Source organism: Carassius gibelio, chromosome A7 (genome assembly GCF_023724105.1).
Source record: "Carassius gibelio isolate Cgi1373 ecotype wild population from Czech Republic chromosome A7, carGib1.2-hapl.c, whole genome shotgun sequence".
In the NCBI taxonomy this organism is placed as follows: domain Eukaryota; kingdom Metazoa; phylum Chordata; class Actinopteri; order Cypriniformes; family Cyprinidae; genus Carassius; species Carassius gibelio.
In genome coordinates this window covers 41,586,763-41,658,851 of record NC_068377.1, presented here as the reverse complement: position 1 = coordinate 41,658,851, position 72,089 = coordinate 41,586,763, and the positions used below count along the sequence as shown (strand labels likewise).

Below are 72,089 nucleotides of genomic sequence, written 5' to 3'. Positions count from 1 at the left end.
TCGAAGAACCATCACTTCTACCACAGAAGACTGCTTTTTAAGTTATCTTCCTGATGTATCCGAATTCCTTAGCATATCCAAAACCTCAGAACAACTTGATGATGTAACAGAAACTGTGGACTCTCTCTTTTCTAGCACTTTAAATACAGTTGCTCCTTTACGCTTAAGGAAGGTTAAGGAAAACAGTTTGACACCATGGTATAATGAGCATACTCGCACCCTAAAGAGAGCAGCCCGAAAAATGGAGCGCAGCTGGAGGAAAACAAAACTAGAGGTATTTCGTATTGCTTGGCGGGAAAGTAGCATATACTATAGAAAAGCATTAAAAACTGCTAGATCTGATTACTTTTCTTCTCTTTTAGAAGAAAACAAACATAACCCCAGGTATTTATTCAATACAGTGGCTAAATTAACGAAAAATAAAGCCTCAACAAGTGTTGACATTTCCCAACACCACAACAGTAATGACTTTATGAACTACTTTACTTCTAAAATCGATACTATTAGAGATAAAATTGCAACCATTCAGCCGTCAGCTACAGTATCACATCAGACAGTGCACTATAGACCCCCTGAGGAACAGTTCCACTCATTCTCTTCTATAGGAGAGGAAGAATTGTATAAACTTGTTAAATCATCTAAACCAACAACATGTATGTTAGACCCTATACCATCTAAGCTCTTAAAAGAGGTGCTTCCAGAAGTCATAGGTCCTCTTCTGACTATTATTATTTCCTCATTGTCATTAGGATATGTCCCCAAAACCTTCAAACTGGCTGTTATTAAGCCTCTCATAAAAAAAACACAACTTGACCCCAAATAACTTTTTAATTATAGACCAATCTCGAATCTCCCTTTTCTGTCCAAGATATTAGAAAAGGTGGTATCCTCACAATTATATTCCTTCTTAGAGAAAAATGGTATATGTGAGGATTTCCAGTCAGGATTTAGACCGTATCATAGTACTGAAACTGCTCTCCTTAGAGTTACAAATGATCTGCTCTTATCATCGTGGGTGTATCTCTCTATTAGTTTTATTGGATCTTAGTGCTGCGTTTGACACAATTGACCACAACATTCTTTTGCATAGACTTGAACACTTTGTTGGCATCAGTGGAAGTGCATTAGCATGGTTTAAATCGTACTTATATGACCGCCATCAGTTCGTAGCAGTGAATGAAGATGTATCATATCGATCACAAGTGCAGTATGGAGTACCTCAAGGCTCAGTACTTAGGGCCGCTACTCTTCACGCTTTATATGTTACCCTTGGGAGATATCATCAGGAAACATGGTGTTAGCTTTCACTGTTATGCTGATGATACGCAGCTCTATATTTCCTCGCAGCCCGGTGAAACACACCAATTTGAAAAACTAATGGAATGCATAGTCGATATAAAAAATTGGATGACGAGTAATTTCTTACTGCTAAATTCAGAAAAAACAGAGGTGTTAATCATAGGGCCTAAAAACTCTGCTTGTAATAACCTAGAACACTGTCTAAGACTTGATGGTTGCTCTGTCAATTCTTCGTCATCAGTTAGGAACCTAGGTGTGCTACTTGATCGCAATCTTTCCTTAGAAAGCCACATTTCTAGCATTTGTAAAACTGCATTTTTCCATCTCAAAAATATATCTAAATTACGGCCTATGCTCTCAATGTCAAATGCAGAAATGTTAATCCATGCATTTATGACTTCAAGGTTAGACTATTGCAATGCTTTATTGGGTGGTTGTTCTGCATGCTTGGTAAACAAACTACAGCTAGTCCAAAATGCAGCAGCAAGAGTTCTTACTAGAACCAGGAAGTATGACCATATTAGCCCGGTCCTGTCCACTCTGCACTGGCTCCCTATCAAACATCGTATAGATTTTAAAATATTGCTTATTACTTATAAAGCCCTGAATGGTTTAGCACCTCAGTATTTGAATGAGCTCCTTTTACATTATACTCCTCTACGTCCGCTACGTTCTCAAAACTCAGGCAATTTGATAATACCTAGAATATCAAAATCAACTGCGGGCAGCAGATCCAATCCTTTTAACATTGTTCGGGAGGCAGACACACTCTTGCAGTTTAAATCTAGATTAAAGACCCATCTCTTTAACCTGGCATACACATAACATACTAATATGCTTTTAATATCCAAATCCGATAAATGATTTTTAGGCTGCATTAATTAGGTAAACCGGAACCGGAAACACTTCACATAACACCGTACTTTCTACATCGTTAGAAGAATGGCATCTACGCTAATATTTGTCTGTTTCTCTCTTGTTCCGAGGTCACCGTGGCCACCAGATCCAGTCTGTGTCCAGATCAGAGGGTCACTGCAGTCACCCAGATCCAGTACGTATCCAGACCAGATGGTGGATCAGCACCTAGAAAGGACCTCTACTGCCCTGAAAGACAGCGGAGACCAGGACAACTAGAGCCCCAGATACAGATCCCCTGTAAAGACCTTGTCTCAGAGGACCACCAGGACAAGACCACAGGAAACAGATGATTCTTCTGCATCTGACTTTGCTGCAGCCTGGAATTGAACTACTGGTTTCGTCTGGTCAGAGGAGAACTGGCCCCCCAACTGAGCCTGGTTTCTCCCAAGGTTTTATTCTCCATTCTGTCACCGATGGAGTTTCAGTTCCTTGCCGCTGTCGCCTCTGGCTTGCTTAGTTGGGGTCACTTCATCTACAGCGATATCATTGACTTGATTGCAAATTAAAACAGACACTATTTAAACTGAACAGAGATGACATAACTGAATTCAATGATGAACTGCCTTTAACTATCATTTTGCATTATTGAGACACTGTTTTCCAAATGAATGTTGTTCAGTGCTTTGACGCAATGTATTTTGTTTAAAGCACTATATAAATAAAGGTGATTGATTGATAACTTTTTGTTTGAATCTTTCAACATTTTACAACAGTAGCCAGGTGGTGAAGACAAGAAAAAAGAAACAAAATTACAATGTCACTTGCAATTGCTACTTGCATTCTCAGACTTGCACTCTCAGACACTTGTGCTTCCACCAGCGACGTCTTCATTATTTTTGTTTATTTTTTTTATAAGTTTTTGTTTGAATTTCTCAACATTTTACATCAGTAGCCAGGTGGTGAAGACAAGAAAAAAGAAACTAAATTACAATGTCACTTGCAATCGCTACTTGCACTCTTCGCTACCTGTGACGTCACTTACAGTCAACACAAATCGTGCATGTTGCCAATGGCGACAAGACGCTGTGGCGGTGATTAAATGATTAAAACTAAATTAGTAGGCCTACTACTATGCACAAAGTCTTTCGTTAACCGTTTTACTCCTGTAGAAAAAAACAAACACTTAATATGGCATAATGTATTAGGATACGTTAAGTTCAATTAAAAGACCAAATTCGATATGTAGTTATTATTTAATGTACAACAAGGCAAGCTATGAACTGGCTATGAACACAATGCGAACGCTTAATGTGGCCTAATAACAGACTAAGATGATAAAGACTCTTCAGCATGCATAGCCTATATGTCTTGTTGTTGACTCAATGTATACACAGACCAGCAAATATGAACGTGCATTATGAAATGCATTAAGTGATTTTAAAAGGATCAACTCCATACAGGCAAGCAGACGAGTACAGAACGCAGTGCGTTAAATTGTACATTAAACGTTTTCCTCCTATAGAAAATCATTATGAATAAAAAACATAATGTAGCTTAATTGACAAAGACAGTGATTTAAACGAGTTGTAGACAGTTTATTCTATATGGAAAAATGCTTAACGCGAAACTTTGCGCGTTGCGTTTATTCACCACCACAGCTTCTTGTCTCCATTGGCAACAAGCACGATTTGTATCGATTGCAAGTGTAGCAGAGAGTGCAAGTAGCGATTGCAAGTGACATTGTAATTTAGTTAATTTTTTTCTTGTCTTCGCCACCTGGTTACTGTTATAAAATGTTGGGAAATTCAAACAAAATGAAAAAAAAAAAAAAAATCAATAAAATAAAAAATAAAGACTGCAAGTGACGTCACTAGCGGAAGTGCAAGTGTCTGAGAGTGCAAGTCTGAGAATGCAAGTCTGGGAGTGCAAGTGCAAGTCTGCAGCCAGACCCTCTTGGACAACATTGCTACTTTCAACTTCCATAGCTAAACAATATGAATTATTAGCTCTAAATTTATCTGTGTCTAATAATGTGCAGCTCACCATAGCTGGTTGTTATAGACCTCTGTCGGCAACTAGTTGTACTTTGCATTTAGTATTGAATTTTATTGGCTTCTTTAAATTATAAAGAACTGGTCTTATTATTTGATTTTAACTTAAATTGGATGCATACATTATCCGATCAATTAAAAGTGCTTTTTGATTATCTAAATATTTTTCAATTAGTAGATTCACCAACTAGGCCTAACTCGAAATCTATGGAAAAATCTACATTAATAGATCTTGTTATTACAAATGTCCCACATAAACACTCATCAGCTTCTGTATTTGCCAATGATATTAGTGACCACTGTGTTGTGGCAGTAGTTAGAAACATGAAGTTAACTCAGCAAAATCCAAAAATTATTACGAGACGTTTCATGAAATATTTCTGTGAACAAGCATTCTTATACGATCTTGTTCAAATTGATTGGAACAAAATTGTTCTAATAGCGGATGTTGATTGCGCATGGGAATATTTTCATGACAATTTTATGCTAATTATTAATAAGCACGCACCCATAAAAAAAACTAGAGTTAAATGTCGTGATAATCCGTGGTTCTCGATTGCATTGCGTGATCTCATTCAAGAGTGGGATGCTGCATGGGCTAAGGCTAGACAAACAAATCTAAGTTCTGATAGGCTGCACTTTAGACAGCTTCAAAATAAATGCACGGTGGCGACCAGAAAGGCTAAATCAGATTATTTCCTTGATAAAACTACAAAAAATTCTACAAACTCTAGGAAGTTTTGGGGGGACATTAAGCTCTTAACTTTAATTTAAAAAAATAGTTATATACATTCAAATTTAGATTTTCTTGAAGCAGAACGTAATCTATGGCAAAATGACCCTTACGAAAATTAACCATGGTTTTACTACAAATAAAACCAAAAAACCATGGTTACTGTAGTTAAACCATGGTAACCACAAATTAACCATGGTTTTGCTATATTAACCATAGTTTAACCATGGTATTTGTAGTAAATCTGTGGTTTTACAAATGGCAGTCAATACGCCAAAAAACCATGGGTTACTACGGTTTTACTATAATAAAACCATGGTTATTTTTCGTAAGGGGAGTTTGCTTTTGAACAAATTACTTGCTCTGACATCTGTTCTGCTTTAAAGGAACTGGATTTGAATAAATCACCAGGTCCTGATGATATTGCTCAATTGTTTTTAACATTAGCGGCTGATCTTATTTCACCCTCACTGACGTATTTGTTTAAAGAGTAACTAAACCCTAAACCAACTTGTTTTAGTTAATGATCTATAAGAATGGGGCTTTATTAGTGATGTTCATTAATTCGAGTAACTTTTTTGACATTTGAGTATAAAGTGTTTTAATTCTACAATATATGGTGTAAAAACATCTGAGTGCTGCCCTCTTCAGGTTGAACGGTGGCTACTGCAGTTGATTTTTCCTATTGGATGTTGCGGTGGCAAGTGACGTAAGCGGTGGCAGGTGACGTAAGCAGTTTCCAGCTCACCACGCTCCTTTGTACGAGCTATCAAGCCCATGGCAGTATAGAACCATCTTGTTCCGTCAAAATCACTGTAGTGAGTCAGGAGTTGGAATTGTGAGTATTGAAAACGATCAGGATAGACTATTATAGCATCTATTTAGCATATCAATTATATAGTTATTTAGATCTTATCTTAGATTTATCTGTATTTAGTACAGTGGTCAGGATGGTACGTAGGTGTGTTGCTGGCTGTGACAGCACTGCTGGACTGCATAGTTTTCCAGCAGACTTTAAAATTAGGCGCCAGTGGTTGCATGCACTTGGCCTGGAAGACAGTGAGTTCCCGCCTAGAGCTGGAGTGTGCAAACTGCATTTTGCACGGGTTTGCTTCTCCAACGCAATGGAGGTGGAGATGGTCTTCTCCACACAGCTCGTGCTGAAAAGCGACGGGATGCGGGAGTTAAGACCGCAGTTTGAGCCAGTTGCTCGAATTGATATGAACAGACACCTAGACATCCTCCACTTCAAGTGAAGGTAGGTGAGAAAAGTCCTCTACTTCAAATGATCACTCTGTTGCAAAGCTACTTGGGTCATTACAGTCACTCTCCATTTTAGCGTCTCTTGACAGCAGCTGTCAATCAATTCACGGCACTCGTTCAGCTCCGCCCTCGGTTCGTCCCCTCTATCTCCGCTGTGATCTGACCACTTTTCAGCATTTTTCAAATATTGTCAGTGGGTGGAGTCAGGCTCTGACCAGGGGTTTAGTAACACTTTAACCTTTCTTTATTAACAAACAAAATTCCAAGGATCTAGAAGTCAGCATTCGTCATTCCTTTGTCCAAAGGGGGTGATCCTTCTTTAATGGAGAATTATAGACCTATATCTAAACTGTGTACTATCTCGAAAATCTTGGAAAAAGTTAGTTAGTGCGCAATTGACAAAGTATTTAAATACTCATAATATTCTGTAAACTAATCAATCCGGTTTCCGTAAAGGATACAGTAAGTCTACAGCCGTTTTAAAAGTTTTGAATTATATAGTGGAGTCCTTAGATGACAAGAAACACTTTGCATGTCTTTTTGTCGACTTATCATAGGCCTTCGACACTGTGGATCATGACATGTTACTAAAAAGGCTTCGATCAGTAGGACTATCAGAAAATGTTATCTTGTGGTTTAGCTCTTATTTAAGGGGAAGATCCCAATGTATCCAGATGGAAGGTATTCGGTCAGATCCATTAGAGGTCGTTAGGGGAGTCCCTCAAGGATCTGTGCTAGGACCACTATTGTTCAGCATATATATATATATATATCATGACTTCCGGTGCGCTGCTCAGCGGCTGCACTGCGTTTCAGTATACTATGTTTTCGGTTTGTTTGTTTGTCTAATGTCAAGTAAGTCCGGGTAGGGACTTGTAGGGGAAAGATGAAGGCTAAGAAAAACGTACTCTTGATTTGGATTTTTTGGATGATCAGTTGCTATGGACTATGTTTGACAATGCAATGTTTGACTGCATGTGAAACCCCAAACACATGCGGTGTCACGATGGGTGCACGCCTCTACACTCGGGAGATGTTGCTGGAGCTAAACTTTAAGACAACTCAAGAATCGATAACAGGCCAATATAAGAATCTTTTTGAAAATGTTCCACGTGAGCTGGTGAGAACAAAACGAAAGAAAAGAGGAAGAAGAGGAGGAATTCGGAGCCGATTGCGAAGGAGATTTAAAAAACCACCGCTGCCGTCAATCGTCTTCAGTAATCTGCGTTCTCTGAATAACAAAATGGACATGATAAGATCACACACAAGGTACTGTAATGAATTTCGTGAAGCATCTTTGCTTTGTTTTACGGAAAGCTGGTTGAAGTCTACAATGCCTGACTCGCTTTTCGAAATTCCTGAATTCACACTAGTTCGAGCGGATAGAGATAAAATGTCAGGTAAAAATAAAGGGGGAGGCATCTGTGTGTATATTAATGAGAAATGGTGTCGATCTTATTCAGTAAAATATAAAATATGTGACTCAAATGTGGAAATTCTCGGCATGACCTTAAGACCTTTTTATCTGCCTAGAGAATTTGGTTGTATTTTGTTGTTCGTGGTATATGTACCGCCCAACGGTAAACCATCTCAGGCAGCAAGCCTGATAGCGGACTATGTTCACGAACTGCAACTCAGCTACTCCGACGCACCTGTGATCGTACTGGGCGATTTAAACCAGTGCAAATTGGAGACTTTGTTGCCGGGATTTGAACAGTATGTAAAGACTCAAACAAGAAACAACAACATTCTGGATAAGTGCTTTGTAAATGTAAGGGATGCCTATGTGTCCAAATGTATGCCACCAATTTTAAATTCTGACCATAATGTTGTGCACATGATTCCCGTGTACAGGACTAAACTTAAAAAAAGTAAACCAGAAACGAAAATGATCAGAATATGGTCGAATGAAAGTGTAGAACAACTGAAAGCCTGTTTTGATTGGACAAACTGGGACATTTTTGATGAAGGCTCACTGGACGAAAGAACTACAGTGTTAAATGACTATATCAATTTCTGTGTGGAGCTGAACATACCTACTAAAGAGATTAAAGTTTTTCCAAATAATAAACCATATGTGACTAAAGATATTAAAGAAATGATAAATGTGAGGAAAGTAGCGTTCAAGGATAAAGATATTAAGGTATTTAAACAAACGGAAAGAGAACTAAAAATTAAACTAAAGGAAACAAAAGAAGCTCATAAGAAGTGTCTGGAAAAAGCCCTCAAAACTAATAATACTAAAAAGGTTTGGGACATTATGAAAACTATGTCTGGATTGTCATCTTCAAAAAAATCCATTGTAACTGATGATGAACTTGGTTTTGGGAATGAATTAAACACCTTTTTTACCCGGTTTGAACTAATAGGCAAACAAGACAAATTCATAGAAACAACAGATGTAGTTCTAGCATCATCAGAGAGAATTGTCATTGAGGTTGAAGATGTTAGGAAAATGTTTCAATCTATCAATACAAAAAAGGCTGTGGGTCCTGATGGTTGTAGTGCAGGCCTTTTAAAAAATTTTGCTCATGAATTAGCACCTGTGTGGCAACCAATATTTCAATCTTCAGTCGACACACATGTTGTTCCTGTGATATGGAAGACTGCATACATAAAACCACTACCAAAAATATCATGTCCAAAAAAATGTAAAGACTACAGACCAATAGCTCTTACCTCTGTAATTGTGAAATGTCTAGAGAGACTGTTACTCCATCATTTGGTTATTGTAGTTAAAGATAAATTAGATCCCTGGCAGTTCGCCTATAAGAAAGGCTGTAGTACGGAAGATGCAGTTGCTTCTTTAGTGCACATTATCTCAAAAAATTTAGACAAACCCAAAACAATTGTAAGAACTTTGTTTTTGGATTTCTCTTCCGCCTTCAACACAATACAGATTGACAGACTGGTGTTAAAACTTGCACAGCTGGGGGTAAATCCTTATCTGATTTGGTGGTATAGATCATTTCTCACTGATAGAGTTCAGAGAGTCATGGTGAATAAAACCGTGTCGTCTGAAATCATTACAAATGTCGGAGTACCGCAAGGTTGCGTTAGCTCTGCTATAATTTTTACTTTATATACTGACGACTGTAGAACGGACATGTTTAATCAGTATATTCTGAAGTACTCTGATGACACTGTCTTAATATCTGTGTTGAATGACTCGGATAGTTCTGAGGTTCATCAACAAGGTGTAACTAAATTGATAGAGTGGTGTGACAATAATGCCCTTATCATTAATACAAGTAAAACTGAGGAGATTGTATTCGGGTCTATGGCGGATATAACTCCTGTTTTTATTCATAACGAGACAATTAGATTTGTTAAGACCTATAAATACTTGGGAGTAATTATAGACGACATGTTGTCATGGAAAGATCACATTGATACTCTATGTAAAAAAACAAAGCAGAGAATCTATTTTCTTCGCCGTCTTAGGTCATTTGGAGTAAGAAGGCAGATTCTTTTGTTGTTCTATAGGTCTGTGATAATGAGCTTACTGCAATACTGCAACTCTATTTGGTATAAAAGTTTATCTGTTGCGCTAAAAAACAAGGTTTTTAATCAATTAAAAATCTGTTCAAAGATAGTAGGTCAGCCGCTTGAGAAGCTTTACGATTCATCCTATTATAAGAAGATGCTTAGGCTTGCTAACAATATAGTCTCTAATCCTACGCATATACTGCATAAAGACTTTGAATTATTACCGTCACAACGGAGGTATAGAGTTCCCAAATTTAAGAAAGTGAAGCTGAAAAATTCTTTTGTGCACCAGGCAATCCTTGCACTGAACAAAAACACCTAATCAGAGATCAAGAGTATTGGGACGGTGTTGCGGATGTATAAATGTTGTATGAAATGTATAATTGTACGTGCTAGAGTGAATGTCAATGTAGAATGTATGTTAAATGTTGTAAACATAAATACTGTTATGCAAGAAAAATTTCAGACACAGTCTGACAATAAAGTATAAAGTAAGTAAGTAAGTAAGTATATATATATAAATTGTTTAGATTTTAATATTGAAAATACAAGGTTCCATTTATACGCTGATGACACTATTATATATTGTTCAGCTTCCTCTAAGCAGAGGAAGCCTTTTTAGTTGTAACGCCATGCCAGCAGAGGGAGCCCTCGCCTGAGTACTGACTGTGTTCCAATCCCTCTGCTTCTCTTGTACTTCCTGTTTGATAGACATTTAAGCATGACCGCAACCTCATTCACGTTGCTAAGTATTGCCAGCCTGTCTGCCTTACCGAGCGTTTTTCCCATTGCCATTGTTTGCCTTATTGTGTATGATCTTTGCCTGGTTTCTCTGTTACTGCCTTTGGATTTGCCCACTGTCTTGTTGTTTGGATTGGACTGCCTCTCTGTGTATGATTCTCTGCCTTCTACGATTACGACTCTCTGCCTACTGTTTGGATTTGTCTGCTGTGGATATTATTAAACTGCACATGGATTCTAATGCCGCCTCCGCGTCATTACATAACACTTCGCCACCGAAGAATCCAGCAGAAGTAACAGATCTACAGGCCACGTTGGCTTATCAGAGCAACGTTCTCACAGAGTACCGTGACCAACTGGCAAAAGCTCAAGTGGCTAACGACTATCTCACACAGTATCTACAATCGCTACCACCACCCAAGCCCGCAAAGGTACATTTTGCTCTTCCTGATAAATTCAACGGTTCTGCAGAACAATGTAAGGGTTTCAATCGGCAAGTTGAAATCTTTTTCATGTATCACGAAGATAGCTTTGACTCTGATGAGAAGAAATGTGCATTCCTCATGTCATTACTAACGGGCAAAGCGATCGAGTGGGCCCCAGCAGTTTGGGAAACTGACCGTACGCTACAAACATCCTATCCATATTTCATAAAACAACTTAGAGATGTGTTTGAATACCCAGCAGGGGGCAAGGATGTTTCCACTCGGTTGATACAACTCACTCAAGGCCGCAAAACGGCCGCCGACCACGCTATTGAGTTCAGAACGATTGCTGCTCGGAGTGGATGGAATGACGTAGCGCTTAAGGCCATGTTTCGTCGAAGTCTAAGTCTGGAGCTACAGGCAGAGCTCGCTTGCAAAGGTGAGGACTATTCCTTTTCTGATTATATCACGTTGGCTATCAGGATCGATAACCTCATCCGCACTCACCGCCCTCAATCCAAGTCTACGAATGTCATGCCTATCTCCCTAACTACACAGATGTCTGAATCATGTCATGTCAATGATCATGCCAATTCTGAGCCCATGCAACTAGGAGTTACCAGACTGTCATCAGAAGAGAGATCTAGAAGATTCACCCAGAAATTATGTTTCTACTGCGATAGTGCAGCTCATCACAACGCAATGTGTCCACTCAAAGCCCGGAGGGACTACACGGATAACGGTCGGGTGAGTGTTGCACAAAATTAAAAATCTCACTACCATGGTCAAGTTAACTACTGGAAACAACTCGTTTGAATTCTCAGCGCTGATTGACTCTGGTTCGGCCCTAAACCTCATTCATCGGGATCTTGTTAATACATACCACATCCCTGTACTACCATGTGACCCACCTATTGAGGTAAAAGCAGTCAACAATAAACCTATTGGAAGTGGAATAATTCAACAAACACAACCAATGAAGATGCAGATATGCCTATTTCACCAAGAGACTATCACATTCTATGTCATCGATTCACCATGCCACGAAATTATACTTGGATATCCCTGGTTATCTGTTCATGACCCAGCCATCTCCTGGCAGAATGGTGAGATCAAACGTTGGTCAGAATTCTGTTATTCCACATGTCTGAATAATGTCCTGTCTAAGCCTTGTCTCACTACCAGTGTCGAAAGTCCAGAGTGTAAGCATGTCACCATACCACCCCATTATCAGGATCTTCAGGAGGTCTTCAGTAAAACCAAGTCCACTCAATTACCGCCTCATCGTCCTTGGGATTGTGCCATTGAACTACTACCCAACGCCATGCCGCCCAAGAGTAAGATCTATCCACTGTCACTTCCGGAAAGTCAGGCTATGGACGCATATGTTGAAGAAGCTCTCAGTTCTGGATTTATCCGTCCATCCACTTCCCCAGCTGCAGCAGGATTCTTCTTCGTGGAGAAAAAGGATGGAGGTCTACGCCCCTGCATCGATTATAGAGGTTTGAACAATATTACTGTCAAGTTCTGATATCCACTGCCACTTGTTCCTGCATCACTTTCTTCTCTTTTAGAAGAAAACAAACATAACCCCAGGTATTTATTCAATACAGTGGCTAAATTAACGAAAAATAAAGCCTCAACAAGTGTTGACATTTCCCAACACCACAGCAGTAATGACTTTATGAACTACTTTACTTCTAAAATCGATACTATTAGAGATAAAATTGCAACCATTCAGCCGTCAGCTACCGTATCACATCAGACAGTGCACTATAGACCCCCTGAGGAACAGTTCCACTCATTCTCTACTATAGGAGAGGAAGAATTGTATTAACTTGTTAAATCATCTAAACCAACAACATGTATGTTAGACCCTATACCATCTAAGCTCTTAAAAGAGGTGCTTCCAGAAGTCATAGGTCCTCTTCTGACTATTATTAATTCCTCATTGTCATTAGGATATGTCCCCAAAACCTTCAAACTGGCTGTTATTAAGCCTCTCATCAAAAAACCACAACTTGACCCCAAAGAACTAGTTAATTATAGACCAATCTCGAATCTCCCTTTTCTGTCCAAGATACTAGAAAAGGTGGTATCCTCACAATTATATTCCTTTTTAGAGAATAATGGTATATGTGAGGATTTCCAGTCAGGATTTAGACCGTATCATAGTACTGAGACTGCTCTCCTTAGAGTTACAAATGATCTGCTCTTATCATCTGATCGTGGGTGTATCTCTCTATTAGTTTTATTGGATCTTAGTGCTGCGTTTGACACAATTGACCACAACATTATTTTGCATAGACTTGAACACTTTGTTGGCATCAGTGGAAGTGCATTAGCATGGTTTAAATCGTACTTATATGACCGCCATCAGTTCGTAGCAGTGAATGAAGATGTATCATATCGATCACAAGTGCAGTATGGAGTACCTCAAGGCTCAGTACTAGGGCCGCTACTCTTCACGCTTTATATGTTACCCTTGGGAGATATCATCAGGAAACATGGTGTTAGCTTTCACTGTTATGCTGATGATACGCAGCTCTATATTTCCTCGCAGCCTGGTGAAACACACCAATTTGAAAAACTAATGGAATGCATAGTCGATATAAAAAATTGGATGACGAGTAATTTCTTACAGCTAAATTCAGAAAAAACAGAGGTGTTAATCATAGGGCCTAAAAACTCTGCTTGTAATAACCTAGAACACTGTCTAAGACTTGATGGTTGCTCTGTCAATTCTTCGTCATCAGTTAGGAACCTAGGTGTGCTACTTGATCGCAATCTTTCCTTAGAAAGCCACGTTTCTAGCATTTGTAAAACTGCATTTTTCCATCTCAAAAATATATCTAAATTACGGCCTATGCTCTCAATGTCAAATGCAGAAATGTTAATCCATGCATTTATGACTTCAAGGTTAGACTATTGTAATGCTTTATTGGGTGGTTGTTCTGCACGCTTGGTAAACAAACTACAGCTAGTCCAAAATGCAGCAGCAAGAGTTCTTACTAGAACCAGGAAGTATGACCATATTAGCCCGGTCCTGTCCACACTGCACTGGCTCCCTATCAAACATCGTATAGATTTTAAAATATTGCTTATTACTTATAAAGCCCTGAATGGTTTAGCACCTCAGTATTTGAATGAGCTCCTTTTACATTATACTCCTCTACGTCCGCTACGTTCTCAAAACTCAGGCAATTTGATAATACCTAGAATATCAAAATCAACTGCGGGCGGCAGATCCTTTTGCTATTTGGCGCCTAAACTCTGGAATAACCTACCTAACATTGTTCGGGAGGCAGACACACTCTTGCAGTTTAAATCTAGATTAAAGACCCATCTCTTTAACCTGGCATACACATAACATACTAATATGCTTTTAATATCCAAATCCGTTAAAGGATTTTTAGGCTGCATTAATTAGGTAAACCGGAACCGGAAACACTTCACATAACACCGTACTTTCTACATCATTAGAAGAATGGCATCTACGCTAATATTTGTCTGTTTCTCTCTTGTTCCGAGGTCACCGTGGCCACGAGATCCAGTCTGTGTCCAGATCAGAGGGTCACTGCAGTCACCCGGATCCAGTACGTATCCAGACCAGATGGTGGATCAGCACCTAGAAAGGACCTCTACTGCCCTGAAAGACAGCGGAGACCAGGACAACTAGAGCCCCAGATACAGATCCCCTGTAAAGACCTTGTCTCAGAGGAGCACCAGGACAAGACCACAGGAAACAGATGATTCTTCTGCACAATCTGACTTTGCTGCAGCCTGGGATTGAACTACTGGTTTCATCTGGTCAGAGGAGAACTGAGACAACTGAGCCTGGTTTCTCCCAAGGTTTTTTTCTCCATTCTGTCACCGATGGAGTTTCGTTTCCTTGCCGCTGTCGCCTCTGGCTTGCTTAGTTGGGGTCACTTCATCTACAGCGATATCGTTGACTTGATTGCAAATAAAAACAGACACTATTTCAACTGAACAGAGATGACATAACTGAATTCAATGATGAACTGCCTTTAACTATCATTTTGCATTATTGAGACACTGTTTTCCAAATGAATGTTGTTCAGTGCTTTGACGCAATGTATTTTTTTAAAGCACTATATAAATAAAGGTGATTGATTGATTGATTGACTTGAACAACTTAGGGAGGCCAAGATTTACACTAAACTAGACTTGAGAAGTGCCTATAACCTCATTAGGATCAGGGCGGGTGACGAATGGAAGACTGCATTTCTGACCACTAGGGGGCACTATGAGTACCAGGTCATGCCGTATGGGCTAGCCGATGCACCTGCAGTATTCCAGTCTTTTATGAATGAGATTTTCAAGGACTTCTTGAACAATTTCGTGATAGTCTACATAGATGACATCCTGATCTATTCCAAGTCCGAAGAGGAACACAAGGGTCATGTTAGAACAGTACTTACCAGGCTATTAGAGAATCAACTCTATGTCAAGGCAGAGAAATTTGAGTTCCATGTATCAAGAACCTCTTTCCTAGGCTACAACGTCAACCATCAAGGTGTGGAAGTGGATCAAACCAAGATAAAGGCAGTCACTGAATGGCCACGACCCACCACCGTGAAGGAGCTTCAACGCTTTCTAGGATTTGCAAATTTCTATCGACGTTTCATAAGGAACTACAGTATCACAGCCGCACCTTTGACATCATTATTAAGAGACAAGCCATCCAAGTTGAAATGGACTGATCAAGCTACGCAGGCATTCGCTAACCTCAAGAACAGTTTTTCCACTGCACCCATCCTGAAACACCCTGACCCCAACTTGCCATTTATACTGGAAGTTGATGCCTCAGATTGTGGGATCGGTGCAGTACTCTCTCAACGCCATGGACAACCAGGCAAGCTCTTCCCCTGTGCTTACTTCTCCAGGAAACTCACAGATGCTGAGCAAACTATGATGTCGGAAACAAGGAGCTACTGGCTATGAAGGCAGCCATTGAGGAATGGAGGCACTGGTTGGAGGGTTCCGTTCACCCATTCCAGGTAATCACTGATCATAAGAACCTTGAATATATAAAAAGTGCTAAAAGATTTAATCCTCGCCAGGCTCGCTGGTCCTTGTTTTTTGCTAGGTTCCAATTTGCAGTGACTTACGGCCCTGGCAGTAAAAATAGTAAGGCAGACGCCCTGTCCAGAAGACATGACCACCCACTGACTGATCATCAACCTGAATCTATCCTGCCCCCGTCCATCATCATAGCACCAGTCACGTGGGACATAATGGAAGAGATTCAAAAGGAGCAACACAATGAACCCACACCTCAAGGTTGTCCTGCTAATAAACACTATGTTCCGTCCAGGATTCGACCACGAGTCTTGCAGTGGGTCCATACTTCTCTGTGTTCAGGACATCCAGGTATCTCTCGCACACTACACCTCACGCAGAACTCTTTCTGGTGGCCTTCTATGGTCAAAGATGTAGCCAATTACGTCAAGTCATGTCCTGTGTGTGCGCAGTCAAAAACCCCCAAAGAGCTCCCATCAGGTCTGCTACAACCATTACCCATACACCAGAGACCTTGGTCACACCTATCCATTGACTTTGTCACCGATCTACACCCATCTGATAATTTCACCACAATCCTTGTAATCATTGACCGCTTCTCTAAGGCATGCAGACTCATACCTCTGAAAGGTCTTCCCACAGCGATGGATACAGCTCAAGCGATGTTCCACAACGTCTTCAGGATGTACGGGATCCCCGAAGACATTGTCTCTGATCGAGGACCACAATTTACGTCTCAGGTATGGAGAGCATTCTGTAAACAATTGGACATTAATGTCAGTTTAACTTCAGGTTACCACCCTCAATCTAATGGACAAGTGGAGAGACTGAATCAGGAAATTGGCAGATACCTCAGATCATACTGTGGACGTGAGCAGCATCGGTGGTCAGAATTCCTTCCATGAGCAGAGTACGCACAAAATTCATTAAGGCATTCATCCACAGGCCTTACACTGTTCCAGTGTGTGCTAGGATACCAACCCCCCATGTTGTCGTGGTCTGGAGAACCATCACTAGTACCTGCAGTCGACGACTGGATTCGTCGTAGAGAGAGGGTATGGGACAGTGCTCATGTACGTCTACAAAGAGCCATCAGGAGTCAGGAAGCCCAAGCTAATCGACGACGTCGTCCACATCCCCCCTACCAACCTGGACAAAGGGTCTGGCTCTCCACTCAGGACCTCAAGTTGCGGCTACCCACCAAGAAACTCAGCCCACGATACGTAGGCCCATTTAAAATCTTACGACAGATTAATGCGGTCACTTATGAACTGGAGCTGCCCGTTAACTACCGTATCTCTTCCTCCTTCCATGTCTCCCTCCTGAAACCATTCCACCCGAATACTGACCCCAACGTCGAGAACCAGGAGCCACCTCCACCGCTGGACATTGATGGAACCCCGGCTTATGCGGTAAAGGAGTTGTTGGACTCCAGACGAAGAGGGGTTCAGCTTCAATACTTGGTGGACTGGGAGGGCTACGGTCCAGAGGAGAGATCATGGGTGGCCGCCCACGACATACTGGATCCTTCGTTAATTCAGGAATTTCATCGAGCCAGACTCGATTGTCCAGCACCGCGACCACGGGGACGTCCTCGGAGAGCCCCAGGAGGCGCTCGTAGGGGGGGGATTCTGTAACGCCACGCCAGCAGAGGGAGCCCTCGCCGAGTACTGACTGTGTTCCACTCCCTCTGCTTCTCTTGTACTTCCTGTTTGATAGACATTTAAGCATGGCCGCAACCTCATTCACGTTGCTAAGTATTGCCAGCCTGTCTGCCTTACCGAGCGTTTTTCCCATTGCCATTGTTTGCCTTATTGTGTATGATCTTTGCCTGGTTTCTGTTACTGCCTTTGGATTTGCCCACTGTCTTGTGGTTTGGATTGGACTGCCTCTCTGTGTATGATTCTCTGCCTTCTACGATTACGACTCTCTGCCTACTGTTTGGATTTGTCTGCTGTGGATATTATTATTAAACTGCACATGGATTCTAACGCCGCCTCCGTGTCATTACATTAGTAGCCTTTTTACAGTTTGCTTTTGATATAATCCAAAAAAGGTTTTGTGCCTTGAAGCTGGTCTTAAATGAGGAAAAAAAACTAAATTTATTATTTTCAAATTAAATTTCTCTTCTGACTTTTCAGGGTAGTCTGATTACATCAGTATCGGAATACAAATACCTTGGTATTATTATCGATAATACATTACGTTTGGGTTCACATATCAAACATCTGAGGCAAAAACATAAGAAATTTGTTTTATTTTATTTTAGAAGCAAGTCATGTTTTTCATTTAATGCGAGGAAGAAACTAGTGTCTGCTACATTTTTAACAGTTCTTGACTACGGGGATGTAGTGTATCAGCATGCACCCTTTTATCTTCTTGTTTCTTTGGATGCTCTGTACCATGGTGTACAGATTAGACTTATAACTGGCTGTAGATTTTCAACACCATTGTGACCTATACAAAATGTTTGGTTGGGCGCCGTTGAATATTAGAAGGCAAAAGCATTGGTATCTCTTGATTTACAAAGCTATATTGGGTTGTTTGCCCTCTTATCTATGCAGTCACATTAAACAGAAACTGCCCGGTCATTATTCACTACGCTCTAAATTGATCCACAACCTGTGTGTGCCTGTGTAGAACCAAGTTGGGAAAAACCTCTTTTAAATATGCTGCGGCCTCAGATTGGAATCTTCTCCAGACTGACATGAAGTTAAAAAATTGAGTATCTTGTGGTCACTTTAAATATTTATTAAACAATAATCAGAGTAAATTAATGGTGTGTAAATGTTTCTAATTAGATTTATGTTTTTATATCTATGACATGATGTTTGTTTATGTTTGTGTGTTGTAACTTCGATGTAAAATTGTCTATGTAAACTCAGCTGCCTATCTTGGCCAGGACATCTTTCCTGGATAAATAAATAAATATATGAGCTGTAGAAAGAACAACACCACATCTTAAGCACACAGAATAATGTGTGTTTATGTGAAGTGATTTTTTTTTTTTTTGGATGGGTAGGCCTATGTGGCTCTCATCTACAACACAACCATATACTTTTATTAGTTTTAATTTTATTGCACAGTTGAACAGAAACGGAGCAGACCTGGCATAAGCCAAGGACCTTGGTAAGTCATCTGTCTGTTATGTGAATTGTACCTATGCACATGTAACTATTGTGATGCCATGTCAAAATGTCTCATTGCTGACAGGGGTGTTAGGCCAGGTTCGGTGGGAGACATGGAGGTCAGCAAACCCCAAAATTCTACTGCTGTTTGTGTGAGGTGAGACTATATTACTTTTAGTTAAAGCTATGTGTTGATGTGGTTAATATGTATGCAGTTAATATGCTGCTGTTTTTTTTTTTTTTTTTTTTTACATCTTTTCACTTCAACTTCAGAAGTTCTTTCTAAAAAAGCACTGGATGGGGAAATGCCAGATCCCATTAGTTCAGTCAGCTTTTGGGGCTGCCCAGGCCAGGAGTGTGCTGTCATTTCAGCAAAAACCACTACCTACTGATGTGTTTGTGTGCTTAAGTCATTTCAGATTTCATATGTTGCTTCATTTAATGACTGTGTGAGTATGGCCTCACTATACAAGATATACAATATAATACATATTCCTATCTATATCTATTATAACAATAAACATGTATATATACATATCTTTATACAGCATTATATTTATTACATATATACACACTATATTTATACAATGTATACCAATCCATTATATTACATTACACATGTATATACTATATCTTTAGATTTGTATTGTTTTTTGTGTTGTGTATTATGGAATTATAATAAAATATGTACTAAATTATTTTAATAGAATGGCTATTCAAAACCCAAGGATCTACCATGTGCGATCACTCACAATCATTTTAGGTGAGATTTATGTAAACAAAGATATCGGATACCAGTTGTGTCTAAACTGAACCTAAACAGACGGGTCAAAAGATCAGATCTGTGTATTAAGACCTGCAGTGTAAATGCAGACAGAAAGCAAATTTTCAAAGTAGAATAACTGGCTTAAATGTTGTTTTCTTCTTCTTCTGGAAAACAAGAATGTGGACTATGTGTAAAGTATGTGTTTCCTAAATATCTGTGATTGTATGGTGTTTTTATGCTTTGGCAGTCAAAAAAGTTGTCACTCGTCACTCTGTCACTAAATGTCATTCTTAGTGTAATTGCATTTTGTTTTCCTTTTTTTTCTCACCACATCGAATGCAATACACGGTCATTGTGCAATGTCACTCTATGTTTGTGCAATCCACCTTTTAATGTTTAGCTTGATTGATGTAAAAGATGTAAAATATCAACGTATTTTATTTAGTGACCGGAAAGTATTAAAAAAATAATAATAAAAAATAATTAACATTCAACGTGAAAACCATAAAGTATGCAAACCAGAACATTTTTTCGGTGCCCTCGTGGTACAGGAGACATGTCTCTATGATTTTTTTGGTCAGGTGTTGTAGTTTTCTGTTTTGATTGTTTGTTTTTCCTGTTATTGTCTTCTAGATGGCAGTAGTACCATGCATACAAGTGGCAAAAAATACGAGTAAAAAGAAGTGCACATCAACAGACATTATATAATGATGTTACACACTTTGTAATTTCTAGTCTTATCTAAATATAGTTGTTAATGAAGGTAGTAAGTAAGGTGAGGTAAACATTTAGTAAGTAAACTTTCACTCAGAAAACAGAACAAAATTTGTAGGTATTCCTCATTGAAACACATAAGGTGTTATTAAATGCTTCCACATTGAAATTTTTTTTATAATGTTTTCTTTTAAAAATGTAGGGTATGTTTTCAAAGACATGCATGGAGCTTGTCTATAAATAACTGAAGATCACACTGCTAGCCAAAAATAACAAGAAGTGTTCTAGAACAATGATGATGAGGTCATTGAATCAACAATGAACTGACTTTACCTGATAAACTGAGTGCTTTCTATTGTCCTGCATGTCAGCACACGCCTTTTCTATTTAACACTGTAAAGCTGCTTTGACGCATTCTGTTTTTGTATGTATATATCAGGGCCCCAAACAAAAACAATCAAGTAAGGAGCCATTAGCTCCTATAAGAAAAAAAAAAACCTTAGGCACGAGAATAAATGTGTTTTATTTATTTTATATATATATGCCCTGTGTATTGCTTGCTTGCTTGCCTGCTTGCTTGCTTGCTGAGCCTTTCTCGTGTTGCTTGCTGCTCTTCTCACCATTGAATGACCAGCACGATGCCATGCAAGTGTTTAAATCCATGTACTTTGCTTTTGTTTAGTCTATTCGCTTTGTAAGTCTGACGTCACGTAGCAGCGCTTCCGTGTCCAAACGCTCTATCAGTTACCACGAGAAAACAACAAAAGGTGCTAATATAAACTCACAATGTGATAGATAGCCAGACACTGAAAATATAAATATAAAAAAATATATAAGAATTATTTGTGTTTGGGATGCTGTGAGCACGGAGACTGTAGTGTATATCGTACGTTTGAAAGCGTTTAACTTAACCCTGACATTTGTGCTTTTTTCAGTTTCTTATAAATATCTAAATGGGTAAAGTCTAATATCACTGTAATCAGCACAAACTGGGCTATAATAATATCTGAAATGCATGCATGTACATGATTGTATTTTTGAGGAAAAAAAAAAGTTATGCGTGGTTAGTGAAAAACAAAAAAAATTTAAATCACTTCAATAAGGCCATAAAACACATACATAACATTGGTTCCCGGGACTGTTGAGAACTGGAGCTTGTAGCCTAGAATTTTTCTTTCTAAATTATGTGAAAATCATCTTGTTAACTCACTCACAGAAAACAATATATTGATTTAAATTTTCTAAGACACTTTTTGTTGGTAAAAGTCATATGCGAGTAGGCGTCAACTATCATGAATATCATTGTGATTTACTCCTGAGAAGACAAAGGGCCGCATAATGAGCTGCATAATGAGCTGCATAATGAGCTGCATAATGAGCCTCTCATTCAGCTGTGCCACTGAGGGAGGAGTTACAAGAAAGAATGTGAGAATAAAATAAAAGAATATAATTTTATGTTTGTAGTTTATTAAGAATATATTTAATTATCCCACAACATAATTTAATATCCACTCGGGGGAGCAGTTAAACAGTTTATTAGGAACAATCAAAGCTTACTTTCAAACAATTTTTTTGGCATCCTTACTCCAGTCACACTGTAACGATGACTGACTCGACATGGGATCCATTTGCAAGCTTTTATTAGAACACTCGTAGTCGTACAGGCGAAGGGTCAGGATCAGCAAACACAGTATAATAGAGATATCAGAATCGTAGTCAATACCAAGCAGTGGGTCGGGGTAACAAGCAAGTATCACAGTCCGTATAACAATCTGGGTTCAAAGGTAGGCAGCAAAGGTTCTAGGGTCGATAAACAACAAGGGTTTGGCAACTGGGATAGCAAGGCAGGGTAGAACGCTCAGAAATGTTAGCCGTGGCAGAAACAAGACTTCGCAATGAGGTGACGCAAAGGTCTGGCTTATATGGCAGTCTCTGATATGGAACACCTGGCCGGTGATCAGTCCAAGGTACGGGGCTGTTGGGTAATGTAGTGAGTATCAGTGTAAGTGAGTGTTTGGATGCCTGTAGGTGTCAGTATTCGGGTGATGGTACCCTCTGCTGGCCTCTGGAGGAACTCACGGGGTTCGTATTCGTGACAGAGCCCCCTCCCTGCGAACGCCTCCTGGCGTGAGGTGGAGGGCGACGTCGGGGTCTTCCTCGAGGTTGAGGGGCCGGTTTCTCTGGATGTTCTCTATGGAAATCAGTGGTTAAGTTGGGGTCAAGAATGTCCTCGGCATTGACCCAGGAATGTTCCTCTGGACCGTACCCCTCCCAGTCAACCAAGTATTGGAGAACTCGTCCCCGACGTCTTGAATCAAGCAGCTCTCGCACCTGATAGGTCTCCTCGCTCTCCACCTGAACCGGTTGGGGACTCTGCTCACGGGACCTCCCCTCACCCTCCTCCTCAGGGGCAGCAGCGGGCTTGAGCAGTGACATGTGGAAAGTAGGAGAAATACGATATGTGTCAGGCAAAGCAAGGCGGAATGACACAGGAGTGATTTGTTGTGTGATTTTGAATGGACCCACGTACCTAGGACTTAACTTTCGGCATGGCAATCTCATCCGAAGGTCTCTGGTGGACAGCCAGACCCATTGACCAGGTTGGTAAGTGTGTCCAGGGCGTCGACGACGGTCGGCCTGTTCCTTCAGGCGCCGTACAGCTTGTTGAAGGTGTACGTGGGCCTGATTCCATGTGTCCTCGCTTCGTTGAAGCCAATCAGTAACAGCGGGAACATTGGTGGGTTCACCTGACCAGGGAAACATGGGTGGTTGGTACCCTAGAACGCATTTGAAGGGGGTGATTCCAGTGGAAGGCTTGATCAGGGAGTTCTGTGCATATTCGGCCCATAGGAGAAAACGAGACTAGTCCTCTTGATGGGAGCTGCAGTAGGAGCGGAGGAACCGAGTGAGCTCCTGGTTGAGGCGTTCCACTTGACCATTGGCCTCGGGGTGATAGCCAGACGTGAGACTTACGTTGACCCCTAGGGCTTGAAAGAAATCCTTCCATAAACGAGAGGTGAACTGAGGGCCTCTATCCGAAACGATGTCGTCAGGTATGCCGTAAAACCTGAACACCCAATTACACAGGAGTTCGGCGGTCTGAAGAGCAGTAGGGAGTTTGGGTAGAGGTATGAGGCGACAAGCCTTGGAGAATCGATCGATGATCGTGAGTATGACCGTGTTACCCTGGGATAGGGGTAAGTCTGTGATGAAGTCTATGGCAAGGTGTGACCAGGGTCGTTGAGGGATAGGAAGAGGTTGAAGGAGTCCAGCTGGCAGTTGACGAGGGGTTTTGTGCATGTTACACGTCTGACAGTTCTGAATGAATTTAATAGTGTCGGGGTTAATGGTCTCCCACCAGAAGCGGTTCTTGAGGAGATGGAGTGTGGCTGTGATGCCGGGGTGACCAGAGGCAGGAAGACAGTGAATATGACTCAGGACCTGATCACGGTGAGGGGCAGGTACGTAGGTTTTATCCGGTGGACAGGCGGCTGGTGGTGCTTCTTGTGAATTGTGTTGTTCTATAAGAGTCATGATATCCCACTGGATGGGAGCAACCACCACATGGAAGGGCAATATGCGTTCGGGGACTGAGATGGAGGGGTCGTCATCATGGATACGTGACAAAGCATCGGCTTTAGTATTCTTGGAACCTGGGCGATAAGTGACATTGAACTGGAACCGGGAGAAGAACAAGGACCATCTGGCTTGGCGTGGGTTGAGTCTCTTGGCGGAGCGTAGGTATTCCAGATTTTTATGATCCGTAAAGACGGTGAAAGGATGAATAGCCCCTTCGAGCCAATGTCTCCACTCTTCAAACGCTGCCTTCATGGCTAACAGTTCTCTATCTCCCACATCATAATTCCTCTCCGCTGGGTTGAGCTTGCGGGAGTAGAAAGCACAGGGATGAAGTCTCTCCTGAGGGCCTGGTCGCTGTGAGAGAACGGCCCCAATGCCAGTATTGGAAGCGTCAACTTCAACTAAGAAGGGAAGAGAGGGGTCAGGGTGATGCAGGATAGGAGCGGTGACAAAGCGTTCCTTTAATTCCTTAAAGGCTTGACGGGAGGCCTCGGCCCAGGTGAGACGATGTGTACCTCTTTTGATCATGGAAGTGAGAGGACTGACGACTGTACTGAAATTTCTGATAAAGCGTCTGTAGAAATTGGCGAATCCCAGGAAACGTTGTAGCTCCTTGAGAGTCTGAGGCTCTGGCCACTTGAGTACAGCAGAGACCTTACTGTCGTCCATGGCAACTCCCCCCGGACTGATGACATAACCCAGGAAGGTAGTGGATGTGGTGTGAAACTCACACTTCTCGGCTTTGGCGTACAGTTGATGTTCGATGAGGCGCTGTAGCACAGTTCTGACGTGTTGAATATGATCCTGTAGGGTATTGGAGTAGATGAGAATATCGTCAATGTAGACCACAACAAACTTGTTCAGCATGTCCCTGAAGACATCATTAATGAACGCCTGGAAGATGGACGGACTATTGACCAGTCCAAACGGCATAACCCGGTATTCATAGTGCCCGTTGGTTGTAGAAAAGGCCGTCTTCCACTCGTCACCCTCTCTGATGCGAATCAGGTTGTAAGCACAGCGTAAGTCAAGCTTGGTGTAGTATTGAACTGTGCAAAGTTGTTCTAATGCAGCTGGAACCAGGGGAAGGGGATAACGGTACTTCACCGTGATCTCATTGAGACCACGGTAATCAATGCAGGGTCTCAAACTGCCGTCCTTCTTTTTGACGAAGAAGAAACCAGCGGATGCAGGGGAAGTGGAAGGACGTATGAAGCCTTTCTCCAACTCCTCCTTGATGTATTTAGTCATGCCTTCGGATTCTGGGAGTGACAGTGGGAACACACGACCCTTGGGTGGATTGTGACCTGGTAGAAGATCAACAGCACAGTCATGGGGTCGATGAGGTGGTAAGGTGTTTGCTTGGGTTTTGCTGAATGCTGCCTTGAGGTCATGATATTCCGCTGGTAGGTTGGGAACCTCGAATGACTCCTTGTTAATCGCCAACGAGCGCACTGGAAGAGGAGAAATGGTAGATAGACACTTTGTTTGACATTTAGTGCTCCACTTTAATATCTGACCTTCCCTCCATGATACTAGCGGATCGTGCAGTCTCAGCCATGGTAGTCCCAGAATTATGGGTGTATTAGACGTGGGCAGAACGTAGAACTGAATGACCTCCTGGTGCAGTAAACCGGCTGTGACGGATAGACTTTGTGTAAGGTGAGTGATGATACCAGTTCCCAGGGGACGACCATCTATGGTAGCTACAGACAGAGAGTTGTCACAGGGTATTAACGATACTTTGTTTGTTCTTGCAAACTCAGCTGACATGAAATTCCCAGCCGCTCCAGAATCCAGTAAAGCAAATGTGGTCACTTGAATGTTGTTAATGGTTAGCTTCAGGGGTACAATCACACAGTTTACTGGATGGAGAGAGTGTAAGGATTCACTCACCAATTTGGACGAGACAGATGAGGGACGTGAAGGACAGTTGGCTCGTTGATGACCTGGGGATCCGCAATACAGACATAGACGATTTGCCAAGCGACGATTCTTCTCCTCAGATGAGAGATGATAGGTATTAACTTGCATGGGTTCAGAGTCCTCGACAGACTGAGCTGCTCTAATGACAGTACTGACATGAGAGCGGGGTTTACGTGAACGTTGCAGATTGTCAATTGCTATCGTCAACTCGATGAAATCGTTCAAACTTCTCCCCTCATCTCGACATGCTAGTTCAGCTTGTAATTCATGACTTAAACCCTTTCGAAACAGAACTTTTAAGGTGTCACTCACCCAGGTCGTTTGTGCTGCCAATGTGCGGAAGTTCATAGCATACTCAGCAGCTGAAGATCTCCCCTGAGAGAGCTCTAGCAAGCGTTCGCCAGCACTCTTTCCCTCCTTGGGATGATCGAAAACCTCACGGAAGCGTGTGAGGAAATCGTTGAAGGAGGAGAAGGATGATCCATCCGTGCGCCATACAGCGGTAATCCAGTCAAGAACCCTTCCGGTTAACAACGAGCAAACAAAGGCAACCTTACTGTTGTCAGTGGAATAGAGCATGGGTTGTTGTTCCACAAACAGCGAACATTGTAGTAAGAAGCCTTTACATTTGTTAGGGTCACCGTCGAATTTCTCAGGAAAAGCCAGTCGTGGGTTAATCTGAGAGGGCGTGGGAACCGCATGTGCAATGGCGGCCGCTGGTGGTGCGGGTGTCGTGACAACAGGACTATGGAGATTCTGAATAGCCTTCACCAATTCCTCCGTGACGGCGGTAAGACGATTTAACTGTTGCTGATTAGCAGCGATCTGACTTGCCTGAGCTGCCAGGTTGGTGCAGAGATGTTCATAGGCTGCTGGATCTTGTCCAGGCGAAGTCTTCTGTAACGATGACTGACTCGACATGGGATCCATTTGCAAGCTTTTATTAGAACACTCAGAGTCGTACAGGCGAAGGGTCAGGATCAGCAAACACAGTATAATAGAGATATCAGAATCGTAGTCAATACCAAGCAGTGGGTCGGGGTAACAAGCAAGTATCACAGTCCGTATAACAATCTGGGTTCAAAGGTAGGCAGCAAAGGTTCTAGGGTCGATAAACAACAAGGGTTTGGCAACTGGGATAGCAAGGCAGGGTAGAACGCTCAGAAATGTTAGCCGTGGCAGAAACAAGACTTCGCAATGAGGTGACGCAAAGGTCTGGCTTATATGGCAGTCTCTGATATGGAACACCTGGCCGGTGATCAGTCCAAGGTACGGGGCTGTTGGGTAATGTAGTGAGTATCAGTGTAAGTGAGTGTTTGGATGCCTGTAGGTGTCAGTATTCGGGTGATGGTACCCTCTGCTGGCCTCTGGAGGAACTCACGGGGTTCGTATTCGTGACACACACAAACCTTCAGAAATCCTTTTAACAATCTTATTTTCTACCAAAAAAAAAACCCCATTTATTATTATCATCATTATTATTTTTTATCATTATTAATGTTGAAAAGAGCTGAGAATATTTTTCAGTTTTTTTTTTTAGGGGAAATAAATTGAAAGAACTGCATTGTTTTTACATTTGTTAGAGTTATCTCTATTTGTTACATTTATATTATTTACATCAAGCTTTTGAATGGTATAGTATTGTATATTGTTATTGAAACTTCATAATGTTTCACTTGATTATACATTTAGTCAGGAATTATAGTTTGGAAAAAGTATTTGGAAAAAGTCTAACTAGTAAAATGTTTACACGTTATGTGAAAACTAGTACAAGTATATAAATAAATAAAAAGAGACTTACTCTGTTTATGATCTCTGCTGAATAACGTGCTTCATTCTTTTTTCTGAGGAAATCCATTTCTCAAATCCTCAACCACATCACATCTTTTTGGGGTGAATTATGTCTTATTCCTCTCATCACGAAGTAAACAGTAAAATAAAATAAAAACTTGAAGAACAGTCTGGCTGCTTTTTCTTCTGTGTGGGTGTATTCAAGCCGCGCGCTTCAGTTTGAATCTGAATAGTGCGGGGGCGTGGTCACATTAAATATAATGAAGGGAGACATGAAAAACAGACATCGCGTTGTTTTCATATGGATTACTTTATCTCAGAATATTTGTTTTCGGCAGCAATTGTTATTTTAAAAGTAGACATGTCAGGCTTTCTATAGATATCTCTCCCATGTCTCTTCGTTGAGTATACACGGAGTTACAGTTCATTTTAATGATGTGTTTGTACATGACGATCAGCGAAGACAAAGGGTGCAGACAGTGCACCTTGTTTGTTATCTTTATTTTATAAGTGCACAAATGTTTTTTGTTATGTCTGTATCCAAAAAAAAAAAACTAGACCCTTTACAGATTCGATTGATGTATTGCTCTTATCTGTACGATTAAAACTGAGAATTTAAGTTCTTTTCGGGGTTATCAGGAGAAAATGACTCGAAACGCATATATGCCTTTATCGACTCGAAAGAGTTAAATTATCAATATGAATAAACAGTGCTCATAAACGGCTGCTGAGGTCATATTCTCAAGTGAAGCGAGCCATTTCACCACCATTAAAAGGCAGCAGGTGCATAAATACACTTTTGTTTACTCCATGTAGTTCTGAGAGCTGAGGTGTACATTTTGATGATCTGAAATACATCAAGGTAAGTGCGCAAAGGTCTCTCTCACACACTCTGTCTCTCTCTTTCTCACACACACACACACACATACACACACACAATATAATATGCTGTTATACTCCATATAGCTTCATATACAAGTCAGAAACTAAGCTTTTTTTGCACAGGCCTATCCAAAGGGTTAATTGTCCCACCTAGAGACCAACTGTAAAAATAACAAATGTTACCTCTTCCCAACAGGGAAAACCACCAACAATCAAGAATCTTACACACACACAAACACTATAATTTGCTGTTATACTCCATATAACTCCATATACAAGCCAGAAACTAAGCCTTTTTTTGCACAGGCCCATCTAAAGGGTTAATGGTCCCACCTAGTGATCAACTGTAAAAATAACAAATTTTACCTCTTCCCAAAAGGGAAAACCACAAACAATCAAGAATGCATGATTACGTGGTGTCATGGCTTTGCAATCAAAAAATGTCGTTATAATGGAAGTCAAACGGGCAAAAACAGCTGGCTTTAATGATAATTACTCATTTTATGATTTATATAATTATTGTGGTTCATATTATTATTATTTATCTTTTACACACAAGCAATCTTAGTTAAACAGTTATTATAAATCATTTATTTTAAAGAAATATAAATGTATACCGATCATGTGATATAAATAAGCTGTAGTATCAAAAGATTGCACTATTTAAAAAAATAAAAAATCTGACCTTACATGTTCTAGTCTCTACCACTATATATTTTCAAATGTATGAACTAAGTTAACAAGTTTCACTTGTGACTTCACTGATAGAGCAGGATTATTTATTTTATTTGTCCTGTTTAAATTTGTCATATTCTTCAGTCTCTTAACCTTTAGCAAAACCTTTAATTTTTAGTTTCGAATCTCGCTGGGTCTCTCGCGAGAAGTAAATCAAACTTGCTTTTTGTTGCAAGGCTCGTGATTGGCTGTTCGCCAGCGATGTCACACATTCATGTGCACGCGCTCCACAAAATCAGGATCAAAGCCTAAGTTGACAAAGAAAGTTGATGAACAGCATCATGGTACCAACAGAGCCGGATTGGAGAGGTTTGGTTTTGTCAACTCAAAACTAATCCTGTAACTCTGAATTTGTTCAGCTACCATCATGGTACAGGCCCCAGGACTGAAGTTGATTAACAGATTTATGCAAAAAAAAAAAAAAAAAAAATAGAAACAAAATATGAATCTGATAAATTTTTACAGCAGTTTAATTGAGTGGATGTTTTCATCCACGAACAACTCGAAAGGGTAGTGAATTTGAACAATCCACAAGGGATACACAGTAAAATATGGAGTGCCACAAGGATCCGTCCTAGGTCCCCTTCTATTTTCAACATACATGTTGCCCCTTGGTAATATTATTAGAAAATACGGAATTAGCTTCCACTGTTATGCTGATGATACTCAGCTATATATCTCAACGAGACCAGATTAAACTTCTCAGTTATCTAAGCTAAGAGAGTGTGTAAAAAATGTAAAAGATTGGATGACAAATAATTTTCTCCAATTAAATTCGGATAAGACAGAGATATTAATTATTGGACCAAAAAACACTACACAGAATCTTGTAGATTAAAATCTGCAACTAGACGGATGTACTGTTACTTCCTCTACAGTCAGAAATCTGGGTGTTATATTAGACAGCAATTTGTCTTTTGAAAATCATATTTCCAATGTTACAAAAACTGCATTCTTCCATCTTAGAAACATTGCCAAGCTACGAAACATGTTATCTGTTTATGTTGCAGAAAAGCTAGTTCATGCATTTATGACCTCTAGATTGGACTATTGTAATGCACTTCTAGGTGGTTGTCCTGCTTCGTCAATAAACAAGCTACAGGTAGTCCAAAATGCAGCAGCTAGAGTCCTTATGAGGTCAAGAACATATTACCCCAATTTTACAGTCTCTGCACTGGCTACCTATCAAGTTCCGTATCAGTTACAAATTATCGTTACTTACCTATAAGGCCCTAAATGGTTTAGCTCCTGCGTACCTAACTAGCCTTCTACCACGCTACAACCCATCACGCACCCTAAGTTCACAAAACGCTGGACTTTTGGTAGTTCCTAGGATAGCAAAGTCCACCAAAGGAGGTAGAGCTTTCTCACATTTGGCTCCCAAACTCTGGAATAGCCTTCCTGATTATGTTCGGGGTTCAGACACACTCTCTCTGTTTAAATCTAGATTAAAAACACATCTCTTTCGCCAAGCATTCGAATAATGTATCTCTTAAATTGTGAGTGTAGTTGCATCTGATCAAATGTGCATTTTTATTCATTAGCTTGGGTTAAACTAATTTTACTTTGCTGGATCAGCAGCTATGCTAATGATGTCTCTATTTTGTTTCTATGTTTTGCCACAGGATTTACATCCCGTGATAACTAGGATTTACAAAAGCTCCAGTCTGGATCCAGAACACCTGAGAAGAGATGATGCTGACCCTCAGAGGACCTCAGATGATGCTAACCTTGAATCAACAAACAGAACTAACAATTATTGCTACATGTGTGACTGCATCATTTAATAACTATTAATTATTATTATTATTATTATTTTGTTATAAAGTTATTTTTCATTCATAATTCTTTTTTTTACATTTTAACATTACAGTCATACTAGCATATGTTCATGTCAGATCTTTTCTTGACTTTATCAGCATTAATCCATCTTGTAGATGACCTGGGAACTAAGGTTCACTTAAAATGGGAACTAAACGTCTTTTCCCACTTGAAATATACAGTGTGATAATGTTCTTTTGTAGGAGAAGGAAGGAGACCAGGGTCGGCGTTTCTGAGGCTCGTGGAAATTTATTAGTCAACAAAAATAAAAACAAAGTCGCACCACCTGCGCATACGTTTAATTCAAACCACTGGGGGGCAATACCACCGCTCGTCTCTTCACTCTCTCTCCTGTCACAGACCTTGCTGAACCACACCTCCCCTGCCACATACAGTAACAAATACCTGTTAATTATATGCACCAATATCATGGATCATAAGCATCACTTGGTCACTGAGAGTAGTTTGGGCTTCTCTTCAATGCATCTGTAAATGTTGTCATACATTTTCCTGTTGGCCTTCTGTAGCAAATCATAGCTCCGTGTAGCGGTTTTTATTTTATTTTTTCTCCAGAATCTTTATCTTACTATCACTCTGTTTTTAAAGTGTTAACTTAATTCTCACCATATTTCTGATATTATTGATCAATCTTATCAGATTAACTTTGATCGTTCACTTTTATTTTATATCCGTGAGTGCAGTACACCTGCAAAGCGTTAGCACTCGTTAGCTTGTCATTAGCGTTTTCATTCGAACCTATTGCTGTTTTTCTTTTCTCCTCTCCTCTCTCTCGCTCCTGTTTTTCACAAGTTCATCAAACAACCGCAGTAAGAATATTTCATCAAGCACGGTGAGTAATGGATTCTCCTGTTATTGTTACTTGCACCTCTTGCCACATGTACAGTTTATCTATCTCTGTCGCTGATGAGGGATTCACATGTGATAAATGCAGGGAAATAGTTAAGCTGACAGAGAAGATTTCAGAATTAGAGACACGCATCCAAACTTTAATTGAGGACAGTAAGAATGTTAGGGCTCTAGTTCCGGCTTTGGATGCGTCTAGCTCAGGGATTCCTGTACATTGTTCGGTTCCGGAAACAGAGCCTCTGCAGCAGGGCAACTGGGTGACGGTGAGGCAGCGTAGTCGTGGGTAAAAACACCGCTCTTCTGTTCCGATCAAAACATTAAACAGGTTCTCCCCACTCAGTGATGCACCCACTGAGAAACCTGATGAAAGTGCTCTAGTTATTGGTGATTCTATTGTATTGAACGTGAATATAGAGACACCAGCCACCATAGTCAAATGTTTACCGGGAGCCAGAGCGCCTGACATCTTGGCAAATTTAAAAGTGCTGGCTAATGCTAAACATAAATACAGTAAGATTGTTATTCATGCCGGCACTAATGATGTTCGACTTCGCCAGTCGGAGATCACTAAAAATAACATTAAAGAGGTGTGTGAACTTGCAAGCACGATGTCAGACACTGTAATATGCTCTGGTCCCCTCCCCTCCCCTGGATGTGTAAGTGGTGCCCACAGAATAACATAGGTTTCATAGACAATTGGACGAGCTTTTGGGGCAGACCTGACCTGTTTAAAAGAGATGGTCTTCATCCCTCCTGGGGTGGCGCCACTCTTCTCTCTGCAAATAGTCTTAGTGTTTATACTTGACTAACTGGGGCCCAGGTCAGGAAGCAGACAGACTGGCTAAACCGACCGTCTGCTAGCTGCCTCCCGTCACAGAGGTCAGTTAATTCTCAGCACATAGAGACTCTTTCACCTAGATATCACACTATAGAGACTGTGTCTGTTCCCAGAACTATAAAAAATACAAAAGACGTCCAAACCAAGTTAAGATTAACAATTTAATTGAGGTTCAACAAATAAAACACAGAAGCAATATGGATAAACAAATGATAAAGCTTGGCTTATTGAATATCAGATCCCTTTCTACGAAAACACTTTTTGTTAATAATATGATCACTAATCATAATATAGATGATTACCTGATGATTACATTATTTTAAATGAGTCCACCCCCCAAGATCACTGTTATAAACATGAGCCGCGTCTAAAAGGCAAAGGTGGAGGTGTTGCTTCAATTTATAACAACGTTTTCAGGATTTCTCGGAGGACAGGCTTCAAGTATAACTCGTTTGAAGTAATGGTGCTTCATATAACATTATCCAGAGAAACCAATGTCAATGATAAATCCCCTGTTATGTTTGTACTGGCTACTGTATACAGGCCACCAGGGCACCATACAGACTTTATTAAAGAGTTTGGTGATTTTACATCCGAGTTAGTTCAGGCTGCAGATAAAGTTTTAATAGTTGATGATGTTAATATCCATGTTGATAATGAAAAATATGCATTGGGATCAGCATTTATAGACATTCTGAACTCTATTGGTGTTAGACAACACGTTTCAGGACCTACTCATTGTCGAAATCATACTCTAGATTTAATACTGTCAGATAGAATTGATTTTGATAGTGTTGAAATTATGGAGCCAAGTGGAGATATCTCAGATCATGATTTAGTTCTGTGCAAACTTCATATAGCCAAAATTGTAAATTCTACTTCTTGTTACAAGTATGGAAGAACCATGACTTTTACCACAAAAGACTGCTTTTTAAGTTATCTTCCTGATGTATCCAAATTCCTTAGCATATCCAAAACCTCAGAACAACTTGATGATGTAACAGAAACTACGGACTCTCTCTTTTCTAGCATTTTAAATACAGTTGCTCCTTTACGTTTAAGGAAGGTTAAGGAAACCAATATGACACCATGGTATAATGAGCATACTCGCACCCTAAAGAGAGCAGCCCGAAAAATGGAGCGCAGCTGGAGGAAAACAAAACTAGAGGTATTTCGTATTGCTTGGCGGGAAAGTAACATATCCTACAGAAAAGCATTAAAAACTGCTAGATCCAATTACTTTTCTTCTCTTTTAGAAGAAAACAAACATAACCCCAGATATTTATTCAATACAGTGGCTTAATTAACGAAAAATAAAGCCTCAACAAGTGTTGACATTTCCCAACACCACAGCAGTAATGACTTTATGAACTACTTTACTTCTAAAATCGATACTATTAGAGATAAAATTGCAACCATTCAGCCATCAGCTACAGTATCACATCAGACAGTGCACTATAGACCCCCTGAGGAACAGTTCCATGCATTCTCTACCATAGGAGAGGAAGAACTGTATAAATTTGTTAAATCATTTAAACCAACAACATGTATGTTAGACCCTATACCATCTAAGCTCCTAAAAGAGGTGCTTCCAGAAGTCATAGGTCTTCTTCTGACTATTATTAATTCCTCATTGTCATTAGGATATGTCCCCAAAACCTTCAAACTGGCTGTTATTAAGCCTCTCATAAAAATACCACAACTTGACCCCAAAGAACTAGTAAATTATAGACCAATCTCGAATCTCCCTTTTCTGTCCAAGATACCAGAAGATGTGGTATACTCACAATTATATTCCTTCTTAGAGAAAAATGGTATATGTGAGGATTTCCAGTCAGGATTTAGACCGTATCATAGTACTGAGACTGCTCTCCTTAGAGTTACAAATGATCTGCTCTTATCATCTGATCGTGGGTGTATCTCTCTATTAGTTTTATTGGATCTTATTGCTGCGTTTAACATAATTGACCACAACATTCTTTTGCATAGACTTGAACACTTTGTTGGCATCAGTGGAAGTGCATTAGCATGGTTTCAATCGTACTTATATGACCGCCATCAGTTTGTAGCAGTGAATGAAAGTGAAAGTGAAAGTGACGTGACATTCAGCCAAGTATGGTAACCCATACTCAGAATTTGTGCTCTGCATTTAACCCATCCGAAGTGCACACACACAGAGCAGTGGACACACACCCATTTATGCTGCGGCGCCCGGGGAGCAGTTGGGGGTTCAGTGCCTTGCTCAAGGGCACCTAAGTCGTGGTATTGAACGTGGATAGAGAACTGTACATGCACTCCCCCCACCTACAATTCCTGCCGGCCCGAGACTCGAACTCACAACCTTTCGATTGCCAGTCCGACTCTCTAACCATTAGGCCACGACTTCCCCTAAGATGTATCCTATCGATCACAAGTGCAGTATGGAGTATCTCAAGGCTCAGTACTAGGGCCGCTACTCTTCACACTTTATATGTTACCTTGGGAGATATCATCAGGAAACATGGTGTTAGCTTTCACTGTTATGCTGATGATACTCAGCTCTATATTTCTTCGCGGCCCGGTGAAACACACCGATTTGAAAAACTAATGGAATGCATAGTCGATATAAAAAACTGGATGACGAGTAATTTCTTACTGCTAAATTCTGAAAAAACAGAGGTGTTAATTATAGGACCTAAAAACTCCACTTGTAATAACCTAGACCACTGTCTAAGACTTGATGGTTGCTCTGTCAATTCTTCGTCATCAGTTAGGAACCTAGGTGTGCTATTTGATCGCAATCTCTCCTTAGAAAGCCACGTTTCTAGCATGTGTAAAACTGCATTTTTCCATCTCAAAAATATATATAAATTACGGCCTATGCTCTCAATGTAAAATGCAGAAATGTTAATCCATGCATTTATGACCTCAAGGTTAGATTATTGTAATGCTTTATTGGGTGGTTGTTCTGCACGCTTATTAAACAAACTACAGCTAGTCCAAAATGCAGCAGCAAGAGTTCTTACTAGAGCCAGGAAGTATGACCATATTAGCCCGGTCCTGTCAACACTGCACTGGCTCCCTATCAAACATCGTATAGATTTTAAAATATTGTTTATTACTTATAAAGACCTGAATGGTTTAGCAGCTCAGTATTTGAATGAGCTCCTCTTACATTATAATCCTCTACGTCCGCTACATTCTCAAAACTCAGGCAATTTGATAATACCTAGAATATCAAAATCAACTGCGGGCGGCAGATCCTTTTCCTATTTGGCGCTTAAACTCTGGAATAACCTACCTAACATTGTTCGGGAGGCAGACACACTCTTGCAGTTCAAATCTAGATTAAAGACCCATCTCTTTAACCTGGCTTACACATAACATACTAATAAGCTTTTTAATATCCAAATCCGTTAAAGGATTTTTAGGCTGCATTAATTAGGTAAACCGGAACCGGAAACACTTCCCATAACACCCTATGTAGTTGCTACATCATTAGAAGAATGGCATCTACGCTAATATTTGTCTGTTTCTCTCTTGTTCCGAGGTCACCGTGGCCACCAGATTCAGTCTGTGTCCAGATCAGAGGGTCACTGCAGTCGCCCGGATCCAGTACGTATCCAGACCAGATGGTGGATCAGCACCTAGACAGGACCTCTACTGTCCTGAAAGACAGCGGAGACCAGGATAACTAGAGCCCCAGATACAGATCCCCTGTAAAGACCTTGTCTCAGAGGACCACCAGGACAAGACTACAGGAAACAGATGATTCTTCTGCACAATCTGACTTGGCTGCAGCCTGGAATTGAACTACTGGTTTCGTCTGGTCAGAGGAGAACTGGCCCCCAACTGAGTCTGGTTTATCCCAAGGTTTTTTTCTCCATTCTGTCACCGATGGAGTTTCGGTTCCTTGCCGCTGTCACATCTGGCTTGCTTAGTTGGGGTCACTTCATCTACAGCGATATCATTCACTTGATTGCAAATAAATGCACAGACACTATTTAAACTGAACAGAGATGACATCACTGAATTCAATGATGAACTGCCTTTATCATTTTGCATTATTGACACTGTTTTCCTAATGAATGTTGTTCAGTTGCTTTGACGCAATGCATTTAGTTTAAAGCGCTATATAAATAAAGGTGACTTTGACTTTGACACTCTTAAAAATAAAGGTGCTTCACGATGCCATAGAAGAACCTTTTTTGTTTAAATGGTTTCATAAAAAACCTTTAGCATCTGAAGAACCTTTATGTTTCAAAAAGGTTCTTTGCGGGAAAGGAAGGTTTTTCAGATTATAAAAAGTTCAGAAAAAGATTGACTGAATGGTTCTTTGTCAACCTGTCCTCCAACCAATACGCTTGTATAGGTCGTTTGTCCAAGTCCCTGAAATACGACCCATCAGAGCGTATACTACAATTGCGCTCCTATAGGCAAAAGGTCGTTTTCATATTAATGTTTTGTACTCTTATATTTGCCCTCTGGTTTGCGTTTCGTGTAGCTCAGTTAGTAGATTATTGCGTTATACCTTGATATGTCATCATGCTATCGTGGGTTCGATCCCAGGAATGGACGTGCACGAAAATGTATATGCTCAATAAATCATAATTTAGCATGATTTCTGTGAGGGTTAGGTTTAGGGGTGGGGTTAGGTGTGGTCATTCGAACGAATAAGCCACCTACAGTAGTAAAATATGAAGGAAATACTGTGAGATCGGTGTAAAACGCCCACACATTGAATTTAAATAAACGTGCGTTTTGATTGGTAATGACGTTATACGTCAATTCATGACGACAGACGCAACGCGATACTGTCATTATTTTTAGGCCCGCTAGAGGGCGCTTAACTTTAAAACGTAAATATAGGTCGTAATAAGGTGCTTGCACAAACGACCTATATGGTCGTTTTTTGTTGGAGGACAGGCTCTTCTTTGTGGAACCAAAAATGGTTCTGTGAAGAACCTTTTAAAGGGGTCATAGAATCCTTTTTAAATATCATTATTTGGTGTATTTGGTGTAACGGAATATGTTGAAATGCTTTAATGTAAAAAAAAAAAAAAACATTACTTTTCAAAAACTGTACATTTTTATAGGAAATGTAACTCCTCTTTCCATAACCACGAGCTTCATCTTCCAAAATAAATGTAAAAAAACTGTTAATAATGTTTTACCATCAGTTCAAGCTGAAAACGGAGTCAGTGACAGACACAGCGATGAAGCTCGTATGGAAACAGGAAACTTTGTCCATTTTTACTTTCTCAAAAAAAACTCATTCTGTATGATTTATAAGCGTTTTGAAAAATGGGGTTATGGGTTATGTCCTCATAAGTCACTCTCTCCTTATAATACCTGTGTCATACCCATGTCATTATACAGAGTTGTGTCCTGATTTGTCACATAAACACTCACACACACACTCACACACACACACACACACACACACACACACACACACACACACACACACACACACACACACACACATATACACACACCAGATTGTCGCAGTAAAGTCAGAATGACCTCCTCTCCTAGGATCATGAAACGGTTGTTTATAAAATGTGTTGCTGTTATGTTGAAAGTAATCTTAAAGATTCCTAAATGCATCTACTTTCGGAAGAACAAATAAAGTGCTTTTTCACACACATCTCCCTGAAATGACTGCTTCAACACTAACTTTGTTAATGAAACCACGCCTTCTTTGCGTGAACATTTGGGCAGTGTTACGCAAATCTTTCCACACAGTGATGTAGAGATGTGGGCAGTGTTTAAACAAGGTGTTTTGGGGGCGTGGCAGAGTCTTATCTTTGATAAAGAATATCTCTTTGGATTTGAGACTTTAGTCTAGTTGCAACTTTGCAGATCTTCTTCATGCACCAAGAGATTGTAACACTCCAAAGAGAAAGGAAAATTTTCAAATCGCTTCATATGACCCCTTTAATGACTTTTATTTTTAAGAGTCTATGTCTTTCACACTTTCAGTCTGTTTTTCTTAATTAGTAAAATGCAATTTTATAGGAGGAACTGTATCATAGCCAACAGGTTAAGTAAAAATATTAAGATGCAATAGCGCATAAATATAGCAAAATACTCCTCTTTATAATTATTTTTCTAGTTGACTGATGAGCTTATGGTTATTCTGAGGTAAATGTATATTATGTTGCTTGCAACGTTTAAACGCTTTACACGTTTTCTGCAGATTGAAACTGCTGTACTGTAGGCTCTCTTATAAAATAGCCTAACTTTTTTATGTTAATTCATGTTCATTATGTAATCTAGTAGTAAAGAGAAAAGTTCTGTAAGTGAACGTCGCTTGATTGTGCCATCCCAAAGAAGCACAAAGTCACTTTTACAGACTTTTAAATTAAATGTTCCCTCCTGGTGGAATGACCTTCCCAACTCAATCCGAGCAGCTGAGTCCTTAGCCATCTTCAAGAATCGGCTTAAAACACATCTCTTCCATCTTTAACTGACCCTATAACTTTAGCACTCACTAATTATATTCTTAAAAAAGCAAAAAACAAAAAACCTCTTAACACTAGCTTGCTCTATTCTTTTTCTATTCTATCTGTTTTCTTTTTATTTATTACATTATTTAAAAGCCCTTGCTACATGTACTGCATTTAAGCTAACTGGGACTTGTTATAGCACTTATACATCATTGCTCTTTTGTTGATTTTGATTGTTTTTATTGTCCTCATTTGTAAGTTGCTTTGGATAAAAACGTCTTCTAAATGACTAAATGTAAAGTAAATATAAAAGTATGATTCACGTGCTACTAACACTAACTCACATCCACGCCTGCAGCGTTAAAGAGCGCAAGAACTGTATGCACTGTTTGAATTTCGTTATGAATTTGGAATAATTATAATAAGATAATAATATCTTGTTAAGAAGAGGCCATATAATTAATGATTATAAATGAGAATTGTTAACGATATTGCCAATATCCACAATGCTGACAATTTTACCTGTTGTAGTTTGTTCAAGTTGTGCATGAAACAAACGCTGTTTCCCTCACTTTCTCTTCAAGTCTCCGTCATCTCTCTCTCTCTCTCTCTCTCTCTCTCTCTCTGCACATCTGAGCTTTGCTGATCAGGTGTGTGTCAGAGATGAGGACTGTTTCAAACTCTTTTTCCACATCGTCGTAATATGCGAACATAAAAAAAGATGTGATCGCAAAACTATCAGGAAATTTTTTTACATGTTATTACATGTAAATGTATAGGTCTAGTCACCAGTGGGGACCTCAGCAATATCTTTTTATATTATATATTATATATATATATATATATATATATATATATATATATATATATATATATATATATATTATATATATATATATATATATATATATATATGCAGAAAATAACTTAAGAAATATTTGTTAAAATAATTTTTCTGTGATATTTCCTTCTCCTCATCTAGTCCTTGATATGTCATAAGAAAACCCTGGTAAGATCTCAGACCAGTTTGGTTGGAAATGGAATGTATTAACAATGGACCCTCTTAACTCCCTTTAAGAATGAATTAGCAGAACTTAAAACTCTGGAATGCTGATTCACAGACATGAATTGAAAAGGTCTTCCTCCTCCTGACAAGAGAACTAATGACATACTTCAGTCACATCACATGACTCAAAGCGAGGTAATAAAACAGTGAATTTTAGTAATGCAAGCCTTCATTTACCTTTGCCATGGGACTTACAGCTTAACCCATGTATTTGACTTTACAATCAACTCCATCATTTCTTGAAGCAATCAGACCAATTCGGTGAGTTTAATGAGCTTTTCTTCCCTTTAAACTTTCATTTAAACATTTTTATGCCTTTAAATACATGATATTTTACTAAAACAGGGATTATTTCCCAAATAATTTAAGATGGATCAAATGTATATATATATATATATATATATATATATATATATATATATATATATATATATATATACACACACACACACACACATATACATATATATATATATATATATATATATATATATATATATATATACAAATATGTTTGAATAGGTGTTCACTTCCACAACTAAATAAATAAAGTAATTGTGACTCTTTTAACTTGCAATTGTGACATTTTCTCACTATTTTTCTCAATTTTGTGAGTTTATATATCCCGACTGTGATTCTTTTCTCAGAGTTGCAATATTTTATATTTCACAACAGTTTTATGTAAATAAAACTGTGAGATAAAAAAAAACAATCACAATTACCTTTGTAATTGTATATTCAGAGGAGGAAATGTACTTCCATAAATACCATTCACTGGCTTAGTTGAGTTAAAGATGTTTATGAATGATAAATAGCTTATGAATCTGCAATATTTGTACATACAGTGTCAGTTAAAACACACACACTCACATAATCTGTAGCATTTCTAAGACAGTGGTTGGGATTTGCATACATAGTCTGAGAAACTATGATTAAAAAGGTTAAAAATACATTTTCAGTAAATGAAATCTCCAGTCACAACATAAAATAGTTGAATTAATTTGTGATAATGGACAAAAGTAGCAGTTATATGTTTCCACACAACTTTAACAGTATACATAACCCCAGTCAAAGTACTGCTGCTTTTTATGATCTACAATCATCACAGAGGTGATTAATGGCTGCCAACTTAACAAGATATATATATATATATATATATATATATATATATATATATATATATATATATATATAGTGCAGGCCTAAAACAATGCCACAAAAAGAGATCAACAGCCAATCAAGAAAAATTACACTCTTAAAAATAAAGGTGCTGCAAAAGGTTCTACACAGCGATGCCATAGTAGAACCATTTTTGGTTCCACAAAGAACCGTTCAGTCAAAAGTTCTTTAAAGAACCATCTCATTCTTACCTTTTTATAATCTGAAGAACCTTATTTTGCCACAAATAATCTTTTGTGAAACACAAAGTTTCTTCGGATGTTAAAGGTTCTTCATGGAACCATTTAGACTAATAGGTTTTTCTATGGCACGGTGAAGCACCTTTATTTTTAAGAGTGTAATATAATAAAATATATAATATAATAATGGTTATATTAATTTGTCTTCCATTGGAAAACTTATATTTAAAATCCCCAAAAAATGAGTTTAATTAGTCATTGGAGAATTAGATTTGATCAGACTTGTTCTTAAGACACAGTCTTTAAATAAAGGCTAAATTTATGCAACTGGCCCCTGAAGGTTCAGAAAGCCAGGTTCAAAATTCGTGTTTCATTGCATTTACATACAGCAGTCAAAGGTGTTTTTTACAGAGGGGATTTTTGTATCTTTTATCACTGCAAAAATACTGTCAAAATTTAAACCATGTTTTTAGAAATAAAATCTTGAATAAATCAACAAATGATATATCAACAAACCCCTCAGTAAAAGCCTTCAGAATATAGAGAGGAATAAAACTGCTAAGTTTGGTGTGTGTAACTGCTGCTGAAGTGTAGAAACAAACTCAAAAAACCTTTAAAGATATTTTCTGTAATTGAAACCTACACACACAAACAGATGAAGTGTAATAAAAACACTGAAATGTGTACTTTGGATGTATTTTCTAGTCTGAAAGAAGACTTTATGGAAGCAAAATGGCTCAAAATCTCTCATCAAAATAAGTTGAAACAAAAACTCATTTTAAAGTTAAACATTAAAATCTGACCCAATCCCAGAATGAAACCCGACAGATTGTGAGGTTTCACTGAACTCTAGACATCTAGCATACCTTTACCGCACAATAACTAAGTCACACTCAAGAACAGCACTTATTTGCGGGATATTTATCTGATCTAACACACCTCATTCAACTCGTCAGCTCATTAATCAAATGCTCCATGACCTAAACAAGGTGTGTCAGACATGGGAGACAGCTGAGGTGTTTCTAAGAGACAATTGTGAAAGGCTGGGCAAGACATTTAAGAAAACCAAGCCATGTGAAATCTGTATTATGATCGTTTATCTCTCATCTTACGTTATGTTCAAATGTGACCAATTCTTACAGCTATCAGGATGTGGAGAACAATATTGATGACGACCGTTTTTATGTTAACTGGTTAGTTCATGTCTTTTCAAATTTATATTGAGAGTGCCATATTGTTGATCCCTCTGTTTTTTACTCATTCACTTCTGTGCACTTGTTCTAATGTTTGAAAATTTTTTAACAGCACATACTACAATCAGAGCTCAGCCAGTGACTGATGTTACAGAAGCTACAGACTCAACAGATGACATCGCAACAGATTCACTTATTCATGTTACGAATGATTCTGCCGCAGACACGACTGATGGATTTGGCACAGAAATGTCCATGGAATCAATTACAAGCAGCACTGTGAAATCTATAACCGGATTAACAGGTGAGTTCACTTTGTCATATTGCACAATAACTTCCCAGAAAAGAATTTACTGAAAAAAAAATAAAAAAATAATTCACATTGTTTACAGATGAATCAACCAATGGTGACCTGACAGAATTTTCAACATCTTTGCTGGATGACTCTACCATTAATACTACAGATCAGTCAACCAACGCACCAAAATTTACAGCAGGAACAACAGCATTTACTGATGAATTACCAATAGATTCAACAGAGGACCCATCCACAAACGTTACAGATGAATCAACAACAGATTTAACAGAGGAAACTGAATCATCAACTACAGGAGTTACAGATCAATCGACTACAACACAACCAACTACAAGAACTGTAGCTGGATCCACCTTAGAAGAAATAACTGTAAATGTCACTGATGATACTACTGATGAGGAACTGACAACCGCATTCACATCAGAAATATCTACAAGTGTCTCAAACGAACCAACACCGTTTACAAATGATTCATCAGAGGAAGATTCCACAGAGGAAACTGAACCATCAGCTTCAGGAGTTACAGATCAACCAACTGCAACACAGTCAACCACAAAAACTATAGCTGGATCCACCTTAGAAGAAATAACTGTAAATGTCACTGATGATACTACTGATGAAGAACTGACAACTGCATTCACATCAGAAATATCAACAAGTGCCTCAAACGAACCAACACCGTTTACAAATGATTCATCAGAGGAAGATTCCACAGAGGAAACTGAACCGTCAACTTCAGGAGTTACTGATCAACCAACTGTGACACAATCAACCACAAAAACTATAGCTGTATCCACCTTAGAAGAAATAACTGTAAATGTCACTGATGATACTACTGATGAAGAACTGACAACTGCATTCACATCAGAAATATCAACAAGTGCCTCAAACGAACCAACACCGTTTACAAATGATTCATCAGAGGAAGATTCCACAGAGGAAACTGAACCGTCAACTTCAGGAGTTACAGATCAACCAACTGCAACACAGTCAACCACAAAAACTATAGCTGGATCCACCTTAGAAGAAATAACTGTAAATGTCACTGATGATACTACTGATGAAGAACTGACATCCACATACACATCAGAAATATCTACAAGTGTCTCAAACGAACCAACACCATTTACAAATGATTCATCAGAGGAAGATTCCACAGAGGAAACTGAACCATCAACTTCAGGAGTTACTGATCAACCAACTGTGACACAATCAACCACAAAAACTATAGCTGTATCCACCTTAGAAGAAATAACTGTAAATGTCACTGATGATACTACTGATGAAGAACTGACAACTGCATTCACATCAGAAATATCTACAAGTGTCTCAAACGAACCAACACCATTTACAAATGATTCATCAGAGGAAGATTCCACAGAGGAAACTGAACCGTCAACTTCAGGAGTTACAGATCAACCAACTGCAACACAGTCAACCACAAAAACTATAGCTGGATCCACCTTAGAAGAAATAACTGTAAATGTCACTGATGATACTACTGATGAAGAACTGACAACCGCATTCACATCAGAAATATCTACTAGTGCCTCAAACGAACCAACACCATTTACAAATGATTCATCAGAGGAAGATTCCACAGAGGAAACTGAACCGTCAACTTCAGTAGTTACAGATCAACCAACTGCAACACAGTCAACCACAAAAACTATAGCTGTATCCACCTTAGAAGAAATAACTGTAAATGTCACTGATGATACTACTGATGAAGAACTGACAACTGCATTCACATCAGAAATATCAACAAGTTTCTCAAACGAACCAACACCGTTTACAAATGATTCATCAGAGGAAGATTCCACAGAGGAAACTGAACCATCAACTTCAGGAGTTACTGATCAACCAACTGTGAAACAATCAACCACAAAAACTATAGCTGGATCCACCTTAGAAGACATAACTGTAAATGTCACTGATGATACTACTGATGAAGAACTGACAACCGCATTCACATCAGAAATATCTACTAGTGCCTCAAACGAACCAACACCATTTACAAATGATTCATCAGAGGAAGATTCCACAGAGGAAACTGAACCATCAACTTCAGGAGTTACTGATCAACCAACTGCAACACAGTCAACGACAAAAACTATAGCTGGATCCACCTTAGAAGACATAACTGTAAATGTCACTGATGATACTACTGATGAAGAACTGACAACTGCATTCACATCAGAAATATCAACAAGTTTCTCAAACGAACCAACACCGTTTACAAATGATTCATCAGAGGAAGATTCCACAGAGGAAACTGAACCATCAACTTCAGGAGTTACTGATCAACCAACTGTGACACAATCAACCACAAAAACTATAGCTGTATCCACCTTAGAAGAAATAACTGTAAATGTCACTGATGATACTACTGATGAAGAACTGACAACTGCATTCACATCAGAAATATCTACAAGTGTCTCAAACGAACCAACACCATTTACAAATGATTCATCAGAGGAAGATTCCACAGAGGAAACTGAACCATCAATATCAGTAGTTACAGATCAACCAACTGCAACACAGTCAACCACAAAAACTATAGCTGGATCCACCTTAGACGAAATAACTGTAAATGTCACTGATGATACTACTGATGAAGAACTGACAACTGCATTCACATCAGAAATATCTACTAGTGTCTCAAACGAACCAACACCATTTACAAATGATTCATCAGAGGAAGATTCAACAGAGGAAACTGAACCATCAACTTCAGGAGTTACAGATCAACCAACTGCAACACAATCAACCACAAAAACTATAGCTGGATCCACCTTAGACGAAATAACTGTAAATGTCACTGATGATACTACTGATGAAGAACTGACAACTGCATTCACATCAGAAATATCTACTAGTGTCTCAAACGAACCAACACCATTTACAAATGATTCATCAGAGGAAGATTCAACAGAGGAAACTGAACCATCAACTTCAGGAGTTACTGATCAACCAACTGCAACACAGTCAACCACAAAAACTATAGCTGTATCCACCTTAGAAGAAATAACTGTAAATGTCACTGATGATACTACTGATGAAGAACTGACAACCGCATTCACATCAGAAATATCTACAAGTGTCTCAAACGAACCAACACCATTTACAAATGATTCATCAGAGGAAGATTCCACAGAGGAAACTGAACCATCAACTCCAGGAGTTACAGATCAACCAACTGTGACACAATCAACCACAAAAACTATAGCTGGATCCACCTTAGAAGAAATAACTGTAAATGTCACTGATGATACTACTGATGAAGAACAAACAACCGCATTCACATCAGAAATATCTACAAGTGTCTCAAACGAACCAACACCGTTTACAAATGATTCATCAGAGGAAGATTCCACAGAGGAAACTGAACCATCAACTTCAGGAGTTACTGATCAAACAACTGCAACACAGTCAACCACAAAAACTATAGCTGGATCCACCTTAGAAGAAATAACTGTAAATGTCACTGATGATACTACTGATGAAGAACTGACAACTGCATTCACATCAGAAATATCAACAAGTGCCTCAAACGAACCAACACCATTTACAAATGATTCATCAGAGGAAGATTCCACAGAGGAAACTGAACCGTCAACTTCAGTAGTTACAGATCAACCAACTGCAACACAGTCAACCACAAAAACTATAGCTGGATCCACCTTAGACGAAATAACTGTAAATGTCACTGATGATACTACTGATGAAGAACTGACAACCGCATTCACATCAGAAATATCTACAAGTGTCTCAAACGAACCAACACCATTTACAAATGATTCATCAGAGGAAGATTCAACAGAGGAAACTGAACCATCAACTTCAGGAGTTACAGATCAACCAACTGCAACACAATCAACCACAAAAACTATAGCTGGATCCACCTTAGAAGAAATAACTGTAAATGTCACTGATGATACTACTGATGAAGAACTGACAACCGCATTCACATCAGAAATATCTACTAGTGTCTCAAACGAACCAACACCATTTACAAATGATTCATCAGAGGAAGATTCAACAGAGGAAACTGAACCATCAACTTCAGGAGTTACAGATCAACCAACTGCAACACAATCAACCACAAAAACTATAGCTGGATCCACCTTAGAAGAAATAACTGTAAATGTCACTGATGATACTACTGATGAAGAACTGACAACCGCATTCACATCAGAAATATCTACAAGTGTCTCAAACGAACCAACACCATTTACAAATGATTCATCAGAGGAAGATTCCACAGAGGAAACTGAACCATCAACTCCAGGAGTTACAGATCAACCAACTGTGACACAATCAACCACAAAAACTATAGCTGGATCCACCTTAGAAGAAATAACTGTAAATGTCACTGATGATACTACTGATGAAGAACAAACAACCGCATTCACATCAGAAATATCTACAAGTGTCTCAAACGAACCAACACCATTTACAAATGATTCATCAGAGGAAGATTCCACAGAGGAAACTGAACCATCAACTTCAGGAGTTACTGATCAAACAACTGCAACACAGTCAATCACAAAAACTATAGCTGGATCCACCTTAGAAGAAATAACTGTAAATGTCACTGATGATACTACTGATGAAGAACAAACAACCGCATTCACATCAGAAATATCTACAAGTGTCTCAAACGAACCAACACCGTTTACAAATGATTCATCAGAGGAAGATTCCACAGAGGAAACTGAACCATCAACTTCAGGAGTTACTGATCAACCAACTGTGACACAATCAACCACAAAAACTATAGCTGGATCCACCTTAGAAGAAATAACTGTAAATGTCACTGATGATACTACTGATGAAGAACTGACAACTGCATTCACATCAGAAATATCTACAAGTGTCTCAAATGAACCAACACCATTTACAAATGATTCATCAGAGGAAGATTCAACAGAGGAAACTGAACCATCAACTTCAGGAGTTACAGATCAACCAACTGCAACACAATCAACAACAAAAACTATAGCTGGATCCACCTTAGAAGAAATAACTGTAAATGTCACTGATGATACTACTGATGAAGAACTGACAACTGCATTCACATCAGAAATATCTACAAGTGTCTCAAATGAACCAACACCATTTACAAATGATTCATCAGAGGAAGATTCAACAGAGGAAACTGAACCATCAACTTCAGGAGTTACAGATCAACCAACTGCAACACAATCAACAACAAAAACTATAGCTGGATCCACCTTAGAAGAAATAACTGAAAATGTCACTGATGATACTACTGATGAAGAACTGACAACCGCATTCACATCAGAAATATCTACAAGTGTCTCAAACGAACCAACACCATTTACAAATGATTCATCAGAGGAAGATTCCACAGAGGAAACTGAACCGTCAACTTCAGGAGTTACTGATCAACCAACTGCAACACAGTCAACCACAAAAACTATAGCTGGATCCACCTTAGAAGAAATAACTGTAAATGTCACTGATGATACCACTGATGAAGAACTGACAACCACATTCGCATCAGAAATATCTACTAGTGTCTCAAACGAACCAACACCATTTACAAATGATTCATCAGAGGAAGATTCAACAGAGGAAACTGAACCATCAACTTCAGGAGTTACAGATCAACCAACTGCAACAAAATCAACCACAAAAACTATAGCTGGATCCACCTTAGAAGAAATAACTGTAAATGTCACTGATGATACTACTGATGAAGAACTGACAACCGCATTCACATCAGAAATATCTACAAGTGTCTCAAACGAACCAACACCATTTACAAATGATTCATCAGAGGAAGATTCCACAGAGAAAACTGAAACATCAACTTCAGGTGTTACTGATCAATCAACTACAAGCACAAAAACACAATCAACCACAAGAACAGCTGGATCCACCTCAGAAGATACAACAATGGACTTTACGGTAGTACCAACTACTGAGAAGGCATTGGGATTCACAACAACATTCACACCTGATGAATCGCCAGGTCTCACAAACAAATCAACACCATTTATAACAGATTCAACAGAAGAAGTTTTAACAGAGGTAACTCAACTTTCAACTGTAGAATTTACTGATCAATCAACTACAATCTCAACACCTCAGTCAACCACAGAAATTACAGCTGGAATCACAATAAAAGAAACTGTGGTCTTGACTGATGTACCAACAACGAAAAAGGCACTGGAATCCACAACAACATTCACATCAGGAATATCTAAAAGTGTCACATCTAAGGATGATTTAACCACAGAGACTGAATTGACAACTATAGGAATTACTAATCAACCAGGTACACTATTTATACCAAAATCAACCACGGGAGCCCAATCGTTTACTAAGATTCCTGATTTATCGACTACTAATTCTACAGGGGAATTCACAGCAGAAATGATATCACAAGAAATTACAACTAAAGGAATTGCTGGTACTTCGCAACACACACAGACTACAATCCAACCTATAACAAATGTCCAATCAACAATGACTACATTGCAGATTGAAACAGGTACAGCCCAACCTACTTTCTCAACAACTTCCCAGACCATATCTTCTGCTAAACCTAATCCATCTGCAATCAAACATACAACTAATGCTCAATCCACAATTACACCACAACCTGTAGCAGCTACAGCACAGCCTACATTTTCAACAACTGCTCAGCCTACACATACAGTCCAAACAGTTACTTCACAATCTACGCAGACTGAAATTCAACCTGCAACTAATGTCCAATCCACAATCACTACATCACAACTTGCAACACCTACAATCCAGCCTATATCTTCAACAACTGCCCAGACTACAAATACAGCCCAAACTCTTACTTCTCAATCTACTCAAACTGAAATTCAACCTGCAACTAATGCCCAATCCACAATTACTACATCACAACTTGCAACAGCAACAAGACAGCCTACATTCTCATTAACTGCCCAGTCTACACATACAGCCCAAACTGTTACTTCTCAATCTACACAGACTGAAATTCAACCTGCAACTAATGTCCAATCCACAATTACTACATCACAACTTGCAACAGCTACAATCCAGCCTATATACTCAACAACAGCACAGTCTACACATATAGCCCAAACGGTTACTTCTCAATCTACTCAAACTGAAATTCAACCTGCAACTAATACCCAATCCACAATTACTACATCACAACTTGCAACAGCAACAACACAGCCTACATTCTCAACAAGTGCCCAGTCTACAAATACAGCCCAGACTGTTACTTCACAATCTACTCAAACTGAAATCCAACCTATAACTAATGCCCAATCCACAATTACTACATCACAACTTGCAACACCTACAATCCAGCCTATATCTTCAACAACTGCTCAGACTACAAATACAGCCCAAACTGTTACTTCTCAATCTACTCAAACTGAAATTCAACCTGCAACTAATGCCCAATCCACAATTACTACATCACAACTTGCAACAGCAACAACACAGCCTACATTCTCATTAACTGCCCAGTCTACACATACAGCCCAAACTGTTACTTCTCAATCTACACAGACTGAAATTCAACCTGCATCTAATGCCCAGTCCACAATTACTACATCACAACTTGCAACAGCTACAATCCAGCCTATATTCTCAACAACTGACCAGCCTACACATACAGCCAAAACAGTTACTTCACAATCTACACAGACTGAAATTCAAACTGCAACTAATGTCCAATCCACAATTACTACATCACAACTTGCAACAGCTACAATCCAGCCTATATTCTCAACAACAGCACAGTCTACACATATAGCCCAAACGGTTACTTCTCAATCTACTCAAACTGAAATTCAACCTGCAACTAATACCCAATCCACAATTACTACATCACAACTTGCAACAGCAACAACACAGCCTACATTCTCAACAAGTGCCCAGTCTACAAATACAGCCCAAACTGTTACTTCTCAATCTACTCAAACTGAAATTCAACCTGCAACTAATGCCCAATCCACAATTACTACATCACAACTTGCAACAGCAACAACACAGCCTACATTCTCAACAAGTGCCCAGTCTACAAATACAGCCCAAACTGTTACTTCACAATCTACTCAAACTGAAATCCAACCTATAACTAATGCCCAATCCACAATTACTACATCACAACTTGCAACAGCTACAATCCAGCCTATATCTTCAACAACTGCCCAGACTACAAATACAGCCCAAACTGTTACTTCTCAATCTACTCAAACTGAAATTCAACCTGCAACTAATGCCCAATCCACAATTACTACATCACAAATTGCAACAGCAACAACACAGCCTACATTCTCAACAACTGCCCAGACTACAAATACAGCCCAAACTGTTACTTCTCAATCTACACAGACTAAAATTCAACCTGCAACTAATGCCCAGTCCACAATTACTACATCACAACTTGCAACAGCTACAATCCAGCCTATATTCTCAACAACTGACCAGCCTACACATACAGCCAAAACAGTTACTTCACAATCTACACAGACTGAAATTCAACCTGCAACTAATGCCCAATTCACAATTACTACATCACAACTTGCAACACCTACAATCCAGCCTATATCTTCAACAACTGCCCAGACTACAAATACAGCCAAAACTGTTACTTCTCAATCTACTCAAACTGAAATTCAACCTGCAACTAATACCCAATCGACAATTACTACATCACAACTTGCAACAGCAACAACACAGCCTACGTTATCATCAACTGCCCAATCTACAAATACAGCCCAGACTGTTACTTCACAATCTACTCAAACTGATATCCAACCTATAACTAATGCTCAATCCACAATTACTACATCACAACTTGCAACCGCTACAATCCAGCCTATATCTTCAACAACTGCCCAGATTACCAATACAGCCCAAACTGTTACTTCTCAATCTACTCAAACTGAAATTCAATCTGCAACTAATGCGCAATCGACAATTACTACATCACAACTTGCAACAGCAACAACACAGCCTACATTCTCAACAAGTGCCCAATATACAAATACAGCCCAGACTGTTACTTCACAATCTACTCAAACTGAAATCCAACCTATAACTAATGCTCAATCCAAAATTACTACATCACAACTTGCAACAGCTACAATCCAGCCTATATCTTCAACAACTGCCCAGTCTACAAATACAGCCCAAACTGTTACTTCTCAATCTACACAGACTGAAATTCAACCTGCAACTAATGCCCAATCCACAATTACTACATCACAACTTGCAACAGCAACAACACAGCCTATATTCTCAACAACTGCCCAGTCTACAAATACAGCCCAAACCATTACTTCACAATCTACACAAACTGAAATTCAACCTGCAACTAGTGCCCAATCCACAATTACTACATCACAACTTGCAACAGCTACAACCCAGCCTATATTCTCAACAACTGCCTATACTGTAACTACTTCACAACCTACACAAACTGCAATCCCACCTATAACTACAGCTACATCTCAACCCAACTCAGAAATAACCCAACTTCAGAGTACAAAAACTGTTGCAATCCAGTCTACAATTATAACTCAGCCAACACATACAACAGGTTCCAATGCTACCAAGAAAGACCAGACCACAACTAAATCCCAACCTATATCATCTACAATCCAGTCAACGACAACAAACCCTGCAACAGCTACAACAGTTAAACAGTCAACAATTATAACCCAGCAGATTACAACAGCTACAACTGAGACTAGAACAACTCAGCTGACAGCAACAATGCCATCGACAACAAATTCACCCCAACCCACCAGTACAATTCAAGCAATCAAATCTACAACCCAAACTATAACTCTTACAATCCCACCCACCACAATTACAACTCAGTCTACAGCAGCAACTACATCCCAACTACATCCCAAACCAACTTTTACAAACCAAATGACAACACAACAACTTTCAACTGGTACAACCCAGTTTATATCTGCTGCAACCCAACCTACAACAAATGCAATCCAGACTTCAATCCCACATGTATCCCCTGCTCTGACTCTAACACAGCCTTCAACCCAGCTTACAACTTCAACTATACCTGCACCTACCACCCAAGCAAAAACAACTGCAACCCACCCTATATCTACTGCTACCCTTACTACAGGAACAAACCATATTGCTATCACAACTACAACCACACCTTTACTTGAAACAACAGCACCACTCACAACTACAGTGGAAGTCAGATTTTCCACCTCAGAAACATTTAATACTTCACTTTTTGACAGAAATTCAGATCTCTATAAAGAACGAGAAAGAAGAGTCAAAAACGAGGTATGTGACAAATGTTTACCTCCTAGAGGAGGATGTAGTTTTGAAAAGCCAAAATTACAAACTAAAGTACACATTTTATTATATACTAGAATTTGGATGTAAAATATTTAAAGTGACAACAAATGTATCATCGCCTTAACTCTTTCCAGTTTGAGTTTTTGCATTTTTCCTAAATGTGTCATATCTTGTAACTTTTCTACAGTTTGTGCCTATCTTTAAAAAAGCATTCCAGTTCTTCTTCAGACTGACAGTGATTAGATTCAGGTGGGTGACAAACATATGTAGTGCCCATAACTTCATCTTAAGCCATATGTTAACTTATGTTGATGAAATCACATCTTTAACAAATACCTTGTTTTTCCCTTTCATTCTTGTAGTCGTGGATCAGTCATCACAGATATGAATTTGGAATTCAAGAAAGACAGTCTTTTGCCAGATGACAATGAGATCATACGTACTATCACCAGTGCCAATACTACATTTAATATCACCAGTGCAGAAGGTAAAGCCTGTCAGTTACAACAAAAAAAAAAAAACGCTCTGGTTGCACTATTTTGTACTTCCCTTTGAGTGCTTACAGTGTAAATTTGTCCCTTATGTTTCATTGTGGTGTTTTACTTTACAAATTAATTTGTTCACATAAAGACCAACATTGATTTTTTTCTTTTTATTTTACACCTATAATACATCTGCAATTCAACCACCACCAACAGTTATACCAAAAGCTGACCTTTCCACTACTACCAAATATACTGCAACCACAACCAAGCCCACTGAAGGAAAGATAACCACACATCAACCAACAACATTGACAACAAAAACAACAACAACAAAAGCCGCAAACACCACGCAAACAACAAAAGCCACAATCACCACGCCAACAACTAATGCCACAATCACCACGCCAACAACTAATGCCACAATCACCACGCCAACAACAAAAGCCACAATCACCACGCCAACAACAGAAGCCACAACCACCACGCCAACAACAAATGCCACAACCACCATGCCAACAACAAATGCTACAACCACCACGCCAACAACAAAAGCCACAATCACCACGCCAACAACAAAAGCCACAATCACCACGCCAACAACAAAAGCCACAACCACCACGCCAACAACAAATGCTACAACCACCACGCCAACAACAAAAGCCACAACCACCACGCCAACAACAAATGCTACAACCACCACGCCAACAACAAAAGCCACAATCACCACGCCAACAACAAAAGCCACAATCACCACGCCAACAACAAAAGCCACAACCACCACGCCAACAACAAATGCCACAATCACCACGCCAACAACAAAAGCCACAACCACCACGCCAACAACAAATGCGACAACCACCACGCCAACAACAAATGCTACAACCACCACGCCAACAACTAATGCGACAACCACCACGCCAACAACAAAAGCCACAACCACCACGCCAACAACAAATGCGACAACCACCACGCCAACAACAAATGCTACAACCACCACGCCAACAACTAATGCCACAATCACCACGCCAACAACAAATGCGACAACCACCACGCCAACAACAAAAGCCACAACCACCACGCCAACAACAAAAGCCACAACCACCACGCCAACAACAAAAGCCACAACCACCACGCCAACAACAAATGCTACAACCACCATGCCAACAACTAATGCCACAATCACCACGCCAACAACAAATGCGACAACCACCACGCCAACAACAAAAGCCACAATCACCACGCCAACAACAAAAACCACAACCACCACGCCAACAACAAAAGCCACAACCACCACACCAACAACAAATGCTACAACCACAACAGCCAAAACCACCACCACAACAGCAGTTCCAACACGCCCTCCACCAGTTGTAACCATAGAGTTTGTCATTTTAGTAATATTTACTCCAGACCTTCAAAACACACTAAGTGAGGCATTTAAGAAACTAGCAGATGAAGTTCAAACTGAGGTGAGTCTTAAACAACAGAAACTATTGGGGGGATTTAGTAGCATGTGGAATTAATTCAGCTTGTTTTGCACTGATGCTTCTTTGGTTTTCATCTTTAAATCAAGTTGAATTCCCACTTAGTTTCCCGCGGTGATCTTTTGAAAACCATTTTGGCAACATGATCAATGCATTTAATCCTTATATTTGACATTTAATGACATTCCCAAAACTCATTCTTCCATAGTGTGACAAAATATATAAACTGAAGTATGGAGTTCTTTTCATCAGGAGTATTGTGAAAGCTTTCAGGTGGGTTTCTAGTTCTTTTCTTAATTCAGTTCTTCTAGATTTATTAAAGGTGCAATACATTATTGTCTTCAGAATTTTTTTTGTTATGCTGGTTGAATGTTTCTTTACATCCCAATATCAATCATTAAGTTAAGTGATCTAAATATATCTATCTTTATTTATATATTCTGTAGAAAGCGTAGGACCAATAAATTGTTGCACAATCAAAACGCTATGTCCAAGCGTTTTAAAAGGCTTTCCTACCTCCCTTTCAACATATGTATTAGCATACCTCTGCGTAGCTGGTTCACGCGGACAGGATACATAATCATAATTATCAATGGCAGACAAACATTAAAAACCCCATCTTCCTTCCTGGTATTGTATTACTTTTAACGTTTTCTCACCGGTGAATGACACGTGCTGTAGCCCAGCGGTTCGCAAATTCCAGTCCTCGCGCCCAGTTAACACACCTGATTCAGATAACCAGATCATTAGAAGTGAGCTACATACATTCCGATCAATATGATCCCTAAACATTGTTCATTGCTCCCTACTTCCTAAGCAGGGGAAATCCATCAAAGTTTACTTCACTTGGGAAGCATCTTCACACATAGGTGAAACTTACTAGAGATGTTTGAAGTGTGACTTAATATGCCTCTGTAAATAAATACTAGTAAAATGTATGTCTTGCACACTTTAATGCCCTTTTTATGGAACATATATTCTTGCTTCGAACTGGATGGCAGAATATTTGGTGATGTCCACTTCACAGGGCACTTACGGTCACATGTGATAATATATATATAAAATGTGTGTGTGTGTGTGTGGGGGGGGGTGCTTATGTAACCTATTGTAGTAATGTTTTCTCTGTATTCTGGTCTGTGAGCATATATGCGTTCAGGGGGTGTGGGTTTAGACAGTGATTGCAGGGAGGGTGGGACGTTCGTTTTCAGTGCTATCAGGCTAAAGGTAGCATTTTCAAAGCTCTCTTACTGCACCTTTAAGAGATTCTTTAAAAACATCTCCTGCATATAGATTTAGTACATTTGTATGAATAATTAATCTCTGTGATATAAAGGGTCCATCCAGATTACTTCAATTTCAACAAATAAGTCCTCTATGATTCTGCTGTTAAAATGTTATTTGAGATCCCAACTTCCAACTTGCAGCTAATCTACTTAACAATTTTGGACCACTTGAGATGCAGTAACCCAGTTTTATGAAAATGTAAAAGACTGAATACTCATGTCTTCCACACTGACAGATGTAATCTGTAAACGTGTAATTCTTTTCAGAGCTGTTGCCAGAACCCGAGCAGATCAAAATGTACAGGCAGAGCTTGATTTAGTGTTTAGTCAAACATCCACTGAACCGATCCCCAACAACACTGACATTGTGGAGACTCTGAAAGAAGCCGCTACAAATCCAACGTCAGGCTTCAACCTCACCCTTGATGCAACCTCTATTATTGTTGTTAGTAAGTTGAAATCACAACTGATTTAGAGTTTTTTGATATACCCAATTTCTAAGATTTTACTTCGTTAACATGACTATAATGTTCATCACAATTTGTGATACTAATGAAAATAATACAATTAATTCCTTTTTGTAGAATCAGTGAAGATAATTCCACTGACAATCCTCACCAATGGAACCTTTGTGGCTGCTCTTTCAAATAAAAATTCTACCGAATTTCAGAACCGGGCTATGATGATGAAAGTAGGGGTGAGTGTGACATGTCTACTTATGAACTTTGGGTAAAATGCTTTTACAAAATAAAGCCAGTTTTGTTGAACAACTCTTGTTTTGTAGCTTGAACCTTTCTTCTTCGCTGATTATCAAACATCATTCAGCATCATATCCGTAACGAACTTCAGGTATGAATATGCTGGTGTGTTCTTGAATATAGCTACTGATTCAACATAACACTCAGTTTTCATTGATGAATCTTGATTCCAAACTCTCTCCAGTGATGCCAATGTAAAAATAAGGAGCGTGCCCACGATCCGAAACTCCATGGATCTTGTATTCGGAACGGAAGCTGTTCTACCCAATAACACCCAGATAGTGAACACTGTGGTACGAGCAGCCAGAGACAACACGCTACCCTTCAAGATCTTCACTTCTTCAATCATAATAAATGGAATCGGTGAGTGATGCACTTTAATCTTGCACTGCACTCTAAATAAGGCTCCCAAAAGAAGCCTTTCTTCCAAAAGAAACCTTTAATGGAGTGTACAGCAAAACAAAAATAAAATGGTTCACTCAGATTGATGTTTATACTTTCATCAATACACTCATGTACTGTAAATGTAGATGTTTTTAGATAATGTTCCACATTGACAATGAATGATATATTTTAAGTTCTGTCTGTTCTGCTGTGTTTTCTTTTGTGATGCAGAATTTTCATCAGGTGAAGTCAGCAGCAGGATCAGTGTGGTGACCGCTTCATTCCTGGTTGCTGTGTCGCTTCTGGTTCCATGGTTTAACTGAACCTAACCTCTCATGCAAATATAACTGATTCAGACGGGTCTGAATATTCCATGCCTCAAATGAAGGACTCGTACATGTAAACAAAACTCTGAATGCATCAGTTTTTTTTAGAACTGAATGTGTCTGTTTTTAGCTCTGGTTCTGTTTTCAGAAAGGGGTAAAAAATCTTTCGTTATACAAGCACTTTTAGTAATTTATTTAAAAAAAAATGTTTGACTCTTAAATCTTATTGTCATTGATTTATTTTCTGATAAATGTAATCTGCAAATCAAGGGGCAGTTCTTTAAATTCTTTAATTTATTGTTTGTTAATTCTGTATATGTGTGGTTATCGGATCAGTAAAACAAGTGGGTTCAACTTTACAATCTACAAAATAATACTATAAGCTACAACAACCACATTTTCAACTGAATGCTATTTTAATATTGTAATATATATTTATATAAATGTGTAATATATAACCAACTCTGTTATATCTAAGATAAACTCTGGCAAAACTACTGAAATTCATTGCACATGTCTAATGGTTCAAATTACTCATGGTTTGGTTTTTTTCTCAATTTTACAGTCATGGTTTTCGGTAGCACGTCCTGATTTTGCCAAGTCCGATGTGTTCCTAGGTCAACATATTTTGTTGACCCTGGAACAACATTTTACTCCAAAAATATATTCTTAACCATATCCCTACAACTAAACCTAACCTTAACCATGAGTAATCCCTAAAATCAGAGGAAATGATAGATGAATGACACTGATGTACAAGCACCAAACACTGATTTTAAGCATAAACTTCACAAAATCTATAAACTGGTTCTTCAAATCTGATTGGTTAATCACAATGTTGTTCCAGGGTCAACTACGATGTTGTCCCAGGAACATGTCTCACTTGGTAAAATCAGGTTAGGCTTTTCGGTACGGTTCATTATGTGCTATTTTTTGAGGGAAAGTACTATACTGTCAAATAAAGACAATTAGAACATATAATTGAACCGCTAGCTAGCAACAGTAAAAATAAATACAATAGAGCAAAGACAAATAAAATTAAGAGAGCTTATTTATTTTTTATTTTTTAGGTAGGTCCAACATTAGTTTTATGTGTTGTTATTTTTAACAGGCCATATTACAGAAGCCTTGTGAGGTTTAAGTTGGACCACAGTGCAAGTGCGTTCCGGACCTAGGGTGGAGAACAGTAAGGTTCAGATTTTTACCAAAACCGTTACAGCCATGGCTACAAAATATCTGTAACACATGCCACATTCTCGGGTTTCTTTTCATTTCTCAGTTTACATGTTGTTTTCTCAGCTGTCATATCTAAAATCAGATTCTGAATCTCCACCCACAACCCTGTCTGTCCAGTTTCTGCTTAGTTTCATTTCTGCATTGATTCATAAGACTTTTTTTGAGAAAACTAAAACTTCCGTATAATCATGCCATCATCACAGATATCCACCTCATTTTTAACATAAGGGCATTTGTGACCATTTGGAACTTGAATGTGTGAGACCTCTGTATAATTCACTTCCAGATTCACTTCCAGTCTGTCATGCTGTTTGATATAATATAAATAGGCTGATGAACTGGAAGTCTGGAACATTTAAAGAAAATGGCTTCCTTCCTTCCTGCAAAATCAGGTGGATAGCCTAGAATTAATTACAGATAGAGGTGTGACAGATTGAATCTCACTGCGGTGTTTATGCATACCCGGAAGGCTGCAGTCCAATGAAAATATTTGTTTACATTCTCAAGTATTGTGTACAAGGGCTGCATGATTAATCGAATGTGATTGTAATGCGTATCTCATCAGTAAAGCCAGTTCTGTGATTCATAGTTAATCTCCATCACATGCTTTCAGATGGAGCAGCATTTAATACACAGAGCCGTAGTTCTCTGACAAGCAACTAAAACTATGTCCATAATCGCAGGCCGATTTAATCAGGCACGCAGGATATTTCATAGTGATTAAGGCTAGCATTGCATTATCACATACTTAATTATAATAAAAAGTATAATAAGACAAACTCAGATAAACCATATATTGTCATAGTCGTGTGTTTGTTAGACACGTTGACTTAATAAAAGCACCTAAATCTTCTGTTATTTCAGCTAGCACTAAAGGGATTCCCGGAATTCTTGTAAATATTACCACATGGACAGAAATGTGTCAGCAGCATTACAGTCAGATGATTAGTGTCTTTCTCAAAGACATTCCATCATTTCTTCCATCTATCTCTGTTCTATCTCCAACGATAAGATCACAAACCTGTTCTCATTCTCATGTGCAAAAACCATTTCTTAATCTGAAAACAAAATCTGGCTGAAGCACACGAATATCATATTCTTGAAAATATATTAATTACACGATTAAATGAATCAATAAATGCAATCAAATGTTATTAATTGGCTATTTCTGTTAAAAAATGACTAGGCTATAAAATAATTGCTTAGACATGTATTGTTTCCAAAGACAACATAACCAAATATTACATTGAATTTTTCTATCATCTTGTTTTCTTTAACTAAGCACGATGTTTGGAACCGATTGGTCGAAGGAATCACTGGTCTGAGCTCATGCTCCTTAGTTTATGAGTCAACGTTACCAAAATTATATAAAAAAAGATTTATTTACTTATTTTTACTCTAAAACAGAGCTCAAATCAATGAAACCCACAATCAACCAGTTCCAAAAAGAAAAACTAACCTGTCCTAACTGAAACAGAACAAGGTTGATGATAATACAGCATAATGAGAGATTTACAAGCAAAAAAAGCCAGTCATTTTTTGACAAGGAATTAGTTAAAGGATTTTCAGAACAGAACAAGGGTTAAGAAAATGATTACTTATCAGAATCACCTTGTTTTAGGGTCACAAACAATACAACTATTCATTGTTAAAACTACTACCAAACTGATCACCTAAATGAAGTAGAATGAAATCCACAAAGTTTAGCTGACAAAGATCCATTGTCCATCAGTTTTCAATCAGTTTCACTTTCCAGGAACCACAATGTGACAATATTTTTGACTTTTCTCAGCTGAACCTTTTGTCAACTGACCTTTACTGAGGTAAAAATAAAAATCACAGAGATAAGAAACCAGTAAAACCACTTTGGATAGGCACTTCCAAAACTTCCAAACTTCATCTTCATTGAGTTTTCTTCTTCTTGTACTCTCATTCCAATTTAATTATTACTTTGTGTCATCATGACTACAGTTCCCACTTCATGAACCTGGACGTATTTTCTGTGACGTCTCTCTGCAAATGTTTTTCACAAGGTAATGTTGCCTGGCAATGAGTATTTGTATGATTCGTCCAGCTACATTCCTCTGGAACTTTTGAAATTGCAGCTGAAAAGGAAGAAGGAAACAGTGATTTCCAAATAAATGTGGCTAGGAATGTTCACATGATAAGAGGCAGAGCTATATTTACACGCAAAAACAATAAACGAAGCACTTTCTTAAAATGTACAAATTTATAATCTACAAATTACACTAAACTAAAAACCAAGTGGCTGAAACCTTCATGAAATATTATAAAATGAACAAAAATAAATTTTTAGTAGTCCCTGGTTCATGATTTCATAACTTGACATTCCTGTGGAGAAAACCAGCGTACAAAAACACAATTGTGTACAAGAAATAAATTGTTAAATTACTTCCTTGGTCAATCAGCACAACCGCAATGATCACACAGAACATGGTTGCTTAGTTAAAAAAAAGGCAAAGCGATAATAAAGAAAAGAAAAAAAAAACAGCATCTGAGATTGAGAACTTTTTTTTTTTTTTTAAACGGGAACATGATAAAATGTTGGGAACAACATCTGTTTCTCATGGCCAATAATTATTATTAATATGCTACGATATACTTTGCAAATACTTTAAACGCCAGACAGTCATGCAGGTAAAGTTTTGACTTTATGATTGTGCCAGTGTGTGATAAATGAGCGTGTTGTGTCTTCATTTATAAATTCATTGCCCAATGAAATTAGTTTTATGGTCTATTAATTAGCCGAAATAAAATGAAATATATTGCTGTCTACATCGGTCACACTACAGTCTGGTAGCCTAGGCCTTGGGTTAATATAATCACTTAATAATGTAATAATTGATATAATTTCTTAATTTCAAAATTAAATATTACTAAATCAGTCTCTGATGATCCTAAGTTGCTATGGTCACGTAGGTTTATTTACATGAGATTGTAAATATTATTTTAAAGTTTCAAATTGTAATTCAATTTCAGATTTCTAATTATTTACAAAACTTACTACCAATATCTGAGTGAAAATTGCTTGAATCCTGCATGTTTTTATTTTTTATTGTACAAATCATTTATGGCACACATAAAGAAGCTATTCATTCCCATTTAAGTATATTTTCTTCAGTCTCTCTTCAACCTGTCAGACCAGGCTGGCATTTCTCTCACATAATAGCGACAGGCTTTATTTAACATGCTGAAAATCTCCTGACCCGAAGCAAATCTAGTTTCAGAGATTATAAATTATGTCAACACAAGTAATGTCAAAGACTTGTAGAAAATCAACACCGTACCAGTAATGTGATACGTGATATTTTCCATTTTAACTTGAGCCACATTTTTTAAATAAACCAAATACTTTCTGAAAACTTATTATATTAAAAAAACTTCACTAATACTCAGTTGTTTTACAACCAAATTCATGTTTAGATAATAAACTAGGGTATTAAATTGAGCCCACAGGATCAGGACAGTTGTTATGAAGATGTTAAAAAGAACATTGTTTTGTGTATTTGGTGTAATACAATGTGTTTATGAGGTTTAAGGTTAAAAAAAACACATTATTTTCCACATACTGTACATTATTGTTTCTCCTCTATGCCCTGCCTTCTGAAGAGCGAGGTGTGCCCTGATTGGTCAGATATCCACTGTATTGTGATTGGCTGAATGCCTCAAGCATGTGACAAAATGTTACTTCCCTCACCAAACTGTGATGCCAGCGATGAGACCAAACCAGTAAAACTCATTATTACATAATACATAATTACTGATTACAATGACTTATACTGTTTTTACATGTTGCGTTGCATATCGTGTCAATAATACATGAAACCATGTTTGCATTTGTGATTGAAGAAACAACAAGCACTACATATTTAATATATCAAAAATATTATAATGTCAATAACACTCTAAAATAACACAACAAAAGATAGATTCAAATATATTTACAAACTCAAATCAGAAGGGTAAAAGATTTGCATGAGAAATAGAAACAATAAGCTGTTCAGTACCGTCGTCAATTTGTAATTCCTAATAACACTGTATTAATAATGAGATGTCTTATTTCTAGTTTTCAAATATTTACTTTGTTTTTATTGAAAATAAATGCATTTCTGATCTGATATGTGATGGGAAAAGGAGTAGAACAAGTTTTGTTAAAGGGCGGCCTTGAACTCGGGTCAAAATCTTCTGCAGTGCTGTTTATCACAGCCAGGCATTGGTGGGTGAATTATTTATATATTATATTACTTCAATATTTTTATTATTCAGTATCTCTGAAATAATCCGTACTGTATAAAGCACTAAAGAGATAAAGGTGACGTCATTTGACTTGATCGAAACGTGCTGAAGAGATTAAGGTACAATTTATGTCCTACTTACGATATTGTTTTTGAGCCTGTCCTCCAACAAAAAATGACCATATAGGTCGTTTGTGTAGTACCTTATTACAACCTATATTTACGTTTTAAAGTTAAGCACCCTGTAGCGGGCGTAAAAATAATGACAGTATTACGTTGCATCTGTTGTCATGAAATGAAATATAACGTCATTACCAATCAAAACGCACGTTTATTTAAATGCAATGTTTGGACTTTTTACACCGATCTCACAGTAATTTGTACATGGGTCTTATTTCAGGGATTTGGATAAATGACCTATACGAGCGTATTGGTTGGAGGACAGGTTGTTATTTTTAGATACACAGTGATAGTTTGTAGTTTACAGTAACTTATGTATAAACGTGTTCTATAATAACTATTCCCCGCCTCCAGTTCTCTCACACCTTTGAATATGAATCATTACATGGAGAGTATTGTGTTCTGGGAAACAGTATCCCATGCAGTGTCTTCAGATGCACACATCAGACTTCAGCAAATGTAGCATTCCATGCATACAGAACATTCTCTTACTATTCACTGTGCACACGCATCATACAGCGGTATAGGAGCAGGTGTGTGCTAGTATGCCATTCTGAACACAGATTCTGTACTAATTTCAGTGTACTTGAGTTATATTCAGCAGATTCTTGGAAATATAGTAACTCATCCAGGTATTTGATGCATACTGAACATTTACACACTATGCACAGCATGCATACTGGATACTGCAGAAATAGTAAGAGTAGTATGATAGCATTGCATTTCAATACTAAATAGAATAGAGAGCTCATAAGAAATAATGATACCTCAAAACCTCAAAGTCTGTTATTTGATGCTGTTAGTTTCTGATTCGGCTCATTAGAGTCATGTGTTCATGAATCGAGCTGCACTGTTCATGCTGAATGCTGTTTTGATATCCATGATGTGGAAACTCGTTTCTCGCCACTATATATTTTGTGGAATTTTTATTTATTTATTTATTTTTGGAAATTGCTAAAAATTGTTCTGTGTTTTTTCATTGTCTGATAAAGTACAGAGGAGGAAAATACAGATATCCACTGCTTTTTTAAAACATTGTTTTATTTAGTGACATGCACTGACATGATAAATACAAAATTATACGAAATAGCAATAATAAAGACAATACAAAATCTCAATTGCACCTCCAGATTTTCTATTATATGCAAATCAAATTTTTGAAATTTTCGAATCTATTAAACTTCCTGGTCATTTCACGTTCAACAGTGTCATATTTTAGTTTGTGTGAAGGAACATACGTTTAATTGACAAGAATTTATGAATATAACACAGAGGATGTGGCAATGGTCACATGACAAGAAAGTTATATAGATGTGAATATCTCAAAAAAACACAAAGTCGTATTTCCGAGATCCAAGTCATGCGTGATGTGTGTCAGGTTTGTGTGAAGATATCGCAACTGGTGTGACTTGACCAGGAAGTTTATGCATGACGGAAAGATTAATTACAGATTCATCTAGTATTCTTTTGGTGATCTGACTCATGTATTATTGGAAGGAAATGTGTGTGAACAAATCAGACCAGTTGCAACATCATCAGATCACACAACCAGGAAGTTTAATAGATTTGTATGACCGAAAAATACAGAAGACTTAAGACTTTTATTGTGGCGATCTGACTGTATGATGGAAAGCAAAATGTTAATTATAGTGTAAGAAACATCAACTTTGAAGCACACGCTGATTGATGGACTAGCATTACTCAACATTACCACCTTCAACACTACATTCAGTGAAGATAAAACAGTAAAAAATATAATAATAGTTCATTTAAATGGAACCGGAATCGGAAACCTGGAAATTGTAATACATGTTGAATTTTGCCAAACTAAGTCGACAGTAAGTAATAAACAGTATTGAGCATTGAGTAGTGGAGTATTGTGCATTTTTCCTTACCACTATTTTTTAATAGTCATTTAATTTTGTAGCTCGTGAGTTATGTGAGCAAAGCTGTTTTACTTCATAGTAATGTGAAGTATTATAAATTGTTTTTCATGGCTTATTGATTTTTTGCCTTTTTTGAGTTGTCAGACTTATAATGAAACATTCAAACATTTTACAAAAAAAACAAAAACCATCGGTAACTCTTCTCAGGCTAACTCATTCATGTCAGGAGGATGTTTAATGGTTGTGATACAGTACATATGGATGAATCTTATTTTATTTTAGTTCATGTATATGGTTTTAATAGATCTGATATGAATGCTACTCTGATGTTTGAGATTTCTTTGCTTATTGCCCTCTGCTGACTTGATTATTGGAGGAGATTTCATTGAAGCCCCTAATTATTCTGAAGAAAAATATCTTCCAAGACAACGTCAGAGTGCTATGAATCCAGTCATCTCTAGTTTCTGTCGATCTCTAGGTTTGATTAACCAGGTTTCTGTTTCCTTGTTCCAGTATATATTTTGTGGAATTTTTATTTATTTATTTATTTTTGGAAATTGCTAAAAATTGTTCTGTGTTTTTTCATTGTCTGATACAGAGGAGGAAAATACAGATATCCACTGCTTTTTTAAAACATTGTTTTATTTAGTGGCATGCACTGATATGATAAATACAAAATTATACGAAATAGCAATAATAAAGACAATACAAAATCTCAATTGCACCTCCAAATTTTCTATTATATACAAATCAAATTTTCAATCTATATTCAAATCAAATCAAAATCTATTAAACTTCCTGGTCATGTGACCTGATGACATCACACTCGTTATAAGATCTTCACTCAATCCTGACACACATCACACATTTATAATAAATTGGATAAAGAACAATTAATTAACCCTCATCTATACAGAGCCTGATCTATAATGTTATTTTTCCAAACTAGTGGTTTCAGTTTCTTATTAATGTGTAATAATAACATTATGAAAATCTCAATCCAACCTTTTTTATATGCACATATTTCATATTGTTAGATTGGTCCCCCATTTCTAAACACAGTTTTACACCTCTTACGTGTACATTTTTTTTCACGTTCAACAGTGTCATATTTTAGTTTGTGTGAAGGAACATACGTTTTATTGACAAGAATTTATGAATATAACACAGAGGATGTGGCAATGGTCACATGACAAGAAAGTTATATAGATGTGAATGCTATGTGCTATGAATCCAGTCATAGTCTCGATCTCTAGGTTTGATTAACCAGGTTTCTGTTTCCTTGTTCCAGCTCGTTTACTTGGTTCAAACCAGATCAAACTCTCGTATTGAGTCATGGCTAGTCTCTGCTTCTCTGATTTCATCTTTGACGTCTGTCTCTTGTAGTCCTTCACCACTGACTGTTTACTGTGATACTGATTTCATATTGAAGCCAAACTATTCTAGAACCTACAACCCTGGCTACTGGAGATTAAACTCTTCCCTGCTGCTCAATGAGTCGTTCTGCTCAGATCTAAAAATAACAATCACTGATATCACATCTAGGGCAGATATATCTTTTATTGCCAAAATGGAGCTCCTTAAATTTGAGTGCAGATTTTTTTTTTAGGTTTAGGTAAGGGTAGGGTTTGGGTAAGTTAGGGTTAGGGTTAGGATTAAGGGTAAGATCTTATGTACAAGAGGAACTAAATTCCTTGTATCCTGAAAATCAAAGGGAGATTTTCTATGATCTAGAGCCAAATGGCTTTCATGAATTTGGCAAAAAGAACATCAGCTTTTTTTTATTTATTTTTTTATTTTATTTATTTTTTTTATTAGGGGTGGGGATCTTCAGGATTTTTTTTATTGGGCTATATAAGCACAGCAGGCTATTTTTTAAAACAATTACTCATTTAACATAAGTTTTCTTTAAGTGTCCGAAAGTTTACAGACAATCGTTTTTTCCTCATATTATTGCAGTTTTATCATTACTGATGAGATGATAGACGGTGTCAGCTTTAACAGGCTGACTTGACACTAATGCACAGATATATTTAAATATCAGATGTTTTGTCCTGCTCTGAAAACATAACTTAATCATCAATTTCGTATAAAAGTATTCGAAAATGCAAGTGGATTTAACCGCAGCAGCAACTGAGCTTCAAGACAACAAACACAGCGCGCACGTGAGTATCGTGCATCTAATAGTGCTGCATTCCAAACTACAGAAATGGAATGCAGCTGTGCGCGCGTGTCAGATTCTGTGCGCGTGTCTCACGGCTCTGATTCTGTGCGCGCGTCTCACGGATCAGATTTTGTACGCGTGTCTCACGGCTCTGCGCACACTGGCTCAGTATAGATTCTGAATCGTTGAAGAGAGAATCTCGATGCATTGGAGAATCGATTTTTCCTCCCAGCCCTATTTTTAATCTTGTCCCGTCTCTCCTTTTTTCACTCACTGCAGAATTATTACATTTATATGTAGTTAACTGCACTGGTATCAGAGGAATTCAGGATGGAGAGGATGGATTAATCAGAAGTCAAGTGGTCAAGGATACATGCATTTTTTTAAAGACAAAGTCAAAGTCACCTTTATTTATATAGTGCTTTAAACAAAATACATTGCCTCAAAGCAACTGAACAACATTCATTAGGAAAAGAGTGTCAATAATGCAAAATGATAGTTAAAGACAGTTCATCATCAAATTCAGTGATGTCATCTCTGTTCAGTTAAATACTCTCTGAGCATTTATTTGCAATCAAGTCAACGATATCGCTGTAGATGAAGTGACCCCAACTAAGCAAGCCAGAGGCGACAGCGGCAAGGAACTGAAACTCCATCGGTGACAGAATGGAGAAAAAAACCTTGGGAGAAACCAGGCTCAGTTGGGGGTCAGTTCTCCTCTGACCAGACGAAACCAGTAGTTCAATTCCAGACTGCAGCAAAGTCAGATTGTGCAGAAGAATCATCTGTTTCCTGTGGTCTTGTCCTGGTGGTCCTCTGAGACAAGGTCTTTACAGGGGATCTGTATCTGGGGCTCTAGTTGTCCTGGTCTCCGCTGTCTTTCAGGGCAGTAGAGGTCCTTTCTAGGTGCTGATCCACCATCTGGTCTGGATACGTACTGGATCCGGGTGACTGCAGTGACCCTCTGATCTGGATACAGACTGGATCTGGTGGCCACGGTGACCTCGGAACAAGAGAGAAACAGACTAATATTAGCGTAGATGCCATTCTTCTAATGATGTAGCAAGTACGGTGTTATGTGAAGTGTTTCTGGTTCCGGTTTACCTAATTAATGCAGCCTTAAAATCCTTTAACGGATTTGGATAGTAAAAGCATATTAGTATGTTATGTTTAAGCCAGGTTAAAGAGATGGGTCTTTAATCTAGATTTAAACTGCAAGAGTGTGTCTGCCTCCCGAACAGTGTTAGGTAGGTTATTCCAGAGTTTAGGCACCAAATAGGAAAAGGATCTGCCGCCTCCAGTTGATTTTGATATTCTAGGTATTATCAAAATGCCTGAGTTTTGAGAACGTAGCGGATGTAGAGGATTATAATGTAAAAGGAGCTCATTCAAATACCGAGGTGCTAAACCATTCAGGGCTTTATAAGTAATAAGCAATATTTTAAAATCTATACGATGTTTGATAGGGAGCCAGTGCAGTGTTGACAGGACCGGGCTAATATGGTCATACTTCCTGGTTCTAGTAAGAACTCTTGTTTGTTTACTAAGCGTGCAGAACAACCACCCAATAAAGCATTACAATAATCTAACCTTGAGCTCATAAATGCATGGATTAACATTTCTGCATTTGACATTGAGAGCATAGACCATAATTTAGATATATTTTTGAGATGGAAAAATGCAGTTTTACAAATGCTAGAAACTTGGCTTTCTAAAGAAAGATTACGATCAAATAGCACACCTAGGTTCCTAACTGATGACGAAGAATTGACAGAGCAACCAACAAGTCTTAGACAGTGGTCTAGGTTATTACAAGCAGAGTTTTTAGGTCCTATAATTAACACCTCTGTTTTTTCAGAATTTAGCAGTAAGAAATTACTCGTCATCCAGTTTTTTATATCGACTATGCATTCCATTAGTTTTTCAAATTGGTGTGTTTCACCGGGCTGCGAGGAAATATAGAGCTGCGTATCATCAGCATAACAGTGAAAGCTAACACCATGTTTCCTGATGATATCACAGGAAACAGATGATTCTTCTGCACAATCTGTCTTTGCTGCAGCCTGGAATTGAACTACTGGTTTCGTCTGGTCAGAGGAGAACTGGCCCCCAACTGAGCCTGGTTTCTCCCAAGGTTTTTTTCTCCATTCTGTCACCGATGGAGTTTCGGTTCCTTGCCGCTGTCGCCTCTGGCTTGTTTAGTTGGGGTCACTTCATCTACAGCGATATCATTGACTTGATTACAAATAAATGCACAGACACTATTTAAACTGAACAGAGATGACATAACTAAATTCAATGATGAACTGCCTTTAACTATCATTTTGCATTATTGAGACACTGTTTTCCAATTGAATGTTGTTCAGTGCTTTGACACAATGTATTTTGTTTAAAGCACTATTTAAATAAAGGTGACTGATTGATTGATATCTCCCAAGGGTAACATATAAAGCGTGAAGAGCAGTGGCCCTAGTATTGAGCCTTGAGGTACTCCAATTCAATTCAATTTCAATTCAATTCAAGTTTATTTGTATAGCGCTTTTTACAATACAAATCATTACAAAGCAACTTTACAGAAAATTATGTTTAAACAATATTTAGTAGTAGCTAGTAGTTTGTGCATGTTTGACAGGATTTTAGAAAAAATAAAATAAAAATAATAATAATACAAGACTATACGATACACAGCTATACGATGAACTATCAATATTATTAATTAATAGTTATTATATTATGCAGTCACACATGTAGCAATAATTGTTAGTTCTCCATACTGCACTTTTGATCGATATGATACCTCTTCATTCACTGCTACGAACTGATTGCGGTCATATAAGTACGATTTAAACCATGCTAATGCACTTCCACTGATGCCAACAAAGTGTTCAAGTCTATGCAAAAGAATGCTGTAATCAATTGTGTCAAACGCAGCACTAAGATCCAATAAAACTAATAGAGAGATACACCCACGATCAGATGATAAGAGCAGATCATTTGTAACTCTAAGGAGAGCAGTCTCAGTTCTATGATATGGTCTAAATCCTGACTGGAAATCCTCACATATACCATTTTTCTCTAAGAAGGAATATAATTGTGAGGATACCACCTTTTCTAGTATCTTGGACAGAAAAGGGAGATTCGAGATTGGTCTATAATTAACAAGTTCTCTGGGGTCAAGTTGTGGTTTTTTGATGAGAGGCTTAATAACTAGGGCCGGGACTCGATTAAAAAAAATTATCTAATTAATTAGAGGCTTTGTAATTAATTAATCGAAATTAATCACATTTTAATCGCATATAAATATTTGACCTGAGAACAGTGAGAAGTATTTTTTTTTCACATGAATTTATAGTATACCATTAAATAATGACTGAATACATAAGCTTAAGCAACAAAATATTGTTTATTTTTGTTCAACCAAGTCTAGCAGACTAGAGCAATTTTTGCCATGAAGTGTAGCAATAGCATATTTAGAAACAATTTAGAAATAGTACATTTCAGAAATTCAGGAAACTTACAGGTGCTGGAACCTTCTGTAAAGAGTTTTTTAAGTAAAACACAATACTGTCAATTACATTCAGAACATTGGAAACACTGACTATTAGAAAACATCTCTCTGTTGCTTCAGAGGCCATAACATACTAAGTCAAACTCTCAATAACCTTGGCCAAAACAATAAAGAGTTCAACATAAACTGTTGCACCAACAAAATAATATATAGTTCAACATAAAGTGTAAAGTCCACGCTAACTGCTATATGTTTTGCGTTGAGGTGATACTTGAGGCTCGATGTGCTGCAGTGATATGAGAAGCGAACGCTAGTTGGTGCTTCAGTATAATCGGTCCGCCGAAACAAATCCAGTGAGAAACGTTCCGCAGTGCAAAAATAAGTTAGTAAAAATGCGGGATTTTTTTCTGTAATTAATTAATCTTAGTTAACGCATTATTTTTTGTGTAATTAATTAATCTCAATTAACGCGTTAAAGTCCCGGCCCTATTAATAACATG

At 38.4% G+C, this 72,089-nt stretch overlaps 1 protein-coding gene across 1 annotated transcript; it reads left to right on the top strand.

The window, feature by feature from the left end:
• The first annotated feature begins 51,688 nt into the window (after nucleotides 1-51,688).
• LOC128017775 (mucin-2) lies at nucleotides 51,689-58,933 on the top strand. Its single transcript, XM_052603294.1, has 10 exons — nucleotides 51,689-53,624; nucleotides 53,827-53,888; nucleotides 54,002-54,126; nucleotides 54,338-55,593; nucleotides 55,817-55,881; nucleotides 57,159-57,340; nucleotides 57,476-57,588; nucleotides 57,676-57,740; nucleotides 57,834-58,012; nucleotides 58,265-58,933. Exons 1-10 carry the CDS (start codon nucleotides 53,076-53,078, stop codon nucleotides 58,354-58,356), a joined length of 2,688 nt encoding a protein of 895 aa, XP_052459254.1. The 5' UTR covers nucleotides 51,689-53,075; the 3' UTR covers nucleotides 58,357-58,933.
• The last annotated feature ends 13,156 nt before the right edge of the window (nucleotides 58,934-72,089 follow it).

What these genes read in the sequence shown, in the direction of transcription:
- LOC128017775 (XM_052603294.1), top strand. Translation starts at nt 53,076, where the DNA reads ATGCCATCGACAACAAATTCACCCCAACCCACCAGTACAATTCAAGCA. An exon ending in CTGACAGTGATTAGATTCAG is followed by an intron (nt 53,889 to 54,001) that starts GTGGGTGACAAA and finishes TCATTCTTGTAG; the next exon opens with TCGTGGATCAGTCATCACAG. An exon ending in TAATATCACCAGTGCAGAAG is followed by an intron (nt 54,127 to 54,337) that starts GTAAAGCCTGTC and finishes CACCACCAACAG; the next exon opens with TTATACCAAAAGCTGACCTT.